Source organism: Rattus norvegicus, chromosome 14 (assembly GCF_036323735.1).
Source record: "Rattus norvegicus strain BN/NHsdMcwi chromosome 14, GRCr8, whole genome shotgun sequence".
In the NCBI taxonomy this organism is placed as follows: domain Eukaryota; kingdom Metazoa; phylum Chordata; class Mammalia; order Rodentia; family Muridae; genus Rattus; species Rattus norvegicus.
This window is the reverse complement of record NC_086032.1, coordinates 43,811,099-43,882,954: the sequence shown is the minus strand read 5'-3', so window position 1 is coordinate 43,882,954 and position 71,856 is coordinate 43,811,099. Positions and strand designations below refer to the sequence as shown.

General features: G+C 44.7%; 1 protein-coding gene across 4 annotated transcripts; it reads left to right on the top strand.

Moving 5' to 3' along the window:
• The first annotated feature begins 23,536 nt into the window (after positions 1 to 23,536).
• Klf3 (KLF transcription factor 3) lies at positions 23,537 to 54,568 on the top strand. Of its 4 annotated transcripts, none has more exons than XR_005492873.2 (6): positions 23,537 to 23,670; positions 36,789 to 36,884; positions 42,359 to 42,842; positions 43,383 to 43,533; positions 47,559 to 47,637; positions 47,858 to 47,997. XR_005492873.2 is itself a non-coding variant. In XM_008770134.3 (6 exons), the coding sequence occupies exons 2-6, from the start codon at positions 36,828 to 36,830 to the stop codon at positions 50,843 to 50,845; spliced, it is 1,035 nt and encodes a 344-aa protein (XP_008768356.1). In that variant the 5' UTR covers positions 23,537 to 23,670; positions 36,789 to 36,827; the 3' UTR covers positions 50,846 to 54,567.
• Positions 54,569 to 71,856: the final 17,288 nt, after the last annotated feature.

Sequence of the window (71,856 nt, the reverse complement as noted above, 5' to 3'; positions counted from 1 at the left end):
AGAATTTTCACCTTGATGATATTTTGGGATGCAGCTCCTCCAAGTGAGGGGCATTGCATATATAAACAACCCTTTATGATACCCACTTAACTCACTGTAGTCAAACCATACTATACTATTTCATGTACAATGCCAGACTCTTGCTGCTGTAGGGCTTACTTCTCTTCATCCTGTCTTTCAAGACATTACCAATCACTTTACCTCGCTACATGTTTGATAAACCTCAGAAGCACATTTTTCATTTTACTTTACACAATCATTTAACTTTTCTAAGAAATGTAAAACTGACAAAACAGAACAAAATCTTTTCTTTCGGCCCACGTGTTCACCTTTTCTGGTACACTATGTTTCATACTTCCATCCAGTTATCATTTCGATCGTGATTAAATCACGATCAAAGACTGAAATTTCCTTTAAGTTTTTTTTATTTGGCTAATGATGAGCTTGAACTCTACTTCCAAAGTACTGCAACCGTAGCCACATCCAGGGTACGTCTCTCAGACATACCCAGAGGTGTGGTTTACTATGCTAAGTACCTCTCAATTTAATCAAGCTGACAAGATTAAACATCAGAGGAACTCTGCTCAAACTAGTTCTTCTGTAATGTCTATGGCTGCCTTCATTCTAAAGAGCAGGACAGAGACGACATGACACCACAAGTGTAGTGTAGTTGTTCCCTATACGTCTTGAAAAATATTCCACCCCTTGGTCTACAGTACACTTTACTCCTAAGACAGTTCTGCCATACTAACACATCACTCAAGAATCTCCACCCCAAGGGCTTTTCAATAGCTAATCAGATCTATACATTGGCCAATTTCCTCTGTGTGCTGAGATTTATGTATTTTACAGCCTACCAGTCTTTTCCCCCTAAGTGTGCTGTGTCATTTTATAAATTTAGGACTAGTGCTCAGGAAAGACTGGAAGGCATAGTTCATATCGACTGAGCTTTTCCCCACTTTGCATAACTTCTTACTTCTTAGAACCTTAAATAACCATCTTCAGCCACCTCAGCTTTCCTACACTCTTATTTATCTCTTCCCATCATATCTATTCAGCAACGCTACCACTATCATCTTGGTTGCTCCTTCCTGAGTTTAAAATTCAGAAACTGCCTTCATGAAGAAAGCTTGGAGATAATGTTGGGCATTTCTCTCTTTTTAGGGTGTCAGGGTTCTGTGTAGACTGTCTAATGTCTGGACACAATGGTTTCACATTTTCTTCTGTTTTCTAATAATTTATAATACACAGTTAAGGTCTGGTCTACAGCATGACTACAAGGGAACATTTATCCACTTATCTTTTTCAGGTAGAATTTTCTAAAATGCACTCAAGAGTCTACAGACTTTCCAAAGGAAACTTGGTGTCATTAGACTGACTTATGTAGGGCTACACAGGCAAATGCAGAGCCCTTCCTTAGGGTGATAGCTAAATGTCTGATAATATGATATGAATTCCTCATGTTCAGGGAGGTATGACAAAGGTGCAGTGGAGATTTTATAGAAAAGGATGAAAGGAAGTTTATTGCAGACTATGCAATTCTAAACTTGTGAGTTCATCTCTAATCATACCAGTGTTCTCATTCTCTCTCTCTCTCTCTCTCTCTCTCTCTCTCTCTCTCTCTCTCTCTCCTCATTTATGTGTGTGTCATGTATGTTTGTGAGTTCCAGGACAGCCAGGGCTACACAGAGTAACCCTGTGTGGTGGTTTACATATGCTTGACCTGTGGAAAGTGGCACGATCAGGAAGTGTGGCCTTGTTGCAGTAGGTGTGGCCTTGTTGCAGTAGGTGTGGCCTTGTTGCAGTAGGTACGGCCTGTTGGTGGAAGTAAATCACTATGTAGGTGGGCTTTGAGACTTCTTGGGTTAAGCTCTGCCCACTGTGGAAGAAAGTTTCCTGCTGCTGCCTTTGGATCAAGATGTAGAACTCTCAGCTCTTCCAGCACCCTGTCTGCCTCTGCCTGCACGCTGCCATGCTTCCCTCCAAGATAATGAACCAAGTATCTGAAACTGTAAGCCAGTCCCAATGAAATGTTTTCTTTTATAAGCGTTACTTTAGTCATGGTGTCTCTTCACAGCAATAAAACCCTAACTAAGATACCCTGTCTTAGAAAAAAAAAATAAAAGGAAATTCTAGTAAATAAATAAATATATATATAACAAAATTAAAAAATAATAAAAGAAACATTATCTAAATTCACCTGTTTTTTTTTCTCTCTATTTTTCCTTGATAATGCCTATCATGACGTTAAGAAGCATTTTCTAGTTAGCGATTTGGTTTTTGGGTCTTTCCCTTGCTATACTGTACGTTCCAGGTGGTAAGGAGTTATGCCTTTAATTGTTACCATTCTTCCCTTAGGATCTGATACAAAGTGAAGAATATCTACTCCTGAGCTTCACACGGCTATTGAGCAAATAATGATTGGATAGAGGAATTTATTTCCCCAACACTAAATCAGGAAATAGTCTGAAGAAGGATACATGATCTGAAACTGTAATTATGTCAACTTACAAACGTTAAGGGTCCTTGAGGTGGCCTAGAGAGTAAACGTACTTACCTCAAAAGCCTTAAAACTTGAGTTTGGCCAGGAGATGGTGGCATGCACCTTTAATCCCAGCACTCAGAGGGAGAGGCAAGTAGATCTCAAAGTTTGAGGCCAGCCGGGTCTATAGAGTGAGCTCCAGGACAGCCAGAGATACAGAGATACACAGAAAAACTATTTCAAAAAACAAAACAAAACAAGCAAACAAAAAACCCAAAGCAAGCAAACAAACAAAAACCAGAGTTTGATCAATAGAAGAAAATAACTGACCCTTAAAAGCGGTCCTCCAACATCCACTCATGTTTCATTGCACATACGCACAGGACATCATGCACACATATACTCACACAATAATAATAAAGTTTTTTTTTAAAGTAAAGGACATTTAAATGACCTTAATTATGCCAAGCATGTGGCACATACCTTTAATCCTAGCACTCAGAGGTAGGGGTCCAGAGTTAACACCAGCCTCAGCTATACAGCAGGATCGTGGCCAACACTGAATGAAGAACCTAAGAGGTGTTGACAAATCCAAATATTTTTAAGGTCACAGTAAACACGGGAAGGACAGAACTGAATTAGTGTAGTCAGCAGGCCTCCAAGAAGTATGGCCTTGCCCTTAACATCAGCGATGTGATAGCTTAGGTCTACTTTTGAGTGACGCCTACTTGATTCATACTGAGCGTATCATTACTTTTCTATTGCTGAGATAAAACACAATTGTATTTGGGCTTACAGTTCTGGGGAGTGGGGAGAATCCATCACTGTAAAGTGAGAGCTCACATCTCTACACACAGGAGAAAGCAACTTAGGAATTGTACATGGACTATATAACTTCAGAACCTTCCTTCAGTGACGTACTTCTTCCAGCCATGCCTCCTCAACTCCAAAGAGGACCACCGGCTGGGGACAAAGTATTCAAATGCCTTCACTCTGGGGGATATCTCATTCAAACCACCATGGACTACTACTTCCTGGCCCCCACAGTCTCATGGCCATATCATAACGCAAAATTACATTTTTCCAATTCTCAAAGTGCTCATAGTCTTTCACAATCTCACAGTTTCAAAGTCCAAAGTCTTTTCTGAGATTCAAGGCAATCTCTCAACAGTAACCCCCTGTAGTATCAAAAAGTAAATGTCATACTTACAATACATAAAGGCACAGAACACACATTACTATTCTAAAAGGGAAGAATGGAGGCATAGTGGGGATACAGTGGAATAAAGCAAGAGCAAAACCCAACAGGTCATACCAATTTACTAGCTTCATGTATGATGTCAAAGAGCTTCTAATTTTACCCTAATTCTAATTCTGTTGAGTGAAACACACTTTTTTCTCTTGGGCTGGCTCCACTGCCAGTTTTCAGCTCTCATTGGCAGATATCCCATGGTTCTGGCACCTTAAACATCTGTGGTCTCTAACATAACCATGCTTTACATCGACAGCTTCCCATGATGGCCTCCCAGGGCCTCTTGCTCTTTAAGGGCCTTCAGGCAGGGACTACCTTGCCACATGCCCGGCCTCAGCAGCTCTCTGAAACCATGGAGGAAGATCCCATAACTCTTTTCTTGTGACTCTAAAGCCACCATCGCACGTATGACACTGCAGTTTATGGCTGCCAGCTTGGGATGGGCCTTGTCTCCTCCCACCCTCCTCCTCCTTGTTTCAGCAGCTTTTGTTTTTTGTTACAGGACAGGGGCAGGATTTCCTCTCACAAGTTGGAAGTTAAGCTAGGTAGACTCTTGCCCTTCCCTTTATTCCTTTGTAGATCTGGCCAATCCTTTCTGGTGCTTCTTCTCTCTTCAAACTGTACATTAGCATATCTGTCCCTCTTTCTTTTTTCCTTCACAGATGAACCAAACTTACATTAAGTGTTATTAATGAATATGCAACAGAGTCGATATTAAGCTGTCTTAAAATCTCACCAAAGAAATTAGTCTGTTACCTTTTAATTTGTCCTCACAGCAGTTCTTAGGACGAGGGCAGAAAGCAGCCATGCTGTTTGACAACATAACACAAATGGGTCTCCATCCCATTTGCAAATGTTGGTCCTTCTAAAAATCCCCTGAGCTGGGCTTCCACAGCCTTCAAACCTCTCCACATTACTGTCTTCCAAACCCCCACTAGGACGGTCCATTAAGCTTTACTTACAGTAGTTAGTTTCTAGTCTAACATCTCAAACTCTTCCGCATTCCTCAACAACATCAAAACACATAGTCAAGTTGTCATAGCAATAGCCTACTCTCTGGTACCAACTTCCATATTAGCTACTTTTATGTTACTATGATAACACACCCTGACCAAAGCAACTTCTAGAACTGTTTATTTGAGCTTCCATTTCCAGAGGACTAAGAATCTGTAACTATTATCATGGGGAAGTATAGCAGCAGACAGGCATGACGACCGGATGCTGAAATAAGGTGAGAACTCTTATCTCTCACACATGATCAGGAAGTAGAGAGAGCAAGCTGGGAATGGTGCGAGGCTTCATAACCCCAAAGCCTTCTGGTGACATACGTCTCTAGCAAGGCCACACACCTCCTAACCTCCCCAAAGAGCACTAGGGACAGAGTACTCAAAGGCTTGAGACCATATTGAGACTATGGTCAACATCTCATTCAAACTATCACTCTTGAAGTTTCCTTGCCAAGAAACTTCCCATCATTCTTTCCTCTCAAGTTCTGACTGACGGGGCACCTGCCTCAGATAACCAGATCAGCAGTAGGCTGCAGATGTGTGTGGTCTCCGCTTCTCTGCCTTCGGCAATCCTCTAGAGTATGCCTCTGTAGTTGTGGGTAGAAGGCATACTGGAAGAAAGTAACTCCTGTGGAGTGTCCTCCTTCCCTTTGTTCCTGCCATGCAGTCTTTCTTGCTTTACTTTGTGTGAGTGACATGACTCCAGCACAGGAGAGTTCTCATTTCTGGATTCAGGACAGAGCTTTTAGAAAAAAACGGTTTCGGACCACTTGGTTTCACTTTCACATGACCCTGAAAAGACTTGGTACAGTTTCCTCACATCGAATGGCATCCAAGCACTAACTAAAATTTCAGATAACCCGGGCCTTCCAGGCACCAAGGTCACAGTCTGGCTTCTTCTCTGGCAGTGATACTCTTGGCAGAGTAAAGTTTGTATTTTCAGGAATGTAATTAAAAAATAACAAAGCAAGTGAAAAGATACAATATATCAAATATATACCTAGAAAAGCACAGGCTCAGTGGTAACACAGAAATCCTTTCTGTGGACACTGACCCTTACATCTAAAAGGCACCTGCCTCTCTTCAGTATCATATTAATCTTTTATTAAAAACTTCCATGGAGAAGAACAACTCTGAGTCCCCCCCCACCCAATCCCCATCCCTTTTTGGCCTTGTGATTGCAAGGCTAATTTAAAAAAAAAAAAATCCATGCTTAAGGAAATAATATAAGACTGTCTGTTAAATATAAAAGCTGTAACACAAACCAAGCTAAAGACAGAGCCCTTGCCCTCATAAGAATATAACCAATGGCTAGAGGTCCAGTTAGTTGGAAAACCCAAGTTGAGGGAGTGCCATAACTCAAAGTCTAACAGAAATTGTAAAACCTTTTGAGGGACATGCCTTCAATTTTAGATTGGAAAAGAAAATTTGATATACTTTTGAAAACCAGTGTCACAGGACAGTTTTCTTTAAAATAAGCTAAGTAAACTTTGCTTTCCTTCCCTGGTTTCTAAAGACAGTGGAATAAAAAGATCGTTATCTGGGATTCCGATAAACAGCATCAGCAGCCATTGTCCAGGGTGTTAGACACAGCCTTCACTGGCCCCAGTTATACAGTGCAGCCTTGGGAGGTCATCTGGACCAAATGGACTTGATTAAATCCACCAGGACTGGATTTGTTTTGTTTTGTTTTGTTTTGACAGCTATCCTGGCACTTGCTCTGTAGACCAGGCTGGCCCCAAACTCAAGAGATCCACCTGCCTCTGCCTCCCGAGTGCTGGGATTAAAGGCCTACGCCACCACTGCCCAGCTCAACTGGGATTTTTAAAAAAGCATCTCAACTAACTTTTCCTCCACATACAGAAGAAAAGGTGTCTTATGTGGTGTGGTTTGGGATGGAGAGACAGTTTAGCCATTAAAGGCTAGGATCACAACCAAAAATACAATAAGCATAGCTAATTATGTCCTTATCTGCATCATACCACTTACTAGAAAGGGCTACAACTTAGTAGTGGAAAAGTCTCAAAGAATGGACCTCGGAGAGATCCTTTCCAACAGCACAGCGGAGAGAACGCCCAGAGACAAGTGAGGGGAAAAAAGTGAGCAGACGTGGGGTGAAGAGTTTCTGTCCTGGGAAATAGTGGCAATCCCCAACAAGGTTTGTCCTGTTCCTTTCTGACTGGGCAGCTTTCTCATGATGACTGGCCTTCTCAGCACTGACTGAAGGAATATGAATTGAGATGGATATTTTGTGCTATAGCACTCAAATAAACATGGATAGTCAACAAATCTGGAAGAAATCTTCATTTATGATGGTGCTGAAGAAAGAGAGAAGTTCTACTAGCTTTGGGTCAGCAGACAGCAGGGAGGGAGGGAGAGAAAGAGAGAGACAGAGAGGCAGCGACAGAGAAACTGGGCCTGACCTGCACATTTGAACCCTCAAAGCCAACCCCCCCAATGGTACACTGCCTCAACCAGGCCACGCCTCCTAATAGTGCCGCTCCCTATGAGCCTAAGGGGGCCACTTTCATTAAATCACAATTAAATTTGATTAAATTAAATAATTTAGATTTCATATAAATCTAAAACTTTGAAGAGCTAGGTTCCATATAGCTAATAGACCCATTTGCCACATTGATGTAAAAAGTAAGTAAGCCAAAGTTCACACAGTTCATGTTATAGTTTTTGGATCTTGAAAGGCCTAGTCCCCAGAATGCACTATTTGGAGGTGGTGGCACCTTTAAAAGGCAGAGACTAGTAGGAGGTGTGTAAGTTACTGGGGCATTCCTTTAAGGAGGATTGTGGGATACTCAGCCCTTCTTTGCTCCTTAGACTTTTTAATCCTGAATAAGCAATCCTTGTGTGCCACCTTACAAGGGTCTGAAAGGAAAGACCCAATCAATATCAGTCCGAGACCTTCAAAACTGAGCAGAAATCAGCATTTCCTCGTCATATGTGATCATGTCAGACATTTCATGACAGTGCAGAAAGCTAACCAACACAGTTTAAATAAGATGACTGGGTAGAACACTGGTAGTTGTTTTGTTTGTCTGGTTTGGTTTGGTTTTTCAGTGGTTTTTTTGAAACAAGATCTGACAGTGTAGCATGGGATTGCCTTGGGCTCACTGGCTGGCTAAACAGAACTCCTGGTAATCCTCCTGCATTAATCTCTTAGTGGTAAGACTACAGGTGTGTGCCAGGTACCCTATTAAAACAGCCTTTAAAGTCTAATAAACTGGAGAATGACCGGGCTCAGTACACACAGGCACTTGCTGCTAACCCTGATGAACTCTGGTTTGTTCTTTAGACCTAAACAGTGGAAGGAGAAAAACAGCACCAAAAAAGTTATAAAGTTGTCCTCTGACCTCCACATGGCCACCATGGCATCTCCACACACACACACACACACACACACACACACACACACACACACATACACACACACTAATAATTAATTAAAAATCTAATGAAGTAAATACCATACTGATGTGAACATGACCAAACTGTGTATTGCACAGTTCTTGCCCCATCATAACCAAACAACTCTTTTAAAAAAGATTTATTTTATTCACATGAATATACTATAGCTGACTTCAGACACACCAGAAGAGGCCATCAGATCCCATTACAGATAGTTGTGAGCCACCATGTGGTTGCTGGGAATTGAACTCAGGACCTCTGGAAGAACAGCCGGAGCTCTTAACTGCTGAGCCATCTCTCCAGCCCACCAAGCAACGTTAAACAGGCAAAACTGCTAAAAAAAAAAAAATCCTATGCCTAGTTCAAATTTCTCTATGTTAGTCGGCTTCTTATAAATGCATCAAATGCCTAAGAGACAGAACATCCAAGGACACTTTGGATCTGCATCAAAACTGAGTGAAGGGGTGACAGTGGCAGGTGATGGGGTGACAGAGCAAGGCATCCATGACCCACTCACCTTCTCAGGCACTGGCCTGACCAGCCCGGACACCAAGTCTTCCCTGAAGCCTTTGAGAGACTGTATCTCTCAACCATAACTGCCCACATTTTCTCACTTTCCTCTTATTTCCCTCCATTTTCATGCTTTATAAATACATTTTCCCCTCTTATTCCCTTCCATTATCTCAAAGGAAGGGAAGAGACAAACATCAGATCTGTTTTAAATGTTTTCATGAGGGGGGGCGGGGTTCAGTGAACTAAAAATCAAGGAGATGCACGCCTGGTGTGTTTGGTCTGAGTACACATAATCAAACGGAAAAAAGTGAAAGTGTATTAACTGAGGGAAGAAAAACATGGCTTAAGGGACTGGCGTCTGGGTAGGGAGGGGCTGGGGGTGGGGCAGGGGAACTGAGTCAGGGAGACAAACAGGATGCTGGGAGGTAAGAAATGAGGGTGGGGAGTAGTGGGGAGTCTTTAAGAGGAACTAACAAGATCTGTTGCTTATAGTTGCCCAGAAACCCTTCAGAACAATAACAGACAAAAAAGCTTAAAAGGAAGAAGCTGGAAGAGAGGCCTTCCAGGGGAGGAGATCCACAGCAGGTATCTGGTGTTGGGGGAGCTGTAGGTCAGCTCTCCCGTAGTCACATAACAGATCACTGACTCTTCTGTTGCTGGGCTCGGAATGGACTAGACAGATCCTGGCAAAGCACTGTGGACCGGAAGAGTGGACCCTGGGCCCCAGGAAGTACATGCCTTTAAAAATAGGAACCTGGACTCTGTTCAGTCTAAGTTGCCAGCTCCTCTGGGTGCCAACTTTTTCTGCTTGGTGATGCTTTTGAACAGATAGATTTTGAGGAAGAAATCTGGTTTTGAGAAACTGAGCAGGCCCAACCACTCAAGCGGCCACTGAGAACCTCAAAGTTGCCTGCATCCCTCCAGGCTTCCCACCTCCCACCTTGGCCCCTCTTTCTTGCCCCCTTTCCAGGCTCCTGAGTCTGAGGTGCTTCCAAGAAGCCAATTTTGCATTTCATTAGATACAACTTACCCACTTATCTCTAGCTATTTTTTAAACACACTTTTCTGTGCTTCTGAAAAGTGTGTTAAGAAAAACTACATCAGAGTATTAAAACGTAAAAGAAAAAAAAAGCCACCCTCCTACCAGCCAATGAGACAACCACTCCAAAACATTTTCATATTTTTTTTTCAGCAAATCTTCCTTCCCTAAAGACCTCTGCACCATTCTGAAGGACAACCACAGGCTGAGTCTTTCCCATAGAGAACAGAGTAAAACTTCCAAAGCACTTGTGAGTGTGCCAAGTTGGGAGACTCAGGAATAAAAGGCCAACATCCTTCCCACCACCTGGAAACCTGTGCAGTGTCACTTGCCTTAGATGCAAAGATTTAGGGAGGCCAGGCATGCAGTCCTTTGGGAACAAAGAGAAAAAGGGAAGTCAGCAACACCATGTCAATACATCAAACATATTCTACATTCTGCTAGCTGAATCACAGAGGGAGAAAAATATGTGTGTGCCCCTCAAAATAACGAAGATGCTATATGTATAAATACATGCACATAAGACATTCCCTGAAATGGTGGTTTGACATGATGATTGTATTTATTTACTTTAACTTCTAGATTCTTGAACTTTCTGTTCACAACGAGCTGGTCTGGAATCCTCACATGATCTTTTGGGCTCCTCCAAGGGGCTTGGCTCATTTCTCCCACTCTGCCCTCTGTAGCACTCTAGGCTCTTGTTGACTCCACCACTCTGCTGCTGCTGTTCTTAGTGACCATCCCACGATACTGGCATCTCCAATACACAGGGGTCCTCCATTGCAACTAGGCTTCACCAACAGACTCTCATAGGCTTTCTTCATGATGCTAAGTCTCAACTCCTTTGTATGATCCTTTCAGTCCTGGGCAGTCAACTATAACTGAGGCTATAACTATAACCTTCACCAATGGCCTTCCCTGGTCACTCACAGTGCCAAGCCTCAGCTGCTGTCCATGACCCCTTCATGTTGTCAAACCATGTCAGTAACATCTTGGTGATTCTTACACATTACCAGTGCAGCTAAAGCATGAGGTACAACCTTGGCTATCTCTGGAACACAGATTCTTTGTGTTCTCAGAAAACATTTCCCAGAAGATTTCACATCAATGATCTCTTCTTAATCACTGTTAATTTCTTAGCTCCAGCTGACCAGCCTCAATTATCCCAGGAATCCCAGAATACATAATCAGTATAGATATACTAAGAAGTTGGCAGAATTCTCACACTGGTTCCATGACCTGTGGATCAATGGCTATTATGGTTGGAAAGGCTAAATGGACACCTGTAGAGTTGCCTCTTCTAAAGAAACTAGTGAATCAGAAATAATATTGAAATTCTGAAGGAACTACAGATTATTGCCACCATCAAGGACTTGAAAGATGCAGGCATGGTGGTTCTTACCATAAGTCTCTTTAATTCTCATATCCGGCCTGTGAAAAGACAAACAGATCTTGGAGAATGACAGTTGACCACTGAAAATTCAGTCAGCCGACTCTGATCGCAGCTGCTATATCAGACGTTGTATCCTTACTTGAGCAAATTAGCATGGCTCCTGGTACTTCGTGTGCAGCTATTGATCTAGCAAATGCCTTTTTCTCAGTACCTGTCCATAAGGGCCACCAGAAGAATTGCTTTCAGTTGGCAAGGCCAGCAGTATACCTTCATGGTTTTACCTCAAGGATATAGTAACGTTTCAGCTCTGTGTCATAACTTAGTTAGAAGGGACCTTGATTGTCTCTTCCACAAAAACATCACATTTGCATATGCTGATTGGATTAAGTAAGCCGGAAGGAGCTTGAACTCATTGGTAATTCATATGCATATCAGAGGATAGGAAATAAATCCAACCACCGTTCAAGGGCCTTCTACCTCCGTGAAATTCTTAGGAGTCAGTGGTGTGGGTTATGCAGAGGCAATTCTTTCAAAAGTGAAGGATAAGTTATTGCACCTGGCCCCTACCACCACCAAGAAAGAAGGACAACATTTAAAGGGCCTATTTGGATTCTGGAGGTAGCATATTTCTTCACGTGTGTGTGTGTGTTATTTGGCCCATATACCAAGTGATTCAGAAAGCTGCTAGCTTTGGGTGGGGCCTGGAACAGAGATGGCCCTTCAACAGCTCCAGGCTCCTATGCAGGCTGCTCTACCACTTGGACCTTATGATCCAACAGACCCAAAGGTACTTGAGGTGCCTGTGACAGACAAGGATGCTATAGGTTAATCACAGAAGAGACCTTTCGAGTTTTGGAGCAAGGCTCTGCCATTGTGTGTAGATAAGTATTTTCCCTTTGAAAGAGAGCGCTTGGCTCTCTTGGGCCTTAGTAGAAAGTGAATTTTGACAATGGGCTGTAGGCAGAAAAGTTTTGCATCCTACTTTTTAATAAACATTCAACCTCTACTCCCACCAGAGTTAGTGAAAAGAAAAGTTATTAGGATATGGGGTAAGAGGACCTATTTAGCAATAGTTCTTTGGGAGTGAGCTCAATCTTCCTTAGGAGCAGTTCAGCAAACACCAAATATGATTTGGCAGCTGCAGGTAGACCAGTCCTCTAGGAAGGCAGACACCAGGCACAAAGCAGCAGCTGTAGTTCAATCCTGAAGAAATCTAAAGGCTTGCCAACTGGCCCAAGGAGAGGTCACAGAAGCGGCAAGCTGCTGCAGTAACCTCGTGAGCAGCTCTTTGGCGAGTTTCTCTCCGGTGTCACCACTAGTGGAGATCAACAGTAAATACTATGTAAGGCAAACCGATACATGCATGTTCTTAGCAAAGAACTGTGAGGCAGAACAAACCAAACCAATGCTCAATGCTTGTCTCCCACCCTCTGTGAAGTCATATTTATACTCCTTCATCATGGGTCCTTTATGTGTTTGCTATATCAGAACATCCTTTTATCTGTGTCTGCTTCAGGAAAACATTCTTTCCCATGTCTGCTCCAGCAAAACATCCTTTTGCTTGTGTGCCTCAGCAAAATATTTGACATAACTAACTTTCCAAAGAAACAACAAGTTTTCACTTCAGTGGGCCACCAAGTTATGTGGCCTGAGCTGCCCACCAAGTCCTAAAGCAGGATGTGCACAGCAACAACCATTATCAAATGTTATTGGTGTATACACGATTGGGCCCAAGCAGGTCTTTAAAGCATAAAGTAAGGTACGTGAAGAAGTTGGCTAAATGTCTATGGTTTCTACTCCCATTACAATGCCATCTGCTGTCAATTGTGCATCTACAGCCTCATGGGGTATGCACTATGATTGAGTAACTGAGAAAGAGAAGACTAGGACCCAGTTTATTGAGGGTTCTGCATGATATGCAGGCACCACGCAGAAGTGGACAGCTGCAGCAATGCAAGAGAGACTCTGGCAAAGGGAATCTTCACAGTGGGCAGAACTTTGGGCAATATACATTTTATTTAGAATGAGAAATGGCCAAATGTAGGAATGTTCACTAATTCATTAGCTGTAGCCAATGGATTGGCTGGATGGTCAGGGACTTAGAAATGGCATGATTGGGAAATTGGTGAGAAAGACATCTGAGGAAGAAATATGTGGATAGATCTCTCCAAATGGGTGAAGGATGTGAAGATTTACTTGTGCCCCCATATAAATGATCACCAAAAGGTGACTTCAGCTGAGGAAATAATCAAGTAGATATGATGACCGATTCTGTGGACAGTCAGTCTCTTTCCCCAGTCATTCCTGCCATTGCTCAATGGGCACACGAACAAAGTGGCTATGGTAGCAGGTAGGGTTGTGCTTGACAACATGAACTTCCACTCACCAAGGTTAACCTGGCTGCAGCTGCTGCTGAATGCCATATTTGACAACAGAAGAGACCCACACTGAGCCCAAGATATGCCACCATTCCCCAAGGTGACCAGCCAGTGACCTGCCGGCAGGTTGACTCTACATTGGACCACTTCCTCTGTAGAAAGGACAACACTTTGTCCTTACTAAAGTAGATACTTATTCTGATTATAGATTTACCTTTTCTGCACATAATGTTTCTGCCAAAACCACCATCCATGGACTTAGAGAATGCCTTAATCACCGTCCTGGTATTCCACACACTATTGCTTCTGACAACCAGAGAAATGTGGCCCATGATCATGTAGCCCACTAGTCTTACCATGTTTTCCACCATCCTGAAGCATAAGGAGACATGATTGTGTGTCAGGTTCACAAAGTGGATCTGTGAGGTCTATTCTTGGTTGACTATATCTAGAACTAAAACCTAAAAGTAGGGGGGATTTTTGCTTAATTTGAAGTAGGATGAGCCAATTCTAATATAGATCTTGGAGTTAGGTAGATACACTTTTAATTCAGATTCACTTTTAATTCTTTAATTCATATCTAATGTAGGCCACAGCTTCTGCTGGCTGTCAATATAATAACATGGAAGACGGAAGCTTTGGTTTGCTCTTTCGCCGGCTTGTGCTCTCCTCACCAGAAAGTCTATTCCTTGACTGGCATTACAGCATTCAGGATTCCAGTGTATACTGAAGACCAGCTGAGACATCCAGCCACATGAACTGAGCAACTACTGGATTCTCAGACTTTCTGAAGCCTGTAAGTCACTCTGATAAATCCCCTTTCTATACATAAAGAGATTCATTCTATTCATTCGTTCTATGACCCTGGAGAACCACGACTAATAATACACTTTACAGTGGTGTGATAGGATGTACATTCGGTGAGAGTGTACATTTCAGATTTTTAACCTCAGCTGGTGCTGGCGACAGGCCATAGGATCTTCTCTGCCCTGCTATGCAGTGACTAGGCAGTTCCTAGAGGACTGTGCTTTCTTCCCTGTGTTTGGCAGGAGAATTTGCTGCTCCTTTAGCTTACCGTGACCAGCTTAAGGTGGCTTTATTGAAAGCTAGGTGGTGATGGAACGCATCTTTAATCCCAGCACTCAGGAAGCAGAAGCAGGTAAATCTCTGAATTCAAGTCAGCCTGGTCTACAGAGTGCATTCTAGGACAGCAGGGACACACAGAGAAAACCTGTCTTGAAAAACAAAACAAAGCAAAAAGATAGGTTAATTAAGTGGGAGCCTCATAGGGAGTTAAGAGATATCTGTGTTAGCTGTGGCTGCTGCTCATTCAATGGTGTATTATTATTATTATTATTATTATTATTATTATTATTATTATTATTGTGTGTGTGTGTGTGTGTGTGTGTGTGTGTGTGTGTGTGTGTATTTAGTGCAGATCACAGTGCATGATACATGTTCAGAGGTCAGAGGCCAACCTTTGAGACTTTTTTCTCTCCTACTATGGTTCAGAGATTGAACTCAGGTCATCAGACTTGTGTCACAAGTACTGTTTATCGGTTGAGCTGTCTCACCAATCATTTGTCTACTTGTTGGTTGGTTCTGAGCGTTGTGTAACCCAGGCTACCTCTTTAAAGGTCCTATTTAGCATCTCAATAATTGCTTCTTTGGTGACACACTACATCAAACCCACAATGCTTAGTATGTGACATATTATTATAACCACAATGATCCTGAGCATGGTGCTGCCCACCTTTAATCCCAACACTCAGGAGGCAGAAGCAGGCAGTTCTCTGAGTTCAAGGTCAGCCTGGTCTACAAAGCAAATTCCAGGACAGCCAGGGATACACTGAAGTCCTGTCTTGAAAAACCAAAGAAATAAAAAAAATAACAACAATGAACAACTCAGTTCATGATTTCACAGTCACATGGCACTCACCTGCTCTTGTCACTTGTCCTGTCATCAAGTGAGGAGGAGAAACTTTCCTGAGAAAGAAACTGAAACATTCTGAACCCTAACAGGAAAGAGGGAATCTTGGGGGGCATTTATTTTTTGTATAAGAACAAGTGCCTGAGCCGGGACTACATGTGCCGAGAGCAGAGGAGAGCGGGCGCTGTGGGCACAGATCTACCAGCCTAAGTCATGTTCAGCCTGGGTTATCCTGTGGTCACCATCTTGTCATTCATTAACCCATAAATCCCTGCAGAATATCTCTCAGTTGCTAGATGCTGCTTTAAGAGCTTATGGAAAAGACTAATAATTCCCTAACCTTCATTCTAAGGAGAATGTATGTGTACATGTATGTGTATGTGTATATAGTGTCCTTAGAATGAACTTTTTAAGAGTAAGATAATTCTGGGGAGATTGCTCAGTGGTTAAAGCACTCACCACTCAAACAAGAGGACCAAGAGTTCAGGTTCACAGAACCTGCATGAGGACACTGTGAGGTGTGGCTGCTTGCCTGTAATTCTAGCTGTAGAAGGGAGGGAGGGGGTCTCCAGAGCAAGCTGGCTAGCAAGACTAGTAAATAATCAGCTCTGAGCTTGACTGAGACGCTGCTTCAGAAGAACTAAGTAAAAGAGAATTGACAAAGATTCATGGACCCCAGGATTCTACACACACACACACACACACACACACACACACACACACACACACACACGTGAGAAGAAGAAAAAGAAGAGGAGGAGGAGGAGAAGAGGAAGAGGAGAAGAAGAGGAGGAGGAAGAGGAGGAGGAGGAGGAAGAAGAGGAAGAGGAGGAAGAAGAGGAAGAGGAGGAAGAGGAGGAGGAGGAGGAAGAGGAAGAGGAAGAGGAAGAGGAGGAAAGAGCAGCTAATTTTAGTTGATGCTTAAGAAAAACAAGTAAACCAGGGAATAAAAAAAGTTAAAATGTGGGACTAGAGAGATGGCTCAGTGGTTAAGAGCACTGACTTCTCTTCTAGAGGTCCTGAGTTCAATTCCCAGCAACCACATAGTGGCTCATAGCAGTCTATAGCTTCAGTTCCAGGGAATCTGACACACTCATATGGACATGCACATGCAGGCAAAACACCAATACACATAAAATAAAAATAAATAGAAACAAAAATTAAATTCAAAATTCATGAAGGGAGAAGAACAGGAAAGGGTAGAAGCTGCAGGGAAGAGAGCTGTGATGGTTGGTCATCACTGTCAACTCAACTGGACTTAGAAGCATGTAGGAGATTCCCCTCTGGAAGCCTCCTGAATGTGGGCAGGACCTTCCCATGGTCAGAGTGGACCCCAGAATAGACAAAATGAAAACTGAGAAAGGAGCCAAGCACCAGCATTTGTCTGTATGCTTCCTGACGGCAGATGCGCTGGGGCCTGACTGCAGATGCGCTGTGGCCAGCTGCCATGCATTTCTGTCACCATAACTGTAGCTGCTCTCAGTGTCATCCCAAGCCTGTCAGGATGGACTCAAGCTATGAGCCAAATAAAACTTCCCTTCCTTGTCACAGAAATGAGAAATGTACCTAATATGGAAGTTATCTGTGAAGAAGGTAAAACTGAACTAAAAACGAAAGGGGGGAGAAAAGAGCCATCAATATGGAAATCCAAAATCCTAGCTTTGTCATTGGGACAAGATGACTGCAGCATGTAAATATCACAACCTCGCATTACAATTTTCAAAGAAGGTTGGGGGTTTCCTATTATGAGGAAAAAAAATATTTCCCACAAGGTTCTAAGAATATTTGCCTTCCTGTCATCATGTCCAAACTCTTCAGCCAGGAGGGTAGAGTTGCAATAATTGGCTGGCAGCACTTGTGGCTCTGCAGAGGCGTAGCCTGTGTTGAACCTGGGCTATGTGAGGCTGAAGCAGACCAGCTTCTTGTCAGCAAGGGCTGGGTGAAGCAGCCATCCCCAAAGCCAGCTGGAGAGACTGCATTTATCATGAAGTCATTGAGCACTTAAGCCGTGGTCAGACTCTGTGCATTGAGGAGAAAAAGAAAACCATGTGACAGGCATGGTATGTGTGATGGTTTGTATATGCTTGGCCCAGGGAGAGACACTATTTGGAGGTGTGGCCTTGTCGGAGTAGTTGTGTCAACATGGGTGTGGGTTTTAAGACCCTCTCCCTAGCTGCCTGGAAGTGAGTCTTCTCCTAGCTGCATTCAGAACGAGAGGTGGGACTATCAGCTCCTCCAACCCTATGCCTCTCTCAATGCTGCCATGCTCCCACCTTGCTGATAATGGACTGATCTCTCAACCTGTGAGCTAGTCCCAATTAAATGTTGTCCTTATAAGAGTTGCCTTGTCATGGTGTCTGTTCACAGCTAAGAAGTTGGTACCAGGAGTGGTGTATTCCTGTGATAGGACTAACCATGTTTTTGTTTGGAAAAATGTGGATTTTGGCACTTTGAACTCGGGAAGCGGCGGAATGCTTTAAGTAGGACTTGCTGGGCTATCCTAGTAGCAATATGGAAGATTTTCTTGCTAAGAGTGATTTGAACTGTGCAGACCTGGTCCAAGAGGTTTCAGTGGAGAAGAATTTCAGGATGTGGCATAAAGACGTTTTGTGGTATTTTGGTGAAGAATGTGGCTGCTTTTTGCCATTGTCTGAAGATTCTGCCCAGAGGCTAAGGTGAAGGGATTTAGATTAATTGCTTTGAAAAAGGAAGTCTCAAACAGCCTGGTATAAATTCTGTTGTGTGGTTAACTGTAAACTTGTTATTATGAGTCGTAGTGTAAATATCTGATATGCAGCTCATCTGATATGTGACCCCTGTGAAAGGGTCATTCAACCCCACAAAGGAGTCATGACCCAATTTGAGAGCCCTGACCTAGAAAAACAAGCATGTGCAATGGCCAGGGGAGCAGGGTGGGTGGGAAGAAAGCAGAGCAGGTTGGGAAGGCAGAACCAGGGAAAGGGTTTAAATGAGAGGTAGAGAACTGTGCTAGTTTGAATGAGATGTCCCCCAGATTTGGGGACCTTTGGAAATTTGCTCCATCATATGGTGGTGAATGTGTGGAGAGGCTTAGGATGTGTGGCCTTGCTGGAGAAAGTACTCACTGGGGTAGGCTTTGAGATATCAAGCCCTTCCACTATCTCAGATGGCTCTGTAAAACATCCTTTATTCTCCTGTTGTAATTGTTGTCTGAGGGGTTTACTGCCTCTGTCTGCTAACCTAGCCCCAGTTCTGCAAGTGTCTAGCCTCCCTCTAATCTAATCTAGGCCTAGAATGTTTCTAGCCTCCGAGACTTGATATTGAATGAGCTCACCCTTCCTAGTTCTTTCTGAACTCTGGATGGCTGCTTCAACTCAGCCGTTCTGGCTCAGACTCCTCTCCCAGATGACTGGTCCAATCTGGCTTCTCTCTCAGCCTCTGAATCACTCTGCTTGGCCCTAAACTAACTCTAGCAATATTTTCTAACCTTTTGGCTCCTCCTCATTCTCTGGCTTGTCTGTCTTTACCTGTGTCTAGCCTGTTCTAGCTTCAACCTATCTCCGTAAAACTCTCCCAGTAAAACTGCCTCCTCCTCCCTCTCTGCTGCTCTACTCTCTCTCTCTCTCTCTCTCTCTCTCTCTCTCTCTCTCTCTCAACTCTACTGCACTGCTCTTCACAACTCTACTATATCCTGTACTGTACTCTCTTCCTCCTGTATTGTCTCTCTCTTCCTTGAGTAACTTCCCATTTCTCTCTCTTCTTGCAAGAATTGGGCATAGCCTATTCTGTCAAATCTTTCTCTGATTTGTCACTTTTTCTGCCACTCAATTAGACATCACTTTCAAACATGGGTGCTTCCTTCTACCAACTAACTTTGCCTTTATTGTTTGGGATGAAAGGTGTGTGCTAAGGGCTGAGCCACACCCTAACTAGAAATAGGTTCAAATATCCTATAAAGTACCTTTCTGCTGCCTGCCATTTGAGATGTGAGCTCTCAGATGTTCTTTCTGGCCATGCCTGTCTGCTGCCAAGCATCCGTACCATGACAGTGATGGACTTTCATCCTTCTTGAACCATGAGCCCAAAAGAAACCTTTCCTTTTCTAAGTTATATTACTTATAACAACAGAAAATGAACTAAGGCTGGAATTTGTACCAGGAGTGGGGTATTACTGTGACAGACTAACCATGAGGAAACTAGAAAACTTTGGAACTCTGGACTAGAACACAGTTGAATTTTGTAAGCAGAACTTACTGGGATAGCATTGTAGAAGCTTGGAAGACAGCCCTGAAAGCCTTGGGAACTTGGAGGACCAGCTCCAAAGACTTCAGAGGGAAGTATGGACTTTAACAGCAATGGGGCTAGGGACAGTTCTTGTAAACCTTTAGCAAAAGTGGTGTCTGTATTCCACCTTTGTCCTAAGAATTTGCCTGAGGTTAAATTCAAAATCAATGATCTGATTTATTTGGTGGAGGACATTTCAAGACAGCCTAATAATGATGGTTGTATGGTTATATAGGTCTAAAATAAAAAGAGCAACAAGTACAGGAAGAAATATAAGATGGACAGTTTGAAGAGAAAAAGGAACACTGTGAGCTTGCAGACAAGGCTTGGGAAGAAAGAGATATGGAGATAAAGGATGAGCCTGATCTGCATTGGAAGAAAGGGGAGAGTAGTCCAAGGGCAACATCCCACCCAGCTAACCTTCCAAAGAATTCTCTGCTCCTAGAAAGGAACAAACACAAAAGCTGCTGCAAATGCATTCAAGGGGAAGAGGGTTCATCTCAAACTGGCAGCCAAACTGGGCAGTGTTGTCCATGTGATGCCAACTTTAGTCATGAAGGATATATAAGTAATGGGACTGCACAGTCTCCATAGTCCTAGAGAGCCACTGAGCCCAGGGATATGGCAGAGGAGTCCTTTCCCCAGGGACATGAAAGGCTATTGTGTGAAGCTGTGGAAATGAAGCCCCAGTTGCAGTGCAGACCCTGAGACATTCAAGACGCCAGATCTGTGCGATACCTACCAAGGAGAGTTGCCCATAAGGAGTAGAATGAACCTAAGAGAGAAGAGTGTGTTACCAGCACAGAGCTGGAATGGCAGAGACATCTAAACCCTTTGGCATCAAAGAGGTAGAGAATTTTGGAGTTTTTCTTGCTGGGGTTCAGACTTGCTTTGGTCCAGTATTTCCTCTCTATACCTCGACTCCTCCCTGTTTTGAAATAGTATGTGTATTCCGTGCCGTTGTATGTTGGAGGTATGTAAGTTGCTTTTAAATTTTATAGAAAGTTACAACTAAGAGATGGCCTTGAGGCTCAGAAGAGACTTTGGACTTGGAAGTCAGGGTTGAGGCTGAAAGACTATGGGGACTTCTGAAGCTGTACTAAATGTGTTTTGCACTACTACATGGCCAGACTACAGATGCCAGTGAGCAGAATGTGGTAGTCTGAATGAGATGTTCTTGGGCACCTGAATACTTGGTTTTCTGTTTCAGGAGGTTTGGGAGATGCCTTGCTGGAGGAAGGGGTTCACTGGGGAATAGGCTTGAGGTATCAAATCCTCCCTTCATCATCCCCAGTTAGTTCTTTGGTGTTGCTGTTCAGATTGTAAGCCCTCAGCAGTTCCTGCTACCATACCTACCTGGGGCCAGGCTTTCCCACAGTTATGGTGACAGTGATGGTGATGACAAAACCACAAGCCCCAAACAAACCTTCCTTCTTGAAGTTAGCTTGATCATGGCATTTTATCACAGCAACAGAAAAGTAACTAAGAAACCCTTCGGTGGAGATGGGAAGGTTGAGCCTAAACTGGGTCACCTAAGAAACTGAGACATTTAAGTTTGTACTTTATTTAGAAAGGGCATTCTTATTCCATTGCTTCTACTCTGTTCCCACACCTTTAATCATGCTACAAATGGGAGACACTGTTGCAACAGGGCGGACCAGGGTAGTGGTCAAGGAATCGGTAATGTTGGGAGATGGTTTGGTGATCTGCTAGGGAGGGGCAAGAGTCCAGGATGATTCCAGGCAGTTCCGACTTGCCCACCTGGAAGGGCTTCTAGAGCTACTCAGCACTACATGGACATTAGAATTTTAATGCAGCTTTTACTTTGACCTTCCTCCCAGGAGCCATCCAAATCAGAGTGCTCACTAAGGTGTTAACCCTCACACCCCCATCCCCACCATATCAAAGCCACTCCCTTCTCATCTTGGGCCACTTTTCAAGCCATCAGATCTACTTTACATATTTTTTTTTTTTTTTTGGTGCAAAGCCCAATAGAAGACAGATATTCAAGTTTCCATTATCCTCTGTCATCTTGGGTGAAACATGCACCTACTATAAGCCTGGCAAACAATTACATAGTCATCACATTTCCACCTCCATTTAAATCCAAGCCATTCAAGCATACTGCTAATGATTGGTGACCAGTCAGTAGCAATTAACAAATCTCACACACACACACACACACACACACACACACACACACACACCAACTTCTTTGACTATTTTATTTGGAAATAACCCACCCAAGACCCTCATCACTTACATTTTAAACAGAACACTATATTGGAATATGAACTAGTGAATTCTGGGTCTCCTCAGGACAAGCAGTTTCATTGCTGGAGGTTACCGGGTTCTAGTTTAATTGTACCATGCAGTTACAGTAAGGAGCAGGGAATCTATGTATCACTATGTTTTAAGTAGTACCATGCCTCGCTGAAGCATCAAAGTGAGAATGGTGAACTTACAGGGCCTTTAAAACATCTTGAAGTAATAACACGCCATAGACTGAAGCCGGGTTGTTTTAAAACATTACACAGAACTAAAACAATTGAACCAATTTGTCCTTTGTTCTTTTTATTGCGTTGTTTATTACATTAATACTGTTTTTAAAAGAAACTCAAAGGCATCAGATTCTAGCCTAGCACCAAGCCCCGTGACTGGCCTGGTTTCAACCGGGAAAAAAAGTGCCTTGAGGCTGCTAGCTCTCTTAAAATGCGAAACGAAAGGTCGGGAGGCTGAGCCCCGGGCCAGCCTGAGCTCTCGCCCCAGGTGGGAGAATCTGCCGCAGTTTGCAAAATTTTTCTGGCAGCAAGGCTGACCCGCGGCCGCCTTTTTGCTCCAGGGCAGTGGCCCTGGGGAGTTGGACTCCTCCCGGGGTCTCCACCTTTCCAAGCAAAGTCCTTCCAGGCTGGAGGCGCTTCCGGGCCGCCTCTGCAGGGTAGGCGAAAGAACAGGGGCGACCTGGAGTCTCGGAACGCAGAGCGCCAGCCAGCGCACAGGCAGCAGCGCGACCCTGTGCACGGAGCAGCGATCGCGCCGGTTGCCACGGCGCTCCCCGGCGCCGGGACGCACATCCTCGGCCGCGACACCCACTCCATTGCCCTCCGCCCCGGAGGGACGGCCCTTCTCGCGGGAGCGGGTGATTGACGGCCCCGCTCCCCCTTCCTCGGCTCGCCTGCGAACCCGGGCTGTGTGTTTTGGAAGCGGCGCTATGGGTCTGGAGCGTGTGACGCCCGGAGCGGCCAACGCCGCCCTTCCTTCCCCCCGGGGCTCCGGCCGCAGCAAGGAGGCCGGGACGGCCAGGGCGGGGCCGCAGGCTCTGGGAGCAGGGCGCGGGGCGGAGCGCTCAGCCGGGTGGAGGCCCAGGGTGGAGAGCCGGGCGGGGGCTGCTCACGCCCAGCCCGGAGGCCGCGCCGCGCCTCGCGGGACAGGTCGAGCCGGCGGGGCGGCGCCCGGCTCGGGGGAATAATGAGTGTCTGTCAGGCTGGCCCCGGGTGACTGGGCGGGGCGCGGGCGGGGGCGGCGCGGGAGGCGGGGGCGGGGAAGGGCAGGGCGGGGTGCGTGTTTGCCAGTGACTCGCCGACCCCTCCGGCGGCTGCCTCCACCCAAGTGGGTGGGGACCCCTCCCAGCCCAGGCGGCTGTGGCGGCTCCCGCTGCCCCTCCCTGACCCTCCCACCCCGGCTCCCAGCCTCTACTTACCCCGCCAGCCCCGGGGAGGCTCGCAGAGCGAGCGGCGCCGGCGTCATGTGACTGCCCGGAGTTGGTGCCAAGGAGCCAGAGGGGAGCCGGGAGCGGAGCCGCGCGGAGCCGCGGCCGGAGCGCAGTGCGAGCGCCACCCGAGCCGACCCCACCCGCGCGTCCGTGCGGTCGCTGTCCCTGTCCCCGACGCCGTCCGGCCCGAGGCGCTTGACCTGCGGGCCCGCGGGGTTCCGGGCGCCAGGGAGCCGGGCCTGGGTTTCTTGGCCGCTGTGCTCCGCACCGCGCTTGGCAGAGTAAGTCCCCGCGCCCTCACCTTGCCGTCCTGCGCCCCGCTTTGCGCCGCATCTGCTTGCTTCTCTCTTTTTTCTCCCTTGGAGAAAGCAGGGCGCGGATAACGAGTTCGGGGTGCAGCGAGGGCTCCTTCGGGCTTGGGAAAGTGCATCGGAGCTGGGGTGGAGGAGCGAGGGGGAGGGGGGATGGCGGGCGGGATCGTGGGATAGGGGAACTCGGTGGAACGGGAGCCCGCGGGCGGGGCTCACCTGTGTGGTCCCGGGCCCCCCGCGCTCCGTTCCCATCGGAGACCCCGGCGCACCCCCCCCCCGAGCGACCGCGTTGGAGAGAGCCAGGTAGCAGCGAGGCCGCGCGCCTGCTCCTGCCCCCTCCCGTCCAGACTCGGGGCTCCCGCCCCCCGCCCGCGCCCCCAGCTGCGGCCCAGCAAACTTGGAGCCCAGCCTCCAGCGCCCCTGGCGAGAAACTTGGGGGCGATTGGGACTGAAGGAGCATCCCCTTTTCCGTACCCGGAGCGCGCTAACTGCTGGGTCATTTGACTTGTGGGGGAAGGCAGGGGGAGGAAAAGAACCACCGAGGTTTGGAGAGTCTGCTTTTGGGGACGTGGAGAGAACCTGCCGCAGTGCCTGAAGCAAAGGATTGCAGCGTGGCTAGCTGTGCAGAGCGCCTTCGGTGTTAGGGAAGCGGAGCCCCGTAGGGACCACGGGACTGTGGTGTGGACCTTTGAATAGCTTGGAGGTGGCAAATAAGAGTTGGAATTGTCATATCCATGTCTTTGGCGGATAACAGAAACACTTGTGTAAAATTTTACTGCAGTTCTTACAATAGTATTTTACAATAATGCTAGTTGAATATGAATAAGCCTCTGAATAATTCAGGTTAAATGGACACTGGATATTGTTCACCTTGTATTCTTCAAAATAAACACTTTACACGGAGTCATTGAGATTTTATTCTAAGAACTTATTTTTTCCTCAAATATTGTTGAAGATACTTTATTCTCAAGAGTCTGGTGTATGGGGGGAAAGTATGAATTGGTATTCTGAACTCATTTAGAGTTGGTATCTTGTTACTAATATTGAGTGAGCATTGGCCAGCTTAAATGAGAATTTTATGCATAAATTTGAGGAACACTTTTTATAAGAAATTCTGCTTGCATGATAACTTGCTTCATCCTAGGCATGTAACACGAACATCTTCATAATTTTATGTTAGCCTTTATGACGAAAGAGCACCCTGACTTATTCCTTGGGTCAAAAGTGTGTTCTGACCTTAGGCTGTTAATAGAAACCTGAAAGAAGATGTTTGATTAATTTAAAGCCCCTAGAGAAAAATCAGTTTTCTCATCAGTGAGGTTTGCTGCAGGCCGTCCCCACGGTCCAAGTCCTGTGAAGGTGCTCTGTAGAGACCATTTGGGTGAAATGTAGGAGAGTATCAAAGTGTAGGAATGACAGTAGCTGCTTGGGTTGTAACCCCTTCTACGTACAAAACTACATAGTTGTGGAAGTAGCTATTGTCTCTTTGCTGCAAAGTTTCTGTATTAAAATCCAATCTTGCTGCTATGGGTACAGCGATGCCTTTTCCCCCTCCTCTTTTTCCCTCTTTAACCTGTAGTTATGTCTACATACCAAATCCTGAGGTCTCTGATAATGGAAACCTGTGAACCATCTTGGCTAACAAAGTATAAAGAAACAGTACTGTGGCTGGGACTTTAAATGGACCCTGCTGCCTTAGATTACCTCAGGGAAAAAAGTCATTGATAGATTATCTGGTAAAATTGGTGCCGAAGTTTATGAATTGCATATCAGTTTTGGAGTAAGAATAACATTCCCTAAAAGGCTACTTTTGATAGGTTTATTCTGAGAACCAGTGAGTAGCCATGTCTTTGGCTATATTTGAAAAAGAATGAGATTTTCAAATGAAATAAATAAGCAAAATCTGTCTTCGAATTTAGCTGGGACCAAAAGAAACTTGAACTCGGTCCAGCTTTGGTTCTGTGGGCTAACTCAGTTGTAGCCTTAATTCTTACAGCTGTGCATTCTCTAGATTTTCCTCAATGTGCACAGTGACTGGATCAAATCATTATTCCAGCGTAGAGTTTGGTCAGGGCACCGGGCTGCTAGCCCTTGGGACCTGGCCTAAAGGGACAAAAGAAATCAGAAAGGAGGCTGGCACTAGGTAATTCGTTCCGGTCTCTGCAGCTTGAAGATGACCAAATCACGTGTGTACTTGGATGTTTACTGTGTGTGGCAGCTCCTGTTTGTAAATAGGGCAGGTCCCCTTGTATAAAGTTGGTGTTATTATTCACACCCATAGAACAAACACCTCCACCCCCCTGTTGTTGTCTTAAAAAACTCCAGCTGCTCATGAATATAGGGTCAGGGAGGGCTGGCTAAATGTTTCTCTGTGCTCTCTCTCCAGCACTGCCGGCCGGGCTGTTTCCTGTTCTTTGTTTCAAGGCTGGGGTTTGCGTCATACATTCCAAGTGGCATATGTGTGCTCTTTCCTGTTTCAGGCTGTTTTCTGGTCGATCAGTAGCCTAAACCAGGCCATGGTCCCTGCCCCTAAACTTTGTATCCCCACCCGCCACCCGGGGAGTTATCATGTCTCTACACTGTGATTGCTTAAGATGCCTGTGTTATGTCATAATGAGAAGTCAGTTAACCTTTTTACACACACCCTTTGCCCCTCTGTTTATAAGGGCAAATCAATACTTTTCCCTCTTAAAAGTTATCCTTACTGTTGCGATGTTAGAGAATTTCACGGGCATATCAGCAAATCTAAAGGAAGTTGTTTTTGCAGTTTTCCTGTGAAGATGGATACAGCCATTGTTTTGAGATAGGCACATTGCCCTGAAGCTGTCAAATTTAGATCAGGATTAACACCTTAGAGTTAAAGATCTGGCTTTGTGCGACAACTTTGGCCCACCCTTGCTCATTTTCACTCAGACTGCCCAAGGTAGGCCCAGGGGGATGGAGAATTTGAATAACTTGGCCACCTGGGCCGAGCTGCAAAGTCTCCACTGTTTTAAAGGAGAAATCTCTAGAAAAAAAATTTCAAGCAAAGCATGATATGTACCAAGAAGGAAAAAAAAAAATCCAGGGTTTTTTTTTTTTTGTTGTTGTTGTTTTTTTGGGATAAAGATTAAACCAGCAGAATTATATTTTTAAGGGCAAAGATCACTATACCCTAGAGGTGATTTCTAGCCCACTTTAAGAATAAAAAACTTAAGGAAAGGGAGAGGTAAGTGCTGCTTGGTTTTCTTGAATGATGGTTTGGAAAATTGTAATCTTCTGTTTTGAAAACAGAGGGATGCTTATCTTCCTCATAATATCAGTTTTTCAATCTCTAGCTTGTGGCCTCGACAGTCTGGATAAACTGTTAGTAAGTTTCTCTCTCTGTCTCTCTCTGCTCTTGAAAAAAATTTTTTTTAAAAAAGAAAGAGTTGGGGGTGGGGACTTTTATGTATCTTTTTCAAATTTACTTGGGGATTTTCTTTAAGACCTAAAGGAATGAGGTATAGAGATGGACTTTATTCAAGTTGACTGAACACAAACCAGCCCTGAGTGGCCAGTATTCAGAATAGCCAGTTGCCTTAAATATCTCATCCTGTTAATAGTTAGGAAGGGAAGATATAAGTAGTATGATGTGAAATAAATATTCCAGCTGCCTCATCTATGAAAGTTACTAAGGTCAAACTGTAGGCTAGCAATACTTTCCTTGAAAAAAATCATGGGAGTCTTAGAAATCCCCAGTAGTGGTTTGATTTGTTTTCTTTTTTCTTTCTTAGAACAAAGCAACTTGAAATATTAAGCTGCACAGAGAACAAGAGACCCTTAAGCTGAAGTTCATAAATTATTTAAATTGAAATACAAAGTTAGTAACAATCCAACTAGATTGGGTAGACAGTCTTGGTGACCAGATCCTCCTTTCTGCTTGGGTGGGGACAGGGAGGTGGCTAATAGGTTTGATTAGGATCTGGTCTACTCTATTAGGAGTGTAGCAAGCTTTTAAATGCTGTGTTAAATTGTTGGGCAAGTTGTATCATTTGGTAGTTGTATCATTAGACATGGGGACAATAATTTTATCTCTTCATATAACTCATCATGCCTAATTTAGCTTCATTGTCTCTGAGTTCTTTTTCAAAATTCTGGTTTTACACCCACTTGCGCGGGCGCACGCACGCACGCACGCACGCGCACACACACACACACAAGTTGGACTGGTTTCTGAAGTGGCTAGTTAGCACTGGTCCTAGCTGTTATGGGGAGAGAAGTCCCTAGAATCTTAGACCAAGTACCACCTGGTTTGCTGAGAGGTATTTTCTCTCAGAGTGAGCTGGTAGAGGAGCAGGATGGTCTACAGTACTCTCGTTTCAGGCTCCGGCTGTCCAGACCCTGCTTCTCATCTTAGACAGTCATGCCAGAGCTCGGAGACAGGAAACCAGACAGAGTCTGCCCTGATAAGGGAGAGTATTGTCTAAAGGAGGTAGCCCTGCCCCCCTCCCCCAAACACTCCTTCCTTGAAAGTTAGTAGGGAAACAGGGCACTGTAGATACTTTATGATTCCGGACTAGAGATGTTTTTCTCTAAAGCAAAAAGAGAAAAAGTGTGTATGTACGTATATGTGTGTGTGTATATAATATATATATACACACATATATTCTCTACTGTCTGCACACCGAATGTGGACTGTGACTATCTTCGGTGCGCTAGTTAACAAAACTGTTCTGTGCCTTGTTCTGCGTGTTTTCAGTCAAGCTCTTTGGCAAAACTGGTTCCTTGAGGTTTTTGAAACTCATTTCCATTGTGTTGGCAGGCTGAATACATTATCATTTCCCCAGCTAATTGTTAAGGGGGGTGGCGCGAAGATAGAGCAACAACTGAGGAACGGCAGGTTTCTGGCCCTCTGCGCCTGCGCACTCAGTTCACCCTCCTGGTCTAGCTTTCTCTCTCTCGGGACTGGGACTTGCTTTAGTTGCCGGGTCTTTGAAGGTTTAGGGATCATGCGAGAGATGGCTTGGAGCAGGAATCAAGCTCCATCCACGGAGCTTAGGCCAATCCGGACAGGATAGAGGGAATGGAGATGGTTGAAATCAGCCTCTACCCTGGAGAGCAGCCTGGGGTTGTCTCCCGGGGCCTCTGCCATTCTTTCCAAGAACTGCTTACTGTTGGAGTGAGTCTAATCAGTGCCATCCACTCTTTACCTGTGCTTGTACTTTATACCCTGGGACCTTCGAAGCTTTGCACTCCCGAATACTCTGATTAGTAAGATCAGTTTCCTGTCCGGCTTCTCCAAACCTGGCACTTTAGTCTCCCCTCATCCCTTCAAGGGTTCACATTTTGTATTTTAGACCTCGGACCGATGCTCACCCCGGGTTCTTGCCCTTCATGTTTATCCTAACATGAGAAGTGTAGTTTGACATCCATATACATTTGTTCATCTCACAGGTATTTATTGAGCACCTAGTCATTATGGGTAATCTCATGTTGTGTGCAATCTTTCTGAGTTATGCCACAGGACAGAGAGGAGCTGCACTGAGTGATCTAACCTGGAAAGGCATTTTGAAATCTTAATTGCTCTTGGAAGCTCCCGTGGCACTGCTTACAGTTTACCATGGACCAGTGTGCGCACCACACCCTCTGGGGTTGGGGAGTGACCCCGGGGTGAGGTGATTCCACCCACAAAAAACGGCTCCCTCCACCCAGGGTGTGCAGCACAGAAAAGCTCTGGTCTGCCAACAGGCACACTCTGGTTCTTGGCTGTGGCTCCACGAATGTGGACAAGTCCCTCTGTTTCCTCATTTCTAAAATGGGGACGAAGACCTGACCCCTCCGCCTTTGTACAGTTAACTGTGAGGATTTCCGTATTTACTCGGGTAAAAGCTGCCAATTTTTCTCAGCGGCTTTATGGACCAATTGCAGGTGCATTGGCTAGCAAGACTAGTACCCTAATTGGGAGCCTTCAGAATGTAACTTTTGATCTTGTGTCCAGAGAGGCTTGGGAAGAAGGGGCAGGTTAAAAATTATCCCTGTTGGCTACTGTGAGATGACCACTGAGCCTCATTCATTTCCCTGCGAGGACCGGTCTTTTCACAGAAGGCCCCTCAGAGTGTAGTCCTCTCTGAGTTACCAGTGGTGTGCCAGGTCCTCAGCCTTGAAGTCAGACAGTAGACTTGGGTTCGAGTCCTGGCTCTCCAGCTGTGTGAACGTGGCAGCTTGTTAGGCCCCGCCCTTTGAAGTGTTTTCGTTGTGAAATGAGAAGGCAGTTCCCACTCAAGGCACGAAATGACACAGATGGATAGAGAACAGGACATTCGTCATGAAGGTGGTGGTAACCAGCCAGACTGACATCTCTGTTGTTATTGAGTCTGGGTATCTCCATGTAGCCCAGGCTAGTGTCAGAGTTGTAGCAGTCCTGTGTATCCCTCCAGAGGATTGGGAATACCAGCATGTGTCCCCCACACCAGGCAGAAGTATCATCATTAGAAAACAAGAAAAACCCACCAGCTACAGCTGGCTCCTGTCCCCTGCCCTCTTACTGTTCTTGTAGGTTTCAGAGCCCTTGAAACTAGGCTTATTTAAAAGTCCCACAGGGTGGATATGGGAAAAAAAGTGTTGGAAGATGACAGTGGGAAGAACTCCAGCGGCTATGTAGGCCAGGCTAAGGGTAAGGGCAGTAATTTTTTAAAGGAAGTTTTGATCACTAATTTCCTGTAGGTCTGGGCCCGCCCTCCCTCCCCCTTGGAACCTGTTTAAGGAACATTTCAAGTGTGTTCAGGAGGAGATGACTTGGGAAGTCCTTCTCAAGGCTTGGTCACATAATTAATTATTATTATTGGTGGGGAGGGGTTGCTTGTTTTGTTGTTACTCCTCTGGGCCTAGCATAGAAACATCTTTGTTTTTGCTATTCCTTCTGAGTAAGAAAGCTTTCTAAGGTGTCAGGGAAGAGACCTGCCTGGACCCCACTGGTAGGGGTAGGAGACACACCCTTCTAGCTTGGTGAGGTAAGAGGCGGCCAACCTGGATGTAGTGGGGAGCAGTCAGCTGGCCACATAGGGTGGGGGGAGCCTCGAGCAGGTCTTTGAAGAATTAGAAGGATTTAGATTAGCCGGAAGGGGAGGGGGCGTACCACACTGTTGCTCAGCGCCTGGGCCAAAAATGAACAAAAGCTTGGTGTTGGGGAGGGGGAGTCGGCCGCTTGGGGAGCTTGGGCTGGTTAGGAAGCTGGTGACGGGCACAAGCAGCCAACCTCACCCTGGCAGCCCCAAGCTACCTTGGAAGAGGGGCAAGATGAGGTATAGGCTGCTGGCTAAAGGGCTGGGCTGCATAGCTGCCTCCCCTCCCGTCCCCCAGGACTCCAGCGGGAGGCCCGAGGACCTGGCCCCCTGTGGCTGTGGTGGAATTGGAGAGAAAAGGGGTGGGGCAGACTTCATGGATGACCTTAGGTTTCCATGGTGAAAGACGGAAAATAAGGCCAATGGGAGTTAAGGAGGGGCAACCTCCTAGAGCAGGGACTGGGGGTTGGGGAGGAGGGGGGTTGGAGAGGAGGAGGGTTGGTCTGGACTGGAGCCACGTTGCCCAGTAAAGGTTTGCAAGTGCTTTCTGGTTTGTGTTTACTCTTGAAGGGGAGGGCACCTTCCCCCTGCACAGTTTTGTATGGAAGGTGCAGTCCTTAGGTAAAGTTCAGTGGGACTCCAGGCACTGGGAACTACACTCTGACAGTTCTTTCTGGTTATTTTTAAGGTTCCAGCCATCCTTGGTTCAGGGTGGAATTTCCAGGAACTGGCTGCAGCCTGGAGCCAGTCAGGTCCCTCCCTGTCTTCCCACTCCCTGCAGGGTGGGGCCCCATGGGTGGAGGCCTAGCAGGGTGGAGTGAGGTGGGTCTCCAGTGATAGGGAGGGCACCTAGTGAGCCAGGCAGATGAGAGGCCCTGTGGCCTCACACAGCCTTTCTGGATTTGATTATATAACGCCTCAGCGAGGAGAGCCGTGAGGGCTTAGGCGAGGCTTTTTTTTTTTTTTTTTTTTTTTGAGCCGGGTACACAGCAGGATTAAGACATTGCGGGTATATTTCAATTTATCCTGGGTCGCTTGCCCTTAAAACTAAAACACAAAATTGTCAGCGAGCGTAAGGAGGAAAACAAATGTGTAACCCAAGCACTAACCAGGTGCCCTTGAACTTGAGAGCTGGCGTGAAGGATAGATACAGGTTTGGGTCTCCGCAGCCCTTAGACTAGCTTGGAGAGCTGGAGGGAGTGTGTTTGGTGGCTGCCTTTCCACCTGTCCTTATTTACATGTAAAATCAATTGCTTCACTCGGTCTTTCCGAAGTACAGGGTGTGGGCAGAATCTTATCTGAAGCTGTGTCCTGTTTGGACAAGTTGGACTCGCCCTGGCAACTCTCCATGGGGTGGAGCCGATGGGTGGAGGCAGAAAAGTAAAATTGGGTGGCTCGTTCAGAGCGGGGAGGGCGGATCACTGGCTCCTTGGGTCACTGCATCCCATCTGACACGAAATAGTGAACTTCTCCCTTTTACAAAACAACGTTAGTGCAGAAATAAGTGCACTAACGTTGAAATAACGAAGAAATAAGAGAGGCAAAGACTCGGAGACCCCCAGTGGGATTCTGTTCAGGTCGACAGTGGAAGAGCGAGGTGGGTGAGTCCTTGGATGGTGTGAAAACGGGACACCCTTCCAAGGTAGGTGCCAGCACCACAAAGCAAACCTGGCTTAGGGTGCCTGCCCCTCTGCCTTTCTGGCCATTGCATGGTACTTCCTGTAGTACTCGTCACTGGGAGCACTCAGAGTTTGCTGGGGAAATGTACAGAAAGGTTTCTTGAGAAAGGAAGTTCAGCTCCAGGGCCGGTGCTGGCCCTCCTGGCCAAGATACACAGTGAGCTCCGATCTTTGCCCTGTCAGTTCCTTTGGAGAGAGGGTGGGGACCAGTAACGTGCTTACTTCCTCTTTTGAGAATTGGAACTCTCCGGGAGTGAAAAAGGTACTCACTGATTGTTGCTTGTCTAGTATCTGTTCTCTGGACACCTGGCTGAGTTCCCCTTTGCAGGAAGCAGGTAATTGGGACAAGACTTAGGGTCAGGCTAGGAAGAGAAAAGAGCGGCAGGTCTTACTTTGTCCTCAACAAACTGAGAACGCTTGACTCTATTCAGCGCCCCCAACCCCCTTTCTTTGCCTCCCTTATGAAGCAGCTGTGCCGTGAGCCTCACAGACCGCAGGAGCGCTATCATTTCTAGAAGTCACCTAAATGATTCTCCAGGCTTCTAATATATAGTTCTACAGTAACATGCTGACAGAAATCTGACCCTCGGTTTGATAATCTGCAGTCAAAAGTAGAAGAGGGGAGGGCTCACAGAGGGACGTCACTGTTAAATGAAAATTCGGTTTTACAGACTCTTCCCCACAAAATGACCCAGTTGTTCCATTATGGGAAGTTACTTGGGGGAAAAGTGATTTCCCTATTTGTTGGTTTTTAAGCACTTCAGTAACTTTTGGAAACAAAAATAAGTTTTGCCCCCACACCATGCTGTTTCTCCCCCTGCCATTGCTTAATTCAGGTTGAGAGTGTTTAGCCAAACCAGAACTAAGATGTAAAGAAACAACCACATTTGAGGCTTTCTCATCTCTGCAGTGCCTACATAAAGTGGTTAATAGAATTCCTCAGCTTGGTTAAAACCCACAAGGTTTTAAAGACCCTGAGGCTGGTACACGCCAATCTTCTGCCAGCCTCTTAAGGCTCCATAGCCTGTTCTTGTGCGCCACCTACTGGTTCTCTTTAGAATCGCTGCCAGTGTGTAAGTGTCATGGTTTCAGAATCCCCTTTTAAAAATGAAGGTGTGGTAGTATGCATCTGTCACTCTAGCACTTGGGAGGCAGGTGGAGCTCTAGGTCAGCCGAGGCTGTATAGTGAGACTTTCAAAAGAAAAAAAACGAGCTCTCAGAGAAGGATAAAAGTGCAGAGCACTGCCCCTGGGTAACAGCGGCTGCCAACCAAGTTTAAAGATCTCGACTCTTACAGGTCTCAGCTTACGTTTTAGTTACGTGGAAGACACACTGCTAGTGCCATACTCATTATTTCCTGGTTTGAATATTAACTTTAATTCCAGTCTGAGGGATTGAATCCAGGGCCTTGTGGTGCTAGGTAAGCATTCTGCCAAGAGTTGTACCCCCTCTTCCCTGGTTCCTCACCAGAACCCATCAAGCCTAAAGCAGTGGCCAAGGCGATTGGTACAGAACGATTGCTGCTGTCATCTTGAACAGGCAGTCTGATGTGCATTGGTGCGCTCCCATTTTCTTGCTGTCCCTTTCTGTGTCTTTCCCATTTGTTGTTTAAACGTTTACCTACAGACTTAAAGAACTGAAACACCATCACACAGATATTCGAGGCCAGCCTCTGCTCCCAACTCTGTTGTGAGTCCAGAATGGCCTTGAACTTGTGGCATTCTCTTGCATCAGCTTTATCCCGAGGGCTGAGATCCAAGCATAGACCACCTCCCATCTCACTTGCTTCCCCCAGAAGCTTCTTATTAACAGTTGTGGGTTTCAGGCATCATTTATCCTGCTTTCTATATTGCTCTGGGGTTTGAAACCAATAAATGTAGTCGTGTATGTGTGTGTGTGTGTGTGTGTGTGTGTGTGTGTGTGTGTGTGAGTAGTACATACCACAAATCCCAAATCTGCATATCTGTTGAGATGGGTAAGTCAGAGGGAAAAGAATCCTGTAACTTGGGAAAGGAGTGTGGTCCGTATCCATCTTGTGTCAAGTGTTGCCTCCCTGGGGCTGGGCTAGGCTGTAGTCTGAGACCTCAAAGCCTCGGGTCTCTTTCCTATCACACCTGGAAATGTGAGAGCCAAGATAAGCATCTGGTGGGATAGATTCCGAGAGCAGACTCCAGTCAAAAGACTGAGATGTTGGTGGGAAGCTGCTTAAACTCTCTGACCTTATCAACGGGAGCAGAAGTGTCAGCTAGCTTTACGGTCTCTAAAGCTACCAGAAGATACCCCTTTCTTCTCTAAGGGTGGGGCACGGACAGGTCTTAGAGCCCTTACCTGTGTGTGTAGTTGCTCAATTAGGACCAGTTATTAGATGCCAAGACACAACGTGTTTTCTTTCTTCCTAATAAGATAAAGTTTTTGTTTTGTTTTGTTTTGGTGTCATTTTATCTTTTGCTGGGACACCTGAGAGGGTGATGGCACCATGGAGTTGAGCCTGGTGTCACAAGATTATAGGACGAGTAATTATGAAGTCAGGGCCTCGTGTTGGTGGGTAGAATTTACATGTTGCCATGAAAATCAGAGAAGTCCCATTGACAACACTGAAGGACAAGAGCCACCCGGTACCACATTCACGCTTGTATGCCAGTGTCTCTTAACGCAACTTCTAGAACACACGAATAGTAAGTAGCCTTGAGCACTGCGTTCTCCACACTGAGGCAGAAGGTGCAGAGACACTAGAACTTGGAACTTCTTTTAAAGATTGTGTTTTTATTTGAAATTATATTGCAGGTGAATGCAAGTGCCCATGGAGGTCAGGAGAGGGTGCCCATGCTGCCCATGGGTCCCCTAGGACTGAGGATATAGATGACTATGAGCCACTCTGATGCAAGAACAGTTATGTATTAACTACTGAGCCATCTCTACAGAGTTTTTAGTTTTTTTGAGATAGGGTCTTGATATGTAGCCCAGGCTAGCCTCATGCTTGTGGGAGTCCCCCTCTCTCAGTCTTCATAGTGTTTGGTTTACCAGTGGGCCACTTTCTCAGGAGAAACTTGCTCATTTAGCCACTCGAACCTTGGCTTGAGTCAAAGCGCTCGCTAAGCACGTAAACCAAGTTGGGATAGTAAGGCTCTGCCGTTGTGTGAAGTCTGTAGCAGCTGGCCGGTGGGTCTGTGCAGCGGGTTTCTAATTACAGAGCAGGACAAGCTCTAGGTGGGCACTGCCTTCACTGGAGTGACTGCAAGCTCTTATAGGAAAGGGGTCTAGAAAACTGTTGTGGGTGAGGGTGTGTCTCAAAATCCAAGTGGACTTTTCTCAAAGAAATGTAAATGACAAAGAAAGATGAAAATGTTCAGCATTAGTAACTCAAAAAGAAACGATGTATCATGGGGAGACCATCAATCAAAATGAAAAGCAAAAAATTCCCCTTTAGAGACTTTGTCTTAAAAATTAAACTGTGTAGGATACAAGTGCAGAGTGTTGGGCTATTTCTAGTAGTGAACAGTTTGGAAACTGTTGGAAGCATAAGGGTGCAACAATGCTTTTTTTGTTTTATTCCTCTGTGTGTGTGTGTGTGTTGTGTGTGTGTGTGTGTGTGTGTGTGTGTGTGTGTGTGTGTGTACACGCACAAAATAGAGGGCAGCCTGCTCACGATCTCTGTGGTAACTGGTAGGCAGGCTTAGCAGACACACTGGTCTGCCGAGCAATCTCATTAGCCCCTGTTTCTAATGAAAGGTGACACGTTTTGTTCAGTTTTATTTTGAGGCAGGGTTTCTCCGTGTAGCCATGGTTGTCCTCAATTTACATTGCAGGTCAGGCAGGCCTCAAACTCACCTGCCTTTGCCTCCCGGAGTGCTGATGTAAAAGGTGTGCACCACCACCCCCAGCCAAAGGTGACAATTTAAACTGATCTTGTCACAGAGCAGGGTGGTTTGATGGTCTGAGTCTGTACATCAATAAAGAATTGAGTGACCATACAGGGACCAGACTGTGTGTGCCACATGCTCGCTTAAACAGGTTTGGAAGATTAAAACCGGGGTGTCAGCGGTGGCTGCTCCTGGGTTTCTTCCTCACTGTTTTCTCCTGACAAGCACGGGGATGGGGCGGACCTTCTACTGAGCTGCCCAGGGATGCCATGCAAGGTTTCCTGGCAGAAGAGGCTGTACATATTGTTCCAGAAATGTCAGGGTTTGTGTAGCTCTATTAGAAATGCCTCTTCCACTTAGTTCTGCCTCCGAGGCCTGGTTTTAATTATGCGAAAGGCCATCTTCTTCATAGTACGTATGGGAAGTGAGAGAGAAGACGAGTGAAACTAGGAGGTAAAGGGATGTTTTCTTTTTCTTAGTTTATGTGACCTCAGAATTCAGACCAGGCATGCTGTTTTGTTTTCTAGGCCAGACATCAGAACACCCTAGAAGGCTTAACCAAAAGAATGCTCATGTTTGACCCAGTCCCTGTCAAGCAAGAGGCCATGGACCCCGTCACGGTGGTAAGCTTCCCCAAACTGATAAGCTCTCTTAACTGATATAACATTGTGTGTCCTGTTTGTTTCCTAAAGTGCTTCTTGTTTGACAGGCGTTTGACAGGTGGTGTTTCTCAAAGCCCCCGGTAATAAACAAGGTGCCACTACCCCCACGCCCCGAGATAGGGTCAGCCGTAGGCCGATCTGTTCATAGTGAAAGTAGGTTCACAAATGTATGTGTAAAACGCTTTGAGAATAAAGTGATTTTTTTTTTCAAGAGGAAGACAGAAAGCATTGACAGAAGCCATATGGGGCTGCGGCTCTAGGAGGGATGGCTTGAGGAGAAGCCAGCCAGAGAGGGGACTTGGCAGGGAGACCAGATCGTATTTCACTTGGAAGAGTGTGTGGCTGGGTGGGAATTACATCTACGGTCTCTTTCTAAGTCTTAGTGCTAAGTCATCCCCTCTTGGGAGTCAGGCCATAGTGAGACTCAGACACCGGGAGACTAAGACTTGGTCCAAGTGTTTGTGTAGGGCCACAGAGATGAGACACAGGTGACAAGGAGGTGCCCGACTTTTCAAGGCAGGAGCAGCTTAGACACAAGGATGTGGTTTAGTAGCCACTGACTAACAAGTCAGCTTTCCCAGCCTGCCCTGCTCTTTTCCTCCACGGGATCGGAAAATATTCACAAGGGGAAAAATATCTTGGCCTGGATGTGTATCTGAAGGTTGGGAATGACACACTTGCAAAATTAGATCATCCTGAATCCACTGGCTATAGAAGTTCCTGCCAGAAATACTTATACAAGACCAGGGTCACTCCAAGGTGCTTGGAACTCAGTGACCGTGGCCACTACTAAGGGTGATGTATTTACTGTCATCTGCAACAAAAAGTCAGTGAGAGCATCTTTAAGGAAATAGCATTTACATCCTAGCACAATAATGCAGCCATCATGTGCCTGAGTGTAATAGCTGAACAATTAAAATTATATTCATTTTTAAAAAATAGACTTTTCTTCTAAGGCAGTGATTCTCAACCTTTGGGTCTCGACCCCTTTGTGGGGCTGAGGATCAGATATCCTGTATATCAGATATTTACATTACAATTACATACATCACATAACAGTAAAAATTACAGTTATGAAGTAGCAACAAAATAATGTTACGGTTGGGGGTTACCATAACATGAGGAGCTGTATTAAAAGGTTGCAGCCTTAGGAAGGTGGAGGACGCTGGGCTAAGGCTTCACTACACTATCCTTCAGCCCCCTTTCTCTCAACTGTTACATCATGATCTTCTGGAAATATGAAAGTTAAAAGATAGCCACATCGGTATTTTTGTAACTGGAAATTATAATGTTTATGAATGTCACATGGCCATCAGTGATACATTTAACTAATGTACATCCAGTGTCTTAATCAGGGATGAAAACAAGCTCACAAACCCAGTTGCAGTTAAGGCAAGGACCCCGACATTATGGGGGTATGAGAGTACCAAGTACCAGGAACATGTGCTTCACTGGAGGGGAAAAAAAAGAAAATTTTATTTTATACATTAGGACGGCTGTAACTTTGCCTCTACTGCTGCACTTAACGCCATGACCAGAAGCAGCTTGGGGAGGAAATGGTTTATTTCAGCTCACAGCTCCAGGTCACACCATCCCTGAGAAAATCTGGGTAGGAGCCTGAGGCAGAGACCTTGCAAGAGCTCTCCTCACTGGCTTGCAATTCTAATGAACAAATTCTAATGGAACCAAGAACCACTGGCCCAAGGGTGATTCCTCTCACATTAATCATTAGTCAAGAAAATGCCCCAGATTTGCCTACAGGCCAGTCTGATAGAGACAATTGTTTCTCAGTTGACCTCCCTCTTCCTAGGCACCCCAAACGTGGGTCTAGTTGGCCAATAAAACAAAACTAAAACAAAGACAGCACACGCACAAAGTTGAAATATGTAAAAATATTTTTTGTAATAAATTACCTCCTTCATGTGCCAGTGGTCAGTCCACTTGACACAGCATTTGATTCTAGTTCCAAAAGTTAGCTTTAGTCCTTACTGTGCAGGGAGTAAAAAGACCTTCAGTTTGTGCTGTCAGCTCTACAAATTTCCTCTCCCTCATTCTGACAGGAAGAACTGGAGGAGTCAGAAAGCACATGTTAATGGCAGCCTAGGACATTTGTCGGTTTGTTTTTGTTTCGTTTGAGACAGAGTCTTGCTGTATATCCCATACTGTCCTTAACTCAAGGCAGTCCTCCTGCCTCAGCCCTCTGCATGCTAGGATTTCATGCGTGTATATGTGTCAATACATGCGGTGTCTTGAGGATGCCAGAAAAGGATATTGGATCCCCTAGAACTGGAGCCACAGGCTGGTTAGCTGCCGTGTAGGCGCTGGGAACCAAACCTGGGTCCTCTGCCAGATCAACCAGAGCGCTTAACCACTGAGCCATCTCTCCAGCCTCAAGAGTTTTCTTTTAAATCCCAACACACACAAAAATAAAAAAATTTAAAAAAAATGACAAGGCTCTTGTGACTGTATGTCTGTTGTCAGTCCCCACTACCACCTTTTTCTTTTTAAAAGGAAATCCTAGCCAGTGCAATAGAAAAAGTGAAGAAACACCATTCCTTTACTGAAATACAAACTGTGTTAAGCTCTGGACAAGTGATTGAAGGGCCTTACAGAAAAGATTGAAATCTAGGGTTCTGATTGATTCAGGCAATCAGAAAAAAAAATTGAAGGAGGAAAAAAATAAACCCCAAAATACTTTTTAATCCTTCTATAAATTCCCTTTTTTTTTTTCTCCTTTTCTTTTCTTTTTCTGGTGAATCTTGTCACCCAGCAGACTCCTTGTACTTTGAGAAGTACTTAAAACCAGTAATTTCCCCTGCTCTGTCCCAACAGAACCCTTGGTGGTTTTCCTGGGCCAGGTGGACAGAAAGCCTTCTGTTTGCCTCAGAGCGTTTGCTGAGCCCAGAGCAAGTGTTTATGAATGTGCCACACCTTCCGCCTTCCTGTGCACACAGCCCCACCTGTGGTCTGAGGGCTCCTAAGCAGCCCGTCTCAGATGCCCCTTGTTTTCATGTCCATTAGCAGTAGAGACTTCCTGTTCGTGTCAGTTGTCCCACCCACTTACTGTCTTGTGAAGAGAACCCTTCAACGCTGCTCCTAATAAAAATACGAGACTGGAAAGTCTCACTTTATAAAGTAATGGTGAGACCTCTGGGAGAGTGTCCAAGCCTCCCTCCCCACCCCATCCCCACCCAATCCTCATGTATTCGAGAATCAAAAGTATTGTTACTGCCCCTACCTAACCTTGCCAGGATCGAAGACTTGCAGAAAGCAGGTTAATTCATCCCAGACATTCATTGAGAACTTATGAAGCTCTTGCCTCACATTCTGATGACAAGCAGCAGTCAGCACATATACACACACAGCAGAGGTGGGGGACACTCAGTGCACATCTCAAAAGAAGAAAGGAAAGGGCTGGGGTGGAGCTGGTAGGGCTTTGTCTGTGTCTTGTCTTTGGACAGCTATGTCGCAGAAGGCAGTGGAGACCATTGCGGGGTCCATCCACACCTGTCAATGCCCAGAGAAATTTTCCATCCAACATTTGCTTCTGGTGTATATTTGAGACCTGTTCAGGAATACCTGTGTACTTAGAAGACAGGAGTGGTCTAGAGGAGGGAGGTAGCTTAGTGGAATTTGCATCACAAGTCACACCTGTATGCATCAGGTTTTATAGGGCGCCTGCCTTTGGATGGGTGCCAGCCGCTGTTGTAGGCTGTGTGCTCTACCCAAATACTTAAACCTGGCTTAAAGAAGATTCTCAGACTTCTGGCGAGCCAAGGAAGGACTATATTTCTTCACTCTTTTGTGAGGCAGTTGGACTGGAAATAGTTAATTCTGTACCCGGGGTAGAGTGTCCGTCCCAGAGGACCTCCCTACACCTAGCCTGGGTCTTTGAAGGAGACTTGAAGGCAGTACAGAGGAGAGGGACATCCATTTGCACTAAGTAGATACAGTAGATGCACAGTGTGTCTTTTTTTTTCTTTTCTTTTTTTTGGACTGGGGACCGAACCTAGGGTCTTGCGATTGCTAGGCAAGCGCTCTACCACTGAGCTAAATCCCCAACCCCCACAGTGTGTCTTAAACTCAGCTTGATGTGTGGCCCTTTTCTTCCTTGGTGACTTTGAGAACCCTGAGGATATTATTAAATTTGCAAATTCCCCAGGATTTGAATTCCCACTTAATCTTAAATTTGTGCCACGGGTTAAAAAATCCAGCGGTGGCAGCCATGGAAGTCCTCATTCTGCTTCCTGTTCAGCTGCCAGTAACTGGGCATCAACATCTAGGTCAGTGGGAGGTCTCAGAAGAACAGGGCTGACAGAGGAAGGTGCTGCACTACCCACTGCTGCCCTCCATCCATCTCATGAAGTCGGGCCTCCCATCAGAACTATGTCCTTTAAGCGTGTGAAGCTTCTCCCTGGAGTTAATTATTGAGACCCTCTTTAAGTGAGCCTTTTCTTTTAATAACACCTGTTTTGTTTTGGTTTTTTTTTTTTTTTTTTTTTTTGGTTTTTTTTTTTTTCAGAGCTGGGGACCGAACCCAGGGCCTTGCGCTTCCTAGGCAAGCGCTCTACCACTGAGCTAAATCCCCAACCCCTAATAACACCTGTTTTAATTAAATAGGCTTAATGTCCATGCTGCTGTATGAACTCTTGCCTTGTGGTAGACTTGTGGGTTTGGCTAGTTCTAGCGGAAGGCAGAGTGGCGCATGCTGGTGCAGACCAACACTTGGAGGCAGAGGCAGGAGGATTGCTACAAGTTCAAAGCCAGCCTGGGCTGTAGAGTTAGATTCTGTAATTAATTAAGAGGAGGGAGGAGATCTAGGGTTGTCTTTATTCACCCTTCCATCCCTGCTGACAGCTGACCCCCAAACCTCGTCTCGTACCTTCTGGTCTCATTCCTTTGCATATTTCTGCACAGGATTAGAAGTCTTTTTTTTTTTACATTTGTCTTTTTACTCTTTATCCCTGTCACTGAAGACTTTGCTAGAAAGGTGACAGAAGTCTTTGTCATCTGAGGCTGCTGCTCTCCTAGTCACCCAATCAGTATTCGTAACAGTGTGCCTAGCCATCTTTGGGTTTGCTGTGATCTTACGGAGTTTGAAGTCTTACAGCTGTGGAGTACATCTGGACTCTGTCTCCAAAACAAAACAAAAAACCCCTCAGGTTATATAACTTGACCTGCTCTCGAACTCACTGCTGACTCCTAATGAAGGCCCCAAGCCCTCCGTGATGCACAGCTTTAGAAGCCTGACAGTATTAGCCTTCTCGCTGAATATGAAAGTCGTGAATTCAATTTCCAGTTTTTCTTGGGTCCCAGCAACCTTATTTTCTAGCATTTGCCAACCTTCTCTCATAGCTTTTTGGGGGAACACACACCTCTAGATCTAGAGTATGTCTCCTTATACTTACCCATTTTTTCCCTCTTGTTTCTCATAGTCCTACCCATCAAATTACATAGAATCAATGAAGCCCAACAAATATGGGGTCATTTACTCTACACCATTACCTGACAAGTTCTTCCAGACCCCAGAAGGCCTCGCTCACGGGATACAGATGGAGCCTGTGGACCTCACTGTGAACAAGCGGGGCTCCCCGCCTTCTGCTGCTGGTTCTCCTTCCTCTCTGAAATTTCCATCACACCGGAGAGCATCACCGGGGCTCAGCATGCCTTCCTCCAGCCCACCCATTAAGAAATACTCACCCCCCTCTCCTGGTGTGCAACCCTTCGGAGTACCACTGTCCATGCCACCTGTGATGGCCGCTGCACTGACCAGACATGGGATCCGGAGCCCGGGCATCCTCCCTGTCATCCAGCCCGTCGTGGTACAACCTGTCCCCTTCATGTACACCAGCCACCTGCAGCAGCCTCTCATGGTCTCCTTGTCAGAAGAAATGGACAATTCAAACAGCGGCATGCCAGGTAAATTGTGCCATGCCCCTACACCCAGCACCTGCTTAGTAGATGGCATCTCTGCCAGAAGTCTGGTGAGGACACTAGGCAGAGCTGTTATTTCCTCAAAAGGACATCCTGGCCTGTCCGGGCAGTTCTTCTGTTTTTGTTTTGAAGTGTTGATATTGGGAGAGTGTCCAACAATTAGTTACTTTCACAGTGTATTTTATACTTTGATTTACTGAGTACCAATACGGTCCTGGACACAAAAGAGACTTAAGTACTCTCTGATCGTACTGCTAATGGCTCTTAAAAGCCACCTTTTTATCAACCGTAGAGAGGGGACCATGGGATAGCCAGATTTTGTAATAGAGAGCCACCTTGAGCTGTTGGGCCCTCTGTCTGCTTCAGAAGTGAGGACCACTCACAAGTTGAGTGCTGCTATACCCCTTGCCAGAGAAGAAGAAATACACATACAAAAACGTAGTCGCTAAAAGCCCTGAGCTGAGCCTTCACAAGCTGAGATTGATACATTGTGTGTAGAATGATTTTTCTATTTTTATTTTTTAGTACCCGTAATTGAATCCTATGAGAAGCCCATATTACAGAAAAAAATTAAAATAGAACCTGGAATCGAACCACAGAGGACTGACTATTACCCTGAAGAAATGTCACCCCCTTTAATGAACTCAGTGTCCCCCCCGCAAGCGTTGTTGCAAGAGTAAGTATACTTAGGTGGACCTGGTGTTTTAGTAGTGGCGTGCACCTGGGGACCTGGACTAAAGCGTGGAATTGCAAACATGGGATGGCTGTGGATCTTTTGTGTGGCATCCCTGGGTGGTGCCTCTGTTAAACGTGACCAAGACAGTCTCCAAGAGCAACATGAACCATATCTACAACAGTTATGTCAACTTCACCTAATGGGTCCCCCAAGGTGACCTCATGAATCTTTCATTTTATTTTGTTTTGGTGTTCGCCATCCATCTGGGATCTCTGGTGTTTTCATGAAGATTGGGCTGATCAGCTTGAACAACCAAAAGTTGTCACTTGTCAAACAGAAGCTGCCCCACCCCACCCATGGTTGTCACTTTTAACGCAGTAGAGTGTGTTTATTATTGAAAGTATCTTTTATTGAAATCTCCAGGCTAACTACAGTGTTGGCAACAGAAGCTTCCCACGCAGCTCAGAGAAGCTCGGTGCTGAAAGAAATCTTTACATTGAGTCTTTAATACTAGCGGCCCTCTGAGCCTCTCCTCACTTGCAGACCTTTAAGCCAGCAGGAAGGATGCTTGGCCTTGGCCAGCATCTGAGCCTCTGCTTGAGCAGGATGGTACCTCACGTGCTTAAGTCACAGTTCATGGTTTGATCACTGGGGATAGCAGTCTCTGGGAAGATGGCTTCGACCCAGGTGCTGTGTCTCAGTGCGAGAGGGCTAAGCTCATCCTTCACTGCCCACGTCCTCTGTTTTTGTTTTTTATTGTAATTACTCTTGTACTGACTCTGCTACAGTGCTTCTGCATCAGGTCCAGCCAGTGCACTGGGACAGCCTCAGCATCCACAGCTACTGCCTCTGCAGGGTCCCTCCCACCATTCCTCTCCCACACCACCTTCTCTCCAGCTTCAGGAAATGTTCTGCCTACCTTTCCCGTCCTACCTTCTCCTCTCCTGTCACACAGCTCAACAATAGAGTGTGGCTTCTCCAGTTTTACAGAAGCCGTTTCGGGTGTCTTCAGGTCGACTGCAGTCACAGCCACCTCTGGTTTGTGTGGCTTTCACAGCGGCTCATGTGTGACCACGCCACCACGCTGAGCTTTTGGTCTAGGGATGATGGCAGATATGTGGCATCATGTGTTTTCCCTAGTAGCTGAGAAGGGTGACTCTCCATCCCATCTGCAGCCTCAGGCAAGGGAAGGATCTTGGCACGAGCTTTCATTTTTCACAGTTGCATAGTACTTCCTCTTAAAAGTTCTGTTTTAGGGTTTTTGTCTGTTTCGATTTAAAGACAGGGTCTTGGTGTGCAGCCTAGACTGACCTCATATTCCAGACCCATCTGCCTCCTGGCTATAAGGGTTGTAAGCAGGAATCAACATGCCCAGTTTCAAGTGAGTTCTTTTATTCAGAACAGATAGAGAACTGAAGAGACAACACATCAGTTACAGTACCCGGTCCACCCACAGTCCCACTCTCGACCCAGGGAACCTGCTTTGAGCGCCTTCATCTCTTTGGGTGTTCTCCTTGTGTAGTTAGCCAGTAGGTAGCAGAGGGCTAGCCTTATGTTACTAATTAAAATGTGAGACATCGTGGGAAAGTATTTGCAAGCAGTCTCCCATTCCTTAAATACCGCTTAAAAGAAAATACTGTTTCTAGCTAGGTGTAGTAGGATATGCCTGTGATCCCAGCATGGGGGAGGCAGAGGTAGGAGGATCAGGCATTTAAGCCAGCCTGACTTACATGAGACCTGGACACACACGCACACACATACACATTTTCTCTGAATCTTTCTCTCTGTGTGTATGTTATATAATATAACTATATGTATATATTCCTGTTTCAAGTAATATTCCTTTAGTGATCTCACTGCTAGAGGTTTTTAAATGCCTAATGAGTAATGTGCTCCTTTAATGCTGACCTAAGATGCATTTTTCTCCTCAAAAAAAAAAAAAAAAAAAAAAGCCCTGTAGATTAGCCACAGTGGAACATGCACTCTGTGTAATTCTTTCGCAGATGGGATTGAGTAATGTCTTGGAGTGGGCCCAGTAGCAGCCCACATAGAACACATTAGCCAGGAAAGAATTGCTTGAAGCCAAGTACCTAGAACATTGCGGTGAGCCTAGCCCCCAGCAACACCAACCCCAAAACCCTGCTGCCTAGGCGTGGGCTTCACAGCTTGGAAACCCATTTGCTTGATCCAGAATTACAGCTTTAGGACCGTTTTAAAGTGCATTCAAAGGTATAGCAAAATATAAAATACAGAATGCCTTTACCTTTGTTTTACCTTTGTTAGGCTGCATTCAGAACTGAAAAGTGGGAGAACAGAAAAACAGGAGAGGGTGTGAGGATACCGACGTTGGAAGGGCCAGTTTAACTCAGAGCAGATATCTGCTACGTAGTAGCTGGTCTATGCTTGTATGATCCCAAGGGATCTCTTTAGACATGAGTGACAAAAGGCTGAAAACCAAAATTGCCAAGACCCTTAATCTTTCTCTGACTTTACCCTGCACAACCACACTGTCACCTTTTCTAATTAGACATTGACTTGATAGATTTTTTTAGACTGGCTTTAGAACATCCAGAAAACTCTGGGTGAATTGGACAACTGTGATGTGCATCAGGGTACTTCTGAGCACAGAGTGCTAGTCATTTGACCTCTGGCACAAACGCTGCCATCCCGTGGTTCTCTGAGCACTAAGTCACCAGCAGGAGCCGTCCCCACACTGTTCGCATCCACAGCAGTCTTGGTAGCATTATCAACACCCCCACCTCACAGAGTTTCAAGGCACAGAGACAGTCAGTGACAGAGCGGACCCTGGGAAATGCAGTTGTAATTACTATGATGAAATGATTTAGATTCTCAACCTACAGAAAATCCAGTGTTGAACAAGATTTCTAAAGCCACTTGGCATTGACTGTCTGCCTGTGTCCCAGACATAGGCTACCAGATCTTCCCTAGATGGTTTCATTTTTACTGAAGGGTTTTTAGTGACTTACTCAATCTTAACAACAACAACAACAACAACAACCTTATTCTCCTTGTGGTTGTTTTTTTTTTTTCAAATTTAAAATAAAAACTATGTGCATGTGTGATGGGAGTTCCAGTCACCTGACCATGCCCCCGCTGTTCCTGTTCACTTTTCTGTGTCTCTAGATCCTGATTTAGTTTATCTGACAGAAGTAAGAAAGACCACATAAAATGAACCCACATTTTATTATTTAACTGGTCACCTCAGGCCAAGAAAAAAAAAAGTGAAAATTTTTTGAACCTAAAATATTTTATGACATGCACTTAATGCCCTTATGTAACTTCACTTACGTTAATTTCAGAACCATTATTATTTTTAATACGCTTCCACACAGAAAGCATCCTTGCATCATTGAGAATATTTGAGGGCCCAGAGATTCAAAGCAGCGCCTTTGCTCCCAGAGACATGGGCAAACTAGAACTCTTCAGTGACTTGGTAGACAGCGGGGAAGGGGTCCCCCCCCCAAAAAAAAAACGCACTTTTTCCCATCTGCCCTTGCTCTCGCGGGTGTGGCTTAAGAACCCTTGTGACAAATGTGAGAGAAGGTGGGGAGGGCATCCGGTGTTCCCACCCTCCCCTGGGAGCCAGTGTCCTTGTCACCACCCTCCCCCACTTTACTGAGGAGTGCTGGAACCCTTCCTCATGCGAGAGCCACGCTGGTGCTGAAAGATGGTGATGTCTAACAGCAATGACGGACTCCCTTTGAAAGAGCCAACGAAAACTGAATGTCAGTCAGTGGTCCTTAAAAGTGACATTGAAAGGAAGGATGGAATATAGATCTGTAGAGCAGCGTGCTTTCCTAAGAAGTAGGGATTTGACTGTTCACATGTTTCCTTCGAGAAAAATGAAAGTCAGAGAGTTAGCCCGTGGGAAACCCTGTGCAGTGCTGAGAAATACCGGACACGCGCCACGCGCCGAGAGCCTCTCCCTGCACGCGGCACCGCCCTCAGCGTAGCACCTAACCTTCTTGCTGTCATTACTTATCTCCATGTCTGTCTCCCCCTAGAGTGTGAGCTCCTCGAGGGCAGGAACCCTGTTTTTATTCATCTTTGTGTCCCGGTGCCAAGCACAGTGCCTGGCTCATGGTAGGTGCTCGCTACATGTTTGTTGAATGAATATAAAAGCAGCGCTTCTTGGGTTGAGCAGCTAATTATTTTTTTTAATTGGTCTTATTCTTACTTTTTATTTCATTGGGGGGTTTTTGTTTGTTTTTGCCCAATGTTGTAAATGCTTTTTATTTTTTGTAGACTGAGGGAAGCGAAGCACCTTCACTCAATATTTTGCATTTGATCTTGACTTCAATAGGAACCACCCTTCCGTCATTGTGCAGCCCGGGAAGAGACCTCTACCTGTGGAATCCCCGGATACCCAAAGGAAGCGCAGGATACACAGATGCGACTATGATGGATGCAATAAGGTCTACACTAAGAGCTCGCACTTGAAAGCACACAGAAGAACCCATACAGGTAGGAGACGCATCAGCGCCGAATGCTAGGTGTGTGAGGTAAAGTCGACGCATCAGCATTCCAAACACCCTGAGACCAGAAGCTTTTTACTTTATTTTCTTATTATTATTGGGAGGCAGGGTATGGCACACATGCCGTTGGGTGAAAATGAAGGCCAAAGGACAGTTTTGTGAAGTTAGTTCTCTTCGACCTTCACGTGGGTTTCAGACTTTCAGATTTTCCATCTGAAAGTCTGAAACACGTCCGCTCCTAAGCATAGCGGGTGAGGGACGCTGCTTGGATAATGCCAAGTCTCTAATCTTGAAAGTGAACATATTGATGTCTTTGTGAGTCCCATCTTTGTAATGATCTAACGTGGATAATTATTAGGTAGTTTAGAACCAAAGCAGTCCCTCGTTCAGGTTCCTCGTTCCCTAAGTCTGTCCTAAGGAGTTGGGGTGTGTGGGGGATGAGAAAGAAGCACTCACTGTCAGGGGTGGGGCCCTCCCAAGAGTCTCTGCTGCAGTATGTCTAGGGGTGAGGATAGCCTTGGGTGTTGTTCCTCCAGAGTACCATCCACCTTTTATGATCTGGGAATTACTTGTCGGGAGTTCCGGTAGAGATCCACCTACCCCACTATACCACCATACCCAGTATTTTCATCTAGGCTCTGAGGATGGGCCTCAGGGAGCTAGCAAGGAAAGCACTTTACCAACTGAGGCCTGCAGCCCAGCCTCTGAGATAAGATTGTTGATAGTAGAGGACCATTTTTATGCAGAACAGAAACATGCTGCTGTCAGGGCAGATCGGCTCTGAAGAGAGGAGTGTGGATACACTTGATGCCTTTTAAAATGGAGAGAATTCCATCACTGTCTACCCTAGCTCTTCAAGGGTGTGCTCCATATTGGCCAGGGTTGAGCCTAGAGTCACCTGCCAGGTCATGTCAACATTTTTCTCTCAGTAGAAAAATATGCAACCCCACCGCACCCCCAGTGCTCCCGAAGGCTTGCTAGAGTGGCACCTTAAAGAATCATACAGATGTTTCCAGCGGCTGCCAGGACCTGTGCTTCCTTTGTGGGCTGAGGCCGCTCTTGTCTCAGGCCCTTCAGTGGACACTAGAGTTTAACAGTGATTGGCTGTGTTGTGTGACCTTTGTCTAGAGCCCAGAGCGTAGGCTGTTTTTCTGAGTTGGTTGGGTCTTTCTTCTCTGGGAATATCCTCAGAGAGAAGTCTGGGATTCAGTACAGAAAAATAGCAGTAGTTTTTGGTGAATCCAGGAAAGAAGGGAGAGGCAGAGGAACTGAATGAGAGAGGCTCCCAGAAAGCACTGGCCATAAATCATTTACCAGGCATGGCCAAGGCTTGGAGCTTAATCTGTGTCATCAGCTTTAAATTTAAGTCGTGTTGAGTCTTTGGATCCAGATATAGGTGTGCATGGGCTGAGGAGAAAGACACAACACAGAAATCCCAATACTGACTCTAAGGATATAGAGACTGATCACTCACTAAACAGGGACTAATCTGTCACCTGTGCTAGGCCAGGTGTCCTGAAGTACTCTGGGCTAGAACTGTTTCAGATTCCCGTGGATATTGGGTTATGTCATGCAGAAGTGTAGTGAGGCATCTTGAGGAAAAGGTAAGCCCAAGCACAAACATTGTTGTTTCATGTGTGCGTTCTACACACAGCCAGAAGATCACTTTAGTTATACAACCGTTTTTCTAACAATGAGCGTTGACACAGTGCCACAGGAGAGCATCATCTGCCACAATGGGAGACTCACCAAGTTTCAGATTTTAGAGCTGTGGTTCTCAACCTCCCAAAGGCTGCCCTATGGTTCCTCATGTTATGCTGACACCCCCCCCCCCAGCCATAAGATTATTTTTGTTGCTATTTCATAACTAATTTTGCTACTGTTACGCATTGTAATGTAAATGTCTCTGGTCTTGGGCGACCCCCGTGAAAGGATCATTTGACAATCCCTGGTGGGGTTGCAACCCACAGGTTGAGAATGTCTTAGTGTTCTAAATTCTGTGTTGGGGCGGCCAGCTTGTATTACTGACACTAATAAAATAAGAGCAGCGCTAAGCACTGTGTAGCTGTGAAGGTCTCCACACTGGCTCTCACTAGCATTTCCCCACAAGGGCCTTCTGTTCCTCACATGTGAGTGATGGTTAGCCTACAGGAAGGGGTGTGTAGAGGTCTGGTTTGAGAGAGGCGGAGGGAACTTCTGTTTTTAGAACATAGGGGCTCAAAGCACTGTCCTTGGCATCCCTGTCAGGGAGTAAATAAGGAAACGGCTTGTTGAATTCTTTAACAGGTATTACAGTTTTAGAAAACGATGCCAAAGCATAAGAGAAACCCACAAGCTTTCAGTGGAACCACGAAGTGCACAGGGAGGCTTAAGGCTGTCAGGCCTACACAAGCAGAATCCACGTGCTCCATGCTTGTCCCTCAGAATGGCTCTTCCTGCTATAAGAGCTCTCTCTCTTTTTTGTTGATTTTCTGTGGAGAGAATGTTTGTTTCTTCCAGCACCGTGTTAATTGAGAGTTGTGTATGATGTTACCTCGAAAGTTGTATTTTCCAAAGGCGTTAGTTCAAAAACCGTAGATTCTCTTTTTATTCCCAAGGACAAAAATGATTAAACTCCTCCTTGCCTCTTTGCAGGGGAAAAGCCGTACAAATGCACCTGGGAAGGCTGCACGTGGAAGTTTGCTCGGTCTGATGAACTGACGAGACATTTCCGAAAACACACTGGAATCAAACCTTTCCAGTGTCCAGACTGTGACCGAAGCTTCTCTCGCTCCGACCACCTTGCCCTACATAGGAAACGCCACATGCTAGTCTGAAAGCCTGTCTCCAGCTCAGTGTGATTCCCCGCTCTTCCTGGCACACACACACCTCTCTCTCTCTCTCTCTCTCTCTCTCTCTCTCTCTCTCTCTCTCTCTCTCTCCCCCCCCCCCCCCTGTCCTCCTGCCCATTTTCTAACTCATTTTTATATGTACATTTTAATTTCGATTCAGCTGGTCTGGATCCCTGAATTTATATCATTCAAGACTTCCATATGGTCAGTAGTTGATACTCTAACCCCCCCTCTCCTTACCACGGGTCAGACCTAAAGAATGTGAACATTTTTTCCGGGGATGCTAAGCAAACCCTCCTTACAGATACATTTAATGTAATGAGAACAAGGGAACATGTAAACTAACGACCAATTTGTCGGTTTCTCCATGTATTCCTCAAAAGAATGTCAAAGTAAATGTATTAGAAATACAGTGTATCCAGCCTGCTAGTCCTTGCCAGAGACCTTCGTACTTCTGCCTCATTTTGTGTTTGACGACAGAAAGAATGCGGTCCCTTTTACCAGCTATCAAGACGTCGAGATGTCAAGCTGATCCCACCCTCTCACCATTACCCTTCCCACGGTTTGCTCGTTGGCCTGTCTTACCAACTCAGCTAAATCAAGCCCTTTGTCTGCTGTGGCACCTGAAGCTCATGTGGAGGCTTTGCCATCCCTGGGAGCTGAGCAGGAGCTGTTGGCGTAGGTGGGCCGTGTGCTCCTATAGTGTGAGGAAGAAGCAGAAGATGTTGGGAATGGAGGAGGAAGTCAGCCATTCCTGGCTAGGAGTGGCTGGACCATCCACAGTGTCTGGGCCACTCACATTAGCTGTGCAGTGCATTTGTTAACTGTGCATCCCCAGGCGTAACTTGACCAAGCACACCTTTGCTACAAAGCTGGATACCGAGAGGGTTATCCAAGCCACCACCTCCGTTCCTGCAGGTTCCTTCATTATCAATCTCGAGGCATTGAGAGTAAGGAATCCACAGAAACATTTGCGCAGTTATGTTAAAAAAAAAAAAAGAAGCAAAAACTTTTGAGATAGAGTATAAAATGGTCTCTTACCCCCACCCCCACCCCCACCCCCCAACCTACTAAGAGTGTTTTTGCAAACAGGAAAACGTTGCGTGGTACTTATATCCCCATAGCCAATTAGTCACATAGCTTTCATACAAAGCTGTTCTGTGTGAGCTGTATGGTGCCAAACCAGCTATCATTTGTGTCTGTGACACACAACACAGTATACAAGAGCATCCACTAAGCTTGAGTAAAGTCATTCAATTAAGACCTGGGTGACACTATTTGTAAATACTCCTAGTGTGAAGCACATAGATCTTTATTTTGGTGACAGATTTTTTTTTTTAAATAGAGAAAATCACAATTCAGGGATTTGTATATGTAGCTTGAAGATTCCCACAAGTTTCTCCCAGAGCTAGCAATTTCCTGTTGGCTACCAGGTACCCTGTTAGGACAAACAAAAAGCAATGACTTGTGCTGATGTTGCAGATAAATAGCACCATTATTTGGGGGTGGGGGGAGTATTTGTTTTTTCAAAAGCAGGCTTTTGAACACCACAGTCTCAATGCCAACAAAAACAGTTCACATGCAGAAAGGCCACTGGTTACAAATGGGCACAACGGTCAGATACGGCTACCTGTGACCAATAGTCCCTGCATCCCCTTACAGGGGCGTGGAGGAGAAGAGAAGAGAGGAATCATTCATCCCAGCCACAACTCAGGATCCAACACCACCCGAACTGGGGGGAACATCACCCTACCTGATTGTTCTTGAATGACCGGTGAATGAGAGACCTTGGGGGCCTTGGAGGCCTGTACTTGCAGGCAGCTTGCTTCAATGGCGCTGTGTTCACATTTGCAGGGACTGCATTCAGGAGGTCCTGCTCGGCCCTGTGAACCATCTGAGGGGGACTGTGGGTGAAAACTGCAAAGAAATGTTATCTTGGCTCTTGGGTTCCTTTCCTTCCTATTTTAGCACTGGGGGGAAATCTGTTCAGGCTATTAAAGTACGCCAATTAGGCTCTTGCCTTTCTCTATTGTTTGCAACTATGACATGAATCGAGGAGTGGATTGTCTCTTGGGAAAGCAGGGTCTCCCTTGTCAGTTTCCGTTGCATGTATGCCAACACCATCCTGTCTTGAAATGGTTCTTCTGCAGAGCACTGAAGAGTCCAGTTTGTGTGCTCCAACCCAGTGAAGTGGGGGTGGGGGGGTTGCAAGGAAGGACAGTTAGCTTTGCTTTCGCTTCAAACCAGAGTATTTAGGAGCTCCATGATGTATTTAAATTTTGTTCAGAAGTCTTTATTACATTACTCTTTAGCTTGCTTAGATCATGTTAACAGAAAGATCCATTTTAACTCTGAAGTAACCCAGAGAAGCCATTCTCTATTCCCACGCTAGTCTGATATACTTTTAGTTAATTGGCCCTTACCAAATTTCTTTTCTATATATATAAAATGTATGTATGTATGTATGTATGTATGTATTTGTATTTTACTATGATAGTTGAGAAATTTAGTCTCTTTTTAGTGTTTGTTTGTTTGTTTGTTTGGTTGGTTGGTTGGTTGGCTTTTTTTTTTTTTAATCTGTTTTTGTGGAAGACGTAAGATGCCCTGGATCTTCCATTTTTGATGGTGTGCTACGTCACTGTCAGTGTAGCTCAGCTGCACTGAATTGATGAGAACCAGCTGTAAACATGAAACCAGCACTGTGTAAATCGTTACAGAGTTCATTCAAGTACTGCTCAAGTGTCATCTTGGGGAAGTTCCAAAATAATCAGAATCTTATGTTTTCGAGTTTGATGGTGGGAGGGTGCATCATTCAATGGGCATTTTGCGCTCTAAAGTCACTTGGTTTGGAGACTGTGTGTAGAAAAGCTTTGTTCAACTAAGAAGATACTAGATATGCAGACGTTGCAAGAGCCTTGGAACAATTAGAGGGGAGAGATATGTGTATATGTATGTTTTATTAAACACCCACCTGCACTACCAGTACTGCACTAATGTGGAGTTCAAGAGACTGTTGCTGATACTGCAGTCTGCACACCATTCCTTAGATTGTTACAAAGACAATCTCAGATCAGAGGTTTTTAAGTCATTTGGTTTGAAACTAGAATTGTCTTGAAGGAGTTGCTAATGTACATGAAGTCACTTGAGTTTCCTTTATTCTCTTCCTGGTCAAGGTTAACAGTTTCTAAATGATTGCAAATTCACTTAAGTAATACATTTACAAAGCCATTTTACATGCATTAAAAGAGGGCTACAATGTGTTTTACAAATACTAGCACTTTTTTTTTCCTGTTATGTACCTAGTGTTAGAGGGTCAGAATAACCTTTCTGCTTGGCATCTCTTAAACCCTACCTGCAAGCATAGCAGGCTTACTGCATTTACAGTACTTTAATACTTGTATAAACTATGCAGAAATTTTTAATAAAGTGTAATATATTTTATAAGCTAATAAGACTGAATGGGTAAAGGTTTTTAGCATGCTTAGTATACTTGCAAATACTGAAACATTTTGGTAATCTTTCTTACTAAAGATGTGAATGTTTAATGTACCTTCTCTGTTTCTACCCTGTAGTCCAATGGGAATTCAGTAATGACATTTTGTCATGTCAAACTGTGAACATAAATTTGTACTGTACAGTCCTCATATACTATATACATTATGCAATATATGTATTATATACTTGTTAATAAAACCATCTGAATATTACACATGATCATGTGATTACTGTAGGGAGTATTCACCAGGAACAAAGATGTGAGAGGTGTAAAATTTCAAAGTAAGTCACCGATGAGCAATATGGTTAGAAAAGGAAGTCCATCTAGCCAGTAGGTACACCTCATAGAGAAGGAAGTCCATCTAGCCAGTAGGTGTACACCTCAGGAGCCTTAAAGCAACCCAGTAACGTCCAGGAAGAGGAAGACTGAGTTTAAGCCATAGAACTGCAGACATTCATCTGTAAATACATCTAGTGCATTTTAGAAGAGCTTTGTTTCTCCACTCTAACTACAATGCCTCCTTGCTGTGTAGTGTTGGACCTGAGGAAACTTCCCAAAAGAGTCTGCTTCTATAATTCTCCTTTTTCTTAATCATAGCTCATCCTCCAGCTTCATTGTCCCAGTAAAGCAGACTTTTCACTCCAGTAATATTGGCCTCTTCCCAATCACAGCTAATTCTGGTTAAGAACTAACCAGACACCACAAATTTCATAAAACATTGCACAAAGGACCCCAATGGAGTCTTTATGGGACTCTCAAACTTCCCTCTGAAACTCCCATAAGCCAGGCCTTGCTCTTAACATTCTCTCCCAAGCTTCCACACAACATTCCTCTCATCCCTGAGTACTCAATGGCTTCTCCAGCCCCAAGTACAAGTGCCATCATAGTCCTCCCAAAAACCCATTGTCAGGTCTGTCACAGTAACACCCTACTCCTGATACCAATTTCTGTCTTCAAGTTTCTAGTGCTGTGATGAAACACCATGACCATAAACAGTTTGGAGGGAAGGTTTGTCTTACTTATGCTTCCATATCCTAGTCTATCACTGAAGGAAGTCAGGACAGGAACTCAAGCAGGTGGGAACCTAGAGGCAGGACCCAATGCAAAAGACAGGAATGCCATACAGGCTTCATGTCCCATGACTTGTTCAGCCTACTTTTTTTTTAAGGTTACTTTTATTTTCTTAACATTTATTTATTTTTTAATGTAAGTACACTGTACACTGTCACTGACTTAAGACACACCAGAAGAGGGTTTCAGATTTCACTACAGATGGTTTTGAGCCACCATGTGGTTGCTGGGAATTGAACTCGGGGCCTCTGGAAGAGCAGTCAGTGATCTTAACCACTGAGCCATCTCTCCAGCCCCAGCCTGCTTTTTTTTTTTTTTCAACCATCTAGCACCACCTGCCCAGAGGTAGCACTGTTCACAATAAATTAACACCTCCCCTTACCCAACATCCAACCCCCCAGTAACTGTCAATCAAGAAAATGCCCTACAGATTTGCCTACAAGTAATCTGGTGAGGATGCATTTTCTCAGTTGAGGTTTCCTCTTCTCAGACGACTCAAGGTTGTGTCAAGTTGACAAAAAAACAAGCCAACACACTATCAGTGTGTTCCCCAGACAGTTCTTGTGCTAGAGAGCAATTCTTCAATACAACAGTGTTGGAGATGGGCCATAATGGGAAACACTTGGGTCATGAAGTCGGATTCCCCCATAAATGCCTTTCTTGTGTGTTGGGTTAGTTCTTGCAGGGCAGGATTGGTTATCTTGAGAGGTTACAACCTGAAACAATCCCTTGGATTTTATTTATTTATTTATTTATTTATTTATTTATTTATTTATTTATTTATTTATTTTTGTATTTTACAAAGGTTCATTTCTCTTCCTCTTTCAACTCGGCACCATGTTAAGAGGCTGCACATGGCCCTCACTTTATCTTGGACTTCCCAGCCTCCAGAACTGTGAGACTAAATTTTGATTCTATAAACTATAAACCCAGACCCAGGAATTGTGTTGTGGCAACAGAAAATGAAACTAGGACTTTCTAAAAAATAAATTTATTTGGAGGAAGGAAATGGGGAGGAAATGATGATTTGAATAATTATAATCTCCAAAATAAAAGAAAAGTTGTTGCAAAATATTTTGTTAATGTGCATATATGTATTTGTGTATGTAAATATACATGAAAATGCTCACATGTGGAGGTGCCAGGACAACTTGCAGGAGTTGGTTTTCTTCTACAATGTGGATCCCTGAGATCAAACTCAAGGCAACTGGGTTTGGTGGCAAATTCCTTTACCCATTGAGCCATCTCACCTGCCCTAAGTTTTTTATCTGCAATTAAATAGGATTCATACCTTAGCATGTCAGGAGCAGACAGTAAGAGCTTCATAGAAGTACATAAATCTGAATAAACATGATTTTTCAAGTCTTCAGTGGTCATGCCATAAGAACAACAGATGGTTTCTGACGAGGGGTTAGAGCTCTTTAAAACTTTTTTTTATTGTATGTTTTATTGTATGCATACACTTATGCAATGGAGAACTTGTGGAGATCAAAAGACAACTTAAAGGAGTTGGATCTCTTTCCACTATGTGGATCCAGAGGACTCAGGCTGTCAGGATTGTCAGCACTGGGCCACCATGCCAGCCCTAGAGTTCTTTTTGTTCAAGACAAAATATAATAACCCCCACCTTCTCCCATTTTCTTCACAGCAAATGAATTGGTTACTTATGTGTCATTGTAGGGTACTTGACCGAGGGGAAGACAGGTTTCTTTTAGATCATGGTTTCAATTCTTCTTTCATGGGGAAGGCATGACAGTTCATGTAGGTAAAAGCTTGTAGCAGAAGCTTATCACAAGATGGATGGGAGAAGGAAGCAGAGTAAGCTAGAATAGGAACTCAAGTATAACCTCTGAAGGCTGATGCCTGGTAACTGAATCTTTCCAGTGAGGCTATACTACCTGAAGATTCTATTGCCTCCCAAAATAAGGCTACCAAATAAAAAATACATGTTGAAAACATGAACCTGTGAGGTATACCGGATTCAAACCATTCATCTTTAAAGGCTCATGACCATCTTATAATACATAGATTTTTAATCCAACTTCTAAGAGGTCTTGGCATCCTAACAATTTCAACAGTCAGAAAAGTCCAAAAATATATATTGATACTCAGAGGAAGTTTTTAATTGTGAACTGCTATAAAATGAAGAAGTTATATACTTTCACTCTATAATACTGTAAGGGTCCAAAAATCACTTAAGGAAGACACCAGACTCAGATATGCAAAAACAAAGATAGTTTATTCTGCAGAAACAACTAGCATGGTAGGGACACCATCATTTCAGAGTGGCAACATAGACAAAGACATTTGAGCCCCTTTTATAACAGAACTGCTTATTGCTTCTGAGATAACAACAGACTTCTAAAACTTAGAACACATTCCAAAACCATTAACTGAAGGTCATAAAGAAGGTCTACACCACAGGTGCAAAAACAGAAGATAAAATATTGACTGGGGAGGTGGGGTATTGACTGGGTTTATCTATACAAAATTTCAAGGACAGTTTAGCTATGGTTTTTAACTTTCAAGAACCTGTAAGCTAGTAACAAATGATGATTATTGAGCCAGATGATTACTCCTAGTAGACATATATGTAGACATTCTCTGTTTAAACCTCTTATTCAATTTATGACCTGAATTTATGTGCAAACTTGTAGTGAACTTTTTGCTATGTGAACACACACTCTGAAAGTCATACAAGCACTGAGAGCAAAGGGCAGAGACAGGCTTCCCTCCCCTTTTCTTACAGAGACTTAGAGAACCACAATTCCCTGCAGAGATAGAACAAAGTCCTGCTGTTTTACTATGAAGTGCCAAACCAGAGACCACAGCTTCTCCACCTCAAAGCAACCCAGACAGCACAATCAGCTGCAGAAGCAAAGTACCTTACACTTAAGATGAGTAGCAAATGGTCTATGGCCTAGTTGCTAAATGGAGACAAAATGGAGTCTTCCAAACTCTCACCGAAATTACACTTTAAGCTCTCTAGCCCATACCGCCAAACTCTATTCATTCATCTTGAAAACAGTCCCAGAGGCTTAAGAATCACATGGCCAGGCTTATCACAGCAATGACTGTATTCCCTGGTACCATTTTCTTTATTGGTTACTGTATTGCTGATGAAATTACCTGGTAGGAAAAACATTAAGATGAATGATTCCTTTTGACTTATGACTCCAGAAGGTTTGGGTCCACTATAATGAGGAAGAAATACTAGAGTTCATGACAGCAGACATGTACTATCATCACAGTGGACCAGGAAACAGAGAAAGGCTAGAACCAGAAGGTGTGTCTAACCTTCAAAGTCTTGCCTCTGGTCACTCACTTCCACCAGCTAGGCCCCAACTCCTAAAAGTTCAAGAGCCTCATAAAATACAACTCAAAGGGTTCAAAACATAAGTTTATAAGGGTCATTGCCGAATTAAACCATAACAATAAATAAAAGTAAGATATTACCTTGTTATATACCAGCAGTTACCTACAGCCCAGACTACTTCTTACAAAAACATACAATATCTAGTCGCCACCTACCAGAGGACTCCTTTAGAGGCTGGAATGATGTTGAAAGAATATTGAGTCCAGTCTTTAGAATTCTCTCCACTGTTTTTTGTTTTGTTTTGTTTTGTTTTGTTTTTTTCCAGAGAACTTCTCTGTGCTCTAAGCTGGGGTAGTTGACTTCAAGTTCAAGGTGTTTGGATAAGACTGCTAAATTTTAGTGGAGTGTTTGCTTAGATGAGTTCAGAAGAATGGCTGAAGTCTTCCCACTGTATTTCTCATATATGTCCCATTCTTATAGGAAGACAGTTGTGAGCCATAATGTGGGTGCTAGGGATTGAACTCAGGTCCTCTGTAAGAACAGCCAGTGTTCTTAACCACTGAGTTATCTTTCCAGCTCCATGAGTCCATCCATGTTAAGATGGATAAAAGACCAGGTACAGACCACAGTCCCAGCAGATAATTACCTGCTGAAAATGAGAGTTATTTTGCAATGTATAACCTTTGGTGGATGGAGTCACATTGAGTCTGGACACAATGGCTTTGAGTACTTCTGTAATCCTAATATCCTCGGGCAAGATGGAAGGAGGGAAGGACAGTTCCCAGAAGTCCACAAGCCAGCTAGCCCAGAATAGGCAGCAGCAAAAGAGAAACTATAAGTGGAAGGTGGGGATGGATACCTATGTCATGGTATGTATGTGTGCATATTGTTTAAAGAAAAACAAAATCCCAAACGTTCAAGATTTACCATTGTAGACTCAGGTACTATGCTGAAAGTCTGCTAGCTCAGAAAGGCAGAGAAAGCACCCAGCTGACCTTCCTACTCCACCAACTTCTGGAAGGAAAAAGAAAGCTCCTTCTCCACAATATCCTAAATGCCCTTCCTTTCAAAGACCCTCCTTTCTGTTTACTTATGTGCACTCCCCATCAGCTTGGTTGCTTGCTCCACCCCTTATCCTAGGGTTGACTTTATTTAGCTCTTAGATAAAAGCTGTGTGCTAGGACTGAGGTTTTTTTTTTTCAATAAATAACACAATCTTGAGGTTCATAGTGTGATCAAATGCCCTGAGACACATGCACACATCTGTCGCCAGACTATGTCCTTCGTACTATACACATTCACTGTATCCAATGTTCCTTTCTTCTCTGAGCACTCAGAACCTCTGTCAACCCAGTGTCCTGCATGCGAAGAACTCTGATATGGAGCTCTTGGGAGCTTGCTTGCAAGCCATGCTTGTCTGCTCCTGAGAAGACCTACATCCTGCTTCAAAAGCCAATAGCTGGCCTTAAATAGCAAGCTTAGGGAGAACGCACTATAGCACATCATCTTAACCCATTCTCCCAACCATCACTCAAATCAGCTTCTCTCACATCACCATTGGGACCTGCATTAAAAATTGTTTATTATTTTTTATGTTATGTATGTGAGTATTTTGCTTGCCTATTTGTTTGTGCACCAGGTACATGCCTGATACTGAGGCAGCCAGAAAAGGGACTTGCTCCCCCTGGCTCAGCACGCTTTCTTATAGACCTGACGACCATGGCGGTACCACCCACAATGCACCAAACGAGTTGCTTGTATTCTAAAAGAAAAGTGGGGCAAATGTGCTTGCGCCAATCATAGGAGCTTTCATGTAGTTGAAGCAATCATGGCACTGTCCTCCATGTGAAGCAGGGGCCTTTGGTGTAAGTTACAGAATTACTGTTGGGTCTCTTTATGGAGTGCTCCCCTCTCTGGCCTGGATAAAAATGGCTGAGGGTCATCCAAAGTTCAATAAGGCCCCCAGCTTGGCCAGTGCAGGCTGTCTGGAACATATCTTCAGCTGTGGCTTGTAGTGGTCCGCTGCAGCTGTTGGAGTGTCCTCAGAGTGACTGTGAAGAGTCCAACAGGGCTGCCTTGCAAAAAGGGCAGCTCAGCTGGCTGCCTGCCTAACAGTCATGTCGTCAAAGCAGCTGGGGCACCAGGGAAGGGTCTGACAGCTGTTAGGGAATCACACCGCTCCAGTCCCCAGTGTGTTTGTCTGTTTAAAAGGGAAAATAAACACGGAAAGATGTGATTGTACTAAAAGCTTAACGCTAATGTTAACGGTGGCTTAACAGTGGTTCATGGCTTTCCCAACTCATTTCATCCTACTAGTGTTAAAGTCTGGCAGCAAATGAAAATGAAGGCATCACAGCAAAGGAAAGCCCCGTAAAGCTTGATAAACACAGGAGTGAAACGTCTCAACAAAACATCGCCAGGTTAAATCCAATAGCTCATTAAAAAGAGAATTTGCCATGATCAAGTTGGCTGAATCTCAAGGGTGTGCAGGCTCAGTGTGTGTGTCTTAGTTTCAATTTGTTGCTGTGACAAAGACCACAACCAAAGCCAACTTGGGAAGTGTCTTAGCTACTTTTCTGTTGCTCTGATAAAACACTGTGACCAAGACAACTTACAGAAGGAAGTGCTGGTTTAGGCTTATGGGCCAGAGGAATAGGAATCTACCACCTCCTTCACAGCTGGGACGTATGGCAGGAGGCAAGTGCGGAGGCTGGAGCAGCAGACCGAGAGTTCACATATTAAACCACAGGCAGGAACCAAAGAGCAGTCCAGCAGTGGTGAGAGACTTTTAAGCCTCACATCATACCCACGCCTAGTGACACATTTCCTCTAGCAAGCCCACACCTCCAGTCTCCCTAAAAACAGTGTCAATAACTGGAGACCAAATATTCAAATGGCCAAGAATGTAAAAGACACTTCATTCCAATGTCCATGTTCTACTGACTGTCCCTATAATCTTCAGATACTAGCATAATTCATTTTGTCCACTTTAAAAGTTCCAAACTCTTTCATAATCACAACACTGTTTAAAAGTCCAGCCCAGGGTCTCCCCTAACGGTTTGGGACCGCCTGAAGAAAGACACCCAGGTCCTGGTGGCCTGGGAAGGCTAGAGAAGGATGCTGTGGAGAAAGGTGGTGAAGAGCAGGCAGATATGAGGAGGCCATAAGGAAGTATTGGCCTCAGTTGCTGCCAAGGGTCCTTGAAGTGGAAACTTAAGTGTTCTTGGGAAAGTCAGTTGTGTCAGATGGGGCAGACACATGTGGGAGTGTGTACCTGAAGCAGACACAAGTGAGAGGATGTCTTCCTAAGCAGACATGAGAGGACACATGGTGAAGGGTTCCTTGTTATCAACATGCATGTTATTGGTCTGCTTAATATTGCATAGTTGAGCTCCATTTGTTGAGACTTGTCATGGTTTGAATATGCTTGGCCCAGGGAATGGCACTATTTGGAGGTGTGGCCTTACTGGAGTAGGTGTGTCACTGTGAGCATGGGCTTAAGAGCCTCACCCTAGTGGAAATAAGTCTTCCACTAGCAGCTTCAGATGAAGATATAGAACCCTAAGCTCTGCCTGTACCTTGCCTGCTTGGATGCTGCCATGCTGCTGCCTTGACGATACTGGATTAAATCTCTGAACCAGTAAACCAGTCCCAATTAAATGTTGTTCTTTATAAGGCTTGCCTTGGTCATAGTGTCTGTTCACAACAGTAAAACCCTAACTAAGACAAAACTCCATAGAGAGAAATGAGAAACACACCAAAAAAATTCTGGCGGTGTGGTGTGGCTTCTTGCAGCCTCCAGGGACTTGGATGATTGACAGAATGATGTCAGCTAAGGCAGACTTGTGTGCTAAGGCAAGACAAGTGCTGGGGCAAGTCCCGTGGATGACACGAGATGTTCGGAGGGGAGAATCAATAGGCTCCATGGACACTGACAGCGGCAGAGCTGTTTGCTTGCATAGCTAAATGCTTGTTGATCTCTCATCTTCAATGGTTTTTGCTTCACTGAGAGAGACAGCTCAGAGTTTTCCTGGCATTCTTGCTGGTCTGAATTCCTCCCTCCTGCTGACTTGTGCTGAGGCTAAGGCCTGGCTGTCTCTGCTAGGTAGTGCCGCCACTGCTGATTTGTGTTTGTCCTGAGACTACCAAACTAGACTGCTGGTGTATCCATGAAGTGTTTTCTAGTGGCTCTAGCTGCTCCTACTGACTTGTGAACTGAACTGCTGATTTCCTAACAGCATAGATGGGAGTTGTTCCAAAGAACCATTTCTAAATGGGTCTACTTCCCTGTACCCTTCCTTCCCCACTACCTCTGGTGGGTGGTGGGCAAGAAGGGAGGTTAAAGTGTTTAAGAACCATCATTAAAAATAGATTTTGAAAAAAAAAAAAAAACTAAAGTTACAGGTCCTGCTGCAGCTGGGGTCTGTGTCAAAGTTTGTGGCCTGACTTACCACCAAAGGCCTAGCGATGTCCACAGCCTGGGCTGCCACCTGAGGCCATGGAGACATCCTTGTCCATGCTGTTGCTGGAGCCATGCCTGGGCCTGTAGTCCTATGGCAACCAGGGTCTATGTTATGTCTCAGGGCCATGTTACCATCAAAGGCCATACAGATGCCCTTGGTCTGTACTACCACCTGAGGTACTGTGCTGAGCTAGCTCTGCCCCTCACAAGCCACCACAATTGGGAGAGTGGGCCCTGCACCTCTTCTGAACAGCACAGTAGAGTTGGTCCTCATGGTGAAGGAGCCAGCCCTGAGAGCATGAGGACAGGAGAACTAACCCTGCCCCTTGCAGGCTGTTGCACTAGGTGAGCTAACTAGGGTAATCCTGGTGGTACAGACACAGGAGTGCTGGCAGGCTGACCAACTTAGCTACCTCCCAGACCCAGATCCAGCGTTTTGATTTGGTTCAAATTAATATTTATTGCATGTGTGAACTACTGGAGTGAGTGAAAGGGTTGGTCCTGCAGATCCAAAGCTGAACGGTCTCCATGATACATGGCAACAACAAAATATCCAAGACAGAGGTTGGGGATTTGGCTCAGTGGTAGAAGCGCTTGCCTAGGAAGCGAAAGGCCCTGGGTTCGGTCCCCAGCCCCGAAAAAAAAACCCAAAATATCCAAGACAAATCCTGGTGGGAATCCAGTATAGATAGAGTAGCAGAAGCCAGAGGCCTTGAAATAGACCAATGACTCATTGCAATGAACATTTGTAAGTGAAGATGTGTGGACAAAAGGGTTACACTGTGTTACACTGGGACAGTACAGCTTTCACAACAAGATGCTTTTATTTGTGTGTGTGTGTGTGTGTGTGTGTGTGTGTGTGTGTGTGTGTGTGTGTAATTCTACCTTATTTTATTTTATACTGGGGTGGGGAGGTCACAAGGGTGGAGGGCAAGTAAGAAAGGACAGGGAGATGAGTGGGATTGGGGTACATGACATGAAATTCACAAAGAATCAATAAAAAGTTTTTTGAAAAGTTCAAGCCAGTCTCTTCTGAAACTCAAGACAATCTCTTAAAGTGTAACTCCCTATAAAACCAAAAAAGAAATTACATACTTTCAAAATATAATGGCCCAGAATATTCTAAAGAGGAGAAGTGAGGATTTAGTGAGGAAATACTGGACCAAAGCAAGACTGAAACTGAGTAGACTATAACTTTATGTCTGATAGTGAAGGGCTTGGATAGAGCCAGTCTCCCAGTTTTGCTGCCTGATGCATACTCTTGTTTTTGGAGGATAATCCCACTCCCTGTGTCATTCTCCTTGACAGATGTCTTAACAGCTGGCATCTCTGGTACCTTGGAGTCTCCAACACAACCCAGACTTCACTTCCATAGTTTCATACAGTGGCCTCTTTCCCTCTTAGGGCCTTCATGTATGGACTCCCCTGTCACGTGCTGCCTGGTTTTAATGGCTCTCTAAAACCTTGGGGGGAAATTCACAACCTCTTAACTTTTACGTCCTTTATGACGATAAAACTAATACCATGTAGAAGACATGGCCAAGTTCTGCTGCTTGGGATAGACCCTAGTCTGCTGGAGTCACCTTCAGATGCTTTTATTGCTCCTTTCTAGAAGCAAAAAGGTCCTTGCATCTTTTTCTTTCAGAAGTTGAAAGTTGGTCTGGATGGGATCTTGCCCTGAAGGCTTCCTTACTCCACTGCGGATCAGGCCTCTCCTTTATCTCTTTCATCACAAGCCTTGGTGACAATACAACATTGGATTTCCTGATACTTTTTCTCCTTCAAATTATTGTAAATTTTGTATTTCTTTTTGTGCCACTTTTTAAATTTTTGTGGTAGATCTGCATAAGAGTGATTACTAATAACCATGTAACAGAGGTGATTTTAGGCTATCTTGAAATCTCCTCTTCCAAAGAAATTAGTTATTTACTTTTAAATGTAGCCTCAAGCAATTTCTTAGGACAAGGGCAGAAAGCAACCACATTCACAGAATCGTCTCTAGCCCAGCTGTTAATGTTGTTCCCTCTGAAACCTCTTGATCTTCACACTCCATACAGCTCTCAGCACTACTGTCTTCTGAGCTCCCACCAGGATGTACCTTTATGTTCCTCATATAGCCTAAACTCACAAAGTCTTTCCCATTCCTCCACTAACTATATAATCAGGTTTTTCAAAGAAGCATTCCTACTCACAGTAACAACTTCTGTCTTAGTTTTCTATTGCTGAGAAAAAGCACCATGACTAAGGCAACTCATACTAGGAAGGGTTTATTTAGGCTCACTGTTCAGGTGGGGTAAGAGTCCAACATCATCACAGCTGGGAAATGTGACAGCAGACAATCATGGAAACTGGAGCACCAAGATAGCTGTTCACATCTGAAACCACAAGTAGGTTTAAGATGCTCCACAGGAATCGGGAAAAGATCAAGAACCACTGAGACTGGGCTGAAGCATCTGAGATACCTACGCTCACCACTATAGTGACACACTTCCTCCAACAAAGCCATTTCTACTGCAACAAGACCATATTCCTAATAGTGGCATTCCCTATGGCCTAAGCCTTCAAGCACATGAATCTATGGGGACCATACCTACTCAAACCACCACATTCTACTCCCTGGCCCCAATGGGCTTGTAACCAGGACATAATGAAGAAATGCCTTTAGTCCAACTTCAAAAGTACCCATTGTCTATAACAGTTTCTACCTTGTTAATGTCTCTTCTGAGACTCATGGCAATCTCTTAACTGTAATCTCCTATAAAATCAAAATAAAAAGGAGATCACATACTCCCAACATACAATATACATTACCATTTTATTAGGGAGGAAAGTAAACATAGGAAGGAAAGGAAGGATAGAGAAGAAATACTGTACTAAAAAGAGACCAAAAACCAGTTGGGCAAATGCCAGACTCTCCATCTCCACCTCTGGTGTCCCAATGGTCTTCACATCTCCAATTCCTTTATCCTTTGTTGACTGAAACACACTTGTTTCTCTTCAGCTGGATTCAATCCCTGTTAGCAGGTTTCCTCGGAAGGTATCCCATGATTCTGGCATCTCCAAATTCTTGGGCTCTCCAAGGCAATTCAGGCTTCACCATCATGGTTTCACACAATGGAATATATAGGGCTCCATGCAGGGACACCCCTGACACACACCTGACCTCAATAGCCTTCTTTAGTTGCTGAGAGAGATTACATAACCCCTTTCTTCTCTTCCTGATTCTAAAGCCAGAACCATGTGGCCAAAGCTGCCAAGTTTTGTTGCTTGCTGGGGCTGGAGCATGGTCCCTTGTTCAACTACATCTTCATCAGCTTTCTGGTTTTGATGGTCGTCTTCACTGCAAACAGTTGGTTGTCTTGGAACTCACTCTGAGGAACAGGCTGGGCTTGAACTTAGAGATTCACTAGCCTCTGCCTTCTGAGTGATAGGATTAAAGACATGTACTGCCACACCTGGACCTTAGCTGTCCTTAATTCCTTTTCACAAGGTGGAAGCTTAACCGAGTGTGGTCTTTCCCTGAGATCACCACTCCTATTGTTCCATTTAATATCAGACTTTTCTTTAATCTGTTTATCCCCTCGAACAGAGGATTTAGCTCTATTATACTTCCTGGTACCCATTTTCTTCTCAAATTGTACATCTTGTATTTTCCCTTGTTCATCTATGATCCTTTTGATTATAGATCTTCATCAGAGTAAACACTAATAACCACAGGGCAGAGTCAATGGTAGGCTGTTTTGAGATTTCTTTTGCCAACAGAGTTAATCCAAAACTCTTCAATTTTGTCATAGGCAGACTTTTTAAGGCAAAAAGCAGCCACATTGTTAGCTAAAATATCATAAGAACAGTTTCTAGGAGCCAATATACTAACATTCCTCTCCTCCAAAGCCTCTTGAGCTGGGACCCCACAACTCATACAACTCTCAGCACCACTGTCTTCCACATTCCTATGAGTATGGTCCATTAAGCCCCACTTTAAGCATTCAATTACTTTACTCACCCAAAGTCTCAAAATCTACTTTCCTCCAAAAAAAAAAAAAAAGACATGGTCAGGCCTATTAGAGCAAAACCCCAGTTGCTGGTATGTCTTAGGGTTTCTATTGCTGTGAAGAAACTCCATGACCACAGCAACTTTTATAAAACAAAACAAAACAAACAAAAAACAGTTTCAGGGGTTTAGTGAATTATTGTCATGGCAGGAAGCATGGCAGCGTGCAGACACAGTGCTGTAGAAGTAGCTAGGAGTTCTACAATCTGATCCATGGGCAGATGGAAAAGAACTGTGTGCCACTGAGCCTGAGCTCAAGCATCTGAGACCCCAAAGTCCACCTGACAGTGACGCACTTCCTCTAGCAAGGCCACACCCACTCTAACAAGACCTAACAGTCATTCACTTCCTCTAGCAAGGCCACACCCACTCTAACAAGACCTAACAGTCATTTGCTTTGGGCCAAGCATTCAAACACATGAGTCTATGGGGGACATACCTATTCAAACCACTACCCAAGGGCACACCTCGTAAGCCTCTCCAAATTGTGTCACTAACTAGGGAACAGGAATACAAATCCCTGAGAATATGTGGGACAAGAACCATATTATTTAAACCACCATGGGTAAAAGGGATTTTATTTGGTTTATATATCCTGATCACAGTCTATCATGAAGAAAAATCAGGGAAGGAACTCAAGCAAGAACCTAGAGGCAGGAGACCATGAAGGAGTAATGCTTAATGGCTTCCTTAGTCTGCTTTTTTATACAATCCAGGACTACTTCTCAACCAGCACTGTCAACAGCAGGCTGGACTCTTCCAAAACAATCATTAATCAACAAAATGCATCACAGACTTGCCTACAGGCCAATCTCATGGAAGTATTTTCTCCATTAAAGATTTTTTTCCCAGATGACCCTGGTCTTTGTCAAGTTGACAAAATCTAATCAGTATAATATGTAAATTAATAAATGTTATACATTATACCAACAGAATGATAGACAAAAACCATATGAACATCTCAATAAAACAAAAAACAATTTGATAAAATTCAACTTATCTGTGTGATAAAAGCCTTGAAAAATACTATATATAGAAGGATTGTATGAGAACATAAAGACTATTATGAATTTAGCTAACAACAAAAGAATGCCTCTTCTCTAAGATTGGAAACAAAACAAGATGGTATATACTCGGTATTCTTATTTATGAATACTAGAAGCCCTGGAAGGTCATGAGAAAGAAATGAAAAATATTCAACTTGGAAAATGTGATAGTTTGAATAAAATGTCCTCCATAAACTTATAGGGAGTAGCACTACCAGAAGGTGTGGCCTTGCTAGTGGGTGTGACCTAGTTGGAGCAAGTGTGTCACTTACTCAAGTCATACTTAGTGTGGCAATCTCTTCCTGCTGCCTATAACTCCAAATGTAGAATTCTCAGTTACCTTTCCTCAACCATGCATGCCACCATGCTTCCCACCATGATGCTATATCTCTGAATTGTAAGCCCCGATTAAATGTTTTCCTGTAGAAGAATTGCTATGCTCATGGTGTCTTTTCATAGCAATAGAAACCCTAACTAAGACAGAAATGAAGGAGTAGAATTATCCATGTTTGTAAATAACATAATTTTATACTTAAAAAAGTAATGTGTGATACTAACTATGCCATCAAAACAGATTTTAAGGTTGATAAACACATTTAGTAAAGTTACACAATGAAAGTCAGTATTCAAAACAATAAAATGTCTTTCTTTTTATCATACTGTTTTCTGTTCTGTGGCTTCCTCATGGTTGGTCTTGCCCAAAGTCTAGCTTCTCAATCTCTTTTCAAGCTCACAAATACTTTTAAATTTTTTATTTTAAATCTTATTTTGTTTGTTATGAGAAAGTGTGTGATGACCTGCTGAGGAGTGCACCCTGTGCCTGTTATAGGACAGTTCTACGGAAATGGTTCTTTCCTTCTACCTTTAAATGGGTTCTGGGGATGGGACTCAGGTCACCAGGTTTGCATGCCAGGCAGCCCACAGTCTCTTTGCAAGAAGAAGAGGAGGAAGGAGAAGGAGGAGGAGGAAGAGGAGGAGGAGGAAGAGGAGGAGGAGGAAGGAGGAGGAGGAGGAAGAGGAGGAAGAGGAGGAAGAGGAGGAGGAGAAGGAGGAGGAGGAAGAGGAGGAAAAGGAGGAAGAGGAGGAAGAGGAGGAGGAGAAGGAGGAGGAAGAGGAGGAGAAGGAGGAAGAGGAGGAGGAGGAAAAGGAGGAGGAAGAGGAGGAAGAGGAGGAAGAGAAGGAAGAGGAAAAGGAGGAGGAAAAGGAGGAAGAGGAGGAGGAGAAGGAAGAGGAGGAGGAAGAGGAGGAGAAGGAAAAGGAGGAGGAAAAGGAGGAAGAGGAGGAAGAGGAGGAGGAGGAAAAGGAGGAGGAAAAGGAGGAAGAGGAGGAAGAGGAGGAGGAGAAGGAGGAGGAGGAAGAGGAGGAGAAGGAGGAAGAGGGGGAGGAGGAGAAGGAAGAGGAGGAGAAGAAGGAAGAGGGGGAGGAGGAGGAAGAGGGGGAGGAGGAGGAGGAGAAGGAGGAGGAGGAAAAGGAGGAGGAAAAGGAGGAAGAGGAGGAGGAGGAGGAAGAGGAGGAGAAGGAGGAAGAGGAGGAGGAGGAGAAGGAAGAGGAGGAGGAGAAGGAGGAGGAGGAAGAAAAGGAGGAAGAGGAGGAAGAGAAGGAGGAGGAGGAGGAAGAGGAGGAGGAGAAGAGGAAAGATTTCTTCTTTATTCCAAAGTCCCCCCCTTTCCTGTCAGACCCTCAAGAGCTTTCATTGAGGGAAAATGCCTTGTTCTGACTCAGAAATGCCACAAAGGTGTTAAATGTCCTGAGGTGGTTTTATTGCTAGGTTTATTATTTGATTTGCCTTCAGTTTGTCTTGTTTTTGTTGAGTTGTTTTGTTTATTGTTTTTGTTTAATTTTTTTCATAAGAGTGATGATCCACTCAGCTTCCATGTAGCTAGAGTTTTGTTCATAATATACAGGGTAGTGGAGGCAAATGGATCCTTAGAACTGAACAGACTAGACAGGAACACACCCTGACTCTAATAAAAAAAAAAAAGACCCCTTAGTGAAAAATGCCATGTAAACCGGGTCACTATTTGGAAAGGCTGGTTGTGTTATGTAAAGCCAGATGGCTGGTGTAAAAGAAAAACATTAACACTTAACTGTGATGATGCTGGAGCCTTTTATTGATTTCTGGGTAAGATATATTTCTTCCCGATGCTGAAATATATCACCCACATGTATACTCTTTTATGGGTTTGTTTGGGAATCCATGTGCCACAAAGTGAGATGATGACTTGCAGAAGTCAACTCTCTCCTCTCACCCACGTTGGCTCTGGGAATGGAACTCAAGTTGTTAGCTTGGTGGTGTTAAGTACCTTTCACCACACAGAGCCTGGTGGTTTGAATAAGAATGGCCCCCATAGGCTCATATGTTTGAATGTTTGGCCCTCAGTAGGTGGGACTGTTTGGGAAAGATTAGGAGGTGTGGTCTTGTTGGAAGAGGTGAGTCATTGTGGATGTGCTTTATGTTTCAAAAGGCCACACCATTCCTAATTCTCCCTCTCCCTCTCCCCTCTTTCTCTCTGCCCTGTAGTTGTTGTCTTAGTATATCTACAGTGCTTCAGTGCTGTTTCTTTCTGCCTGCCTGCCTGCCTGCCTGCCTGCCTGCCTGCCTGCCTGCCTGCCTGTCATGTTTCAGCCATGATGGTCATAGACTCACCCTGGGAAACTCTTAGCCCAATAACTCTTTCTTCTACAAGTTGCCTTGGTCATGGTGTCTTAGCACAGTAACAGAAAGTAACTAAGATACCCTCATACATATAAAATAAACAAATCTTTTAATAAATTGGAAACAAATTTAAAGAACACATGGAAGGGTTTGGTTTACATGAGTTCAATACCAGTACCTGGAAGGCAGAAGCAGGTGGACTTCTATGAGTTCTAAGCCAGCCTGGTTTACATATTGAGTCCCAAGTCAGCTAGGATACATAGTGAATCCAGAAGAAAGAGGAAGAAAAGAACACTAAAGGTACATATTTTGTTTTTAAAATGCATGCATAATTAAAATCACAGCTTAAACTTTCAGCTTCAAAGTGTGCATCAGTGCAAATAAGAGGAAGAGGTTAACAAAGAACATGAGAGCTCTATAACTCAGTGTGGGGCTTCATTCGTCTATCTCCACCCATCTTAGTCCTGTGTAGAAAAAAAAAACAAAAACAAAAACCCTAGTCCAGAAAACCTTAGAAAAGCATTTATCTGGTCCTGTCTCGTGCCAATCTCTTTTTCAATAAGCAAAAGCTTTCAACCTTACTCATCAGAACTCACTTTTTATAAACATCAAATGGTTGAGCAAAGGGCTGAGCTGGATATTTGGAATGAGAAAGGAGTGTTCTGGCTGGTTTCTTTTTGATGCCTCTTCCCTTGTAAGGAATAGCATGATGGGGTGGCTGTATGTGAACTTTAACGAGACCAAGCTGAATATGCTTCCCAGTCTTTCACTTGCCAGGTCATTGCAAAAATCATCACTGATTTTTACAAGAGTTCAGTACATAGGGGGACAGGTCAACTAGGATTAACTTGGAGATTTTCTTGCTCAGTTTCAGTAGGACTCCAGAAGAAAGACAACC

Bases quoted from the DNA above. Each gene is read 5' to 3' on its own strand.
- Klf3 (XM_008770134.3), top strand. From the start codon at position 36,828: ATGCTCATGTTTGACCCAGTCCCTGTCAAGCAAGAGGCCATGGACCCC. The intron at 43,534-47,857 runs GTAAGTATACTT...TGACTTCAATAG, and splicing joins CCGCAAGCGTTGTTGCAAGA to GAACCACCCTTCCGTCATTG. The intron at 48,019-50,663 runs GTAGGAGACGCA...GCCTCTTTGCAG, and splicing joins ACACAGAAGAACCCATACAG to GGGAAAAGCCGTACAAATGC.